The sequence below is a fragment of the Entelurus aequoreus genome, linkage group LG14, assembly GCF_033978785.1.
Source record: "Entelurus aequoreus isolate RoL-2023_Sb linkage group LG14, RoL_Eaeq_v1.1, whole genome shotgun sequence".
NCBI classification, from domain to species: domain Eukaryota; kingdom Metazoa; phylum Chordata; class Actinopteri; order Syngnathiformes; family Syngnathidae; genus Entelurus; species Entelurus aequoreus.
The window spans coordinates 50,660,165-50,732,253 of record NC_084744.1 but is presented as its reverse complement, the minus strand read 5'-3'; the positions used below and the strand labels follow the sequence as shown (position 1 = coordinate 50,732,253).

Below are 72,089 nucleotides of genomic sequence, written 5' to 3'. Positions count from 1 at the left end.
CAAACTGAGAAACTAATTTTTTTTTGGCAAATAATCATTAACTTAGAATTTAATGGCAGCAACACATTGCAAAAAAGTTGGTACAGGGGCACTTTTACCACTGTGTTACATGGCCTTTCCTTTTAACAACACTCAGTAAACGTTTGGGAAGTGAGGAGACCAATTTTGGAAGAGGAATTATTTCCCATTCTTGCTTGATGTACAGCTTAAGTTGTTCAACAGTCCGGGGGTCTCCGTTGTGGTATTTTAGGCTTCATAATGGGAGACAGGCCTGGACTACAGGCAGGCCAGTCTGGTACCCGCCCTCTTTTACTATGAAGCCACGCTGTTGTAACACGTGGCTTGGCATTGTCTTGCTGAAATAAGCAGGGGCGTCCGTGATAACGCTGCTTGGATGGCAACATATGTTGCTCCAAAACCTGTATGTACCTTTCAGCATTAATGGCGTCTTCACAGATGTGTAAGTTACCCATGCCTTGGGCACTAACACACCCCCATACCATCACAGATGCTGGCTTTTGAACTTTGCGCCTATGACAATCCTTTTGGTTCTTCTCCTCTTTGGTCCGGAGGACACGACGTCCACAGTTTCCAAAAACTATTTGAAATGTGGACTCGTCAGACTACACTTTGCATCAGTCCATCTTCGATGAGCTTGGGCCCAGCGAAGCCGGCGGCGTCTCTGGGTGTTGTTGATAAATGGCTTTGGCTTTGCATAGTTGACTTTTAACTTGCACTTACAGATGTAGCGACAAACTGTAGTTACTGACAGTGGTTTTCTGAGCCCATGTAGTGATATCCTTTACATACTGATGTTGGTTTTTGATGCGGTACTGCCTGAGGGATCAAAGGTCACGGGCATTCAATGTTGGTTTCCAGCCTTGCTGTTTACGTGCAGTGACTTCTCCAGATTCTCTGAACCTTTTGATGGTATTAGGGACCGTAGATGGTGATATCCCTAAATTTCTTGCAATAGCTGGTTGAGAAATGTTGTTCTTAAACAATTTGCTCACGCATTTGTTCACATCCTTGTTTGTGAATGACTGAGCATTTCATGGAAGCTGCTTTTATACCCAATCATGGCACCCACCTGTTCCTAATTAGCCTGTTCACCCGTGGGATGTTCCAAATAAGTGTTTGATGAGCATTCCTCAACTTTCGCAGTCTTTTTTGCCAATTGTGCCAGCTTTTTTGAAATATGTTGCAGGCATCAAATTCCAAATGAGCTAATATTTGCAAAAAATAACAAAGTTTTCCAGTTTGAACATTAAGTGTCTTGTCTTTGCAGTCTATTCAATTGAATATAGGTTGAAAAGGATTTGCAAATCATTGTATTTCTGTTTTTATCTACGATTTTCACAACGTGCCAACTTTACTGGTTTTGGGGTTTGTATATATATGTTTCAATGTTTTTATTTCTAAATCAATTTTTTAAAATGATGAATCAATTTAGAATCAGGATGAATAAGAAACACGATTCGGATGTGAATAGATTTTTTTTGTGAATCCTTTGTACTTTTGTATTGGAAATGGCGACAGGGAAGGATGCATGTGCATGTAAAATAGTTTGTATTTATATAGCGCTTTATTATAGTCAAGTCAAGTCAAATTTAATTTATATAGCACATTTCATACACAGATGCAATTCAAGGTGCTTTACAAAACAAAATCATTGAAAACAAGCACAGAGGCAATGCATAGCATTTCACATAGTCAATGTCACAGTGATCATTTGAGGAATCCACATCATCAGCAGATTAAGACCTTCACATAGAATCATTTATTAATTTAACAATAGAGCATAATAAAATACTTGAGCTAAAAAAATTACAATTTTTTAAAACAATAAAGATTAAAGATTAATCAAACCCATGGACTTCAGAAATTTAGTAGCAGTTGAAAGCAAAAGTAAAATATATACTATAACAATCTACAAGGTTAATATAGGTTGTTTCTCTTTATTCCCCTCTATTTTTCTGCTTTCTTTTGTATCCCTAGTTATCATTACGTATATGTATTGTTGCATTTGAACAACTGTATTGTTGATAATAAAGGTAAAGTATTGGTATTGTTAATTATCAATAGCGCTATTTCTATTAGTATCTGTATTGCTCCATTTGTAGTGTTATAATGCTCATTGTCATTTCTCTATTATTATTTATTTTGCTAACTGCTTCTTCGCTATTACTTTTACCATCATATTTGTACATATCGTATTTGCTGATGTTGCTCTGTTGTTGTTGTTGTTGTGTTTGTTGTTGTTGTTGTCTCTCTGTCTAATCCCCCTCTTGTCCCCACAATTCCCCCCTCTGTCTTCCTTTTTTTCCCTCTTTCTATCCCCTCCTGCTCCGGCCCGACTGCACCAAATGATAATATAAATACATTTAATAAAGTCAAATACAAATAAGGCAACAAGAGAAGTATCCCACACTTCTCTTTTGTAAAGTAAATCTGAACAGCCGATATGGGCATTATATGATTTGCCTGAGAAACTGGACAGGACAAAAAATAAAAAAAAATAAAAAAAAGTAAATAAAAAAGTTTTAAGTTTAGATTTTAAAATAAGAAGGGTAGGGGCAGATCTAATGTTCTCCGGGAGCTTATTCCAGCTTTTGGAGGCATAGTGGCAGAATGCAGCTTCACCATGTTTTGTTTTGGTCCGAGGAAAAATTAGCAAATTGGAATTAACTATACCTGGAATTATATTATACATCACATTCACCCATTCAGACATTCACACACTGATGTATGAGCCAGTCTGTCCCCCAACAGGAGGATAGAGAAAAAGAAAGGAGCTTATTAATTACAATGTTGGGACTACAATAGCAGACTTGCGCAAAGCACTAGGGGTAAATTTATGCCATATATGGATTATCCGCTGACGTCACTATTGCTTGGATTTTATTGACGTCGCGCTCATTAAATATGTGTGGTGGTCAAGCTAACTCTGTTCTCAATGGGTACTACGCGCCATTTGGACATTTCTTGTGCTGTTTTTCGGCTGTACGAATCGTTCAAATCCCGAAAAGGATAGATGTTTCTTCAATGTCCTTCGAGAGGTACTCAAAAAGGGCGGACGAGTGCAAGATGTTATTAAACAACGACGAGAAATGCATGCAGCTCACTCTGCAGTCCAAGGGAGCAGAGTTGAAGAATGCATGAGTTTGCAGTGATCACTTCGTTAAACGTTTGTTTGATATACAAACCCCGTTTCCATATAAGTTGGGAAATTGTGTTAGCTGTAAATATAAACGAAATACAATGATTTGCAAATCCTTTTCAACCCATATTCAGTTGAATGCACTACAAAGACAACATATTTGATGTTCAAACTCATAAACTTTTTTTTTTTTTTTGCAAATAATAATTAACTTAGAATTTCATGGCTGCAACACGTGCCAAAGTAGTTGGGAACGGGCATGTTCACCACTGTGTTACATGGCCTTTTCTTTTAACAACACTCAATAAACGATTGGGAACTGAGGAAACTAATTGTTGAAGCTTTGAAAGTGGATTTCTTTCCCATTCTTGTTTTATGTAGCGCTTCAGTCGTTCAACAGTCCGGGGTCTCCGCTGTTGTATTTTACGCTTCATAATGCGCCACACATTTTCGATGGGAGACAGGTCTGGACTGCAGGCGGGCCAGGAAAGTACCGGCACTCTTTTTTTACAAAGCCACCCTGTTGTAACACGTGCTGAATGTGGCTTGGCATTGTCTTGCTGAAATAAGCAGGGGCGTCCATGAAAAAGACGGCGCTTAGATGGCAGCATATGTTGTTCCAAAACCTGTATGTACCTTTCAGCATTAATGGTGCCTTCACAGATGTGTAAGTTACCCATGCCTTGGGCACTAATGCACCCCCATACCATCACAGATGCTGGCTTTTGAACTTTGCGTCGATAACAGTCTGGATGGTTTGCTTCCCCTTTGATCCGGATGACACGATGTCGAATATTTCCAAAAACAATTTGAAATGTGGACTCGTCAGACCACAGAACAATTTTCCACTTTGCATGAGTCCATCTTGGATGATCTCGGGCCCAGAGAAGCCGGCGGCGTTTCTGGGTGTCGTTGATAAATGGCTTTGGCTTTGCATAGTAGAGCTTTAACTTGCATTTACAGATGTAGCGACAAACTGTATTTAGTGACAGTGGTTTTCTGAAGTGTTCCTGAGCCCATGTGGTGATATCCTTTAGAGATTGATGTCGGTTTTTGATACAGTGCCGTCTGAGGGATCGAAGGTCACGGTCATTCAATGTTGGTTTCCGGCCATGCCGCTTACGTGGAGTGATTTCTCCAGATTCTCTGAACCTTTTGATGACATTATGGACCGTAGATGTTGAAATCCCTAAATTTCTTGCAATTGCACTTTGAGAAATGTTGTTCTTAAACTGTTTGACAATTTGCTCATGCAGTTATGGACAAAGTGGTGTACCTCGCCCCATCCTTTCTTGTGAAAGACTGAGCATTTTTTGGGAAGCTGTTTTTATACCCAATCATGGCACCCACCTGTTCCCAATTAGCCTGCACACCTGTGAGATGTTCCAAATAAGTGTTTGATGAGCATTCCTCAACTTTATCAGTATTTATTGCCACCTTTCCCAACTTCTTTGTCACGTGTTGCTGGCATCAAATTCTAAAGTCAATGATTATTTGCCAAAAAAAGTTTGAACATCAAATATGTTGTCTTTGTAGCATATTCAACTAAATATGAGTTGAAAATGATTTGCAAATCATTGTATTCCGTTTATATTTACATCTAACACAATTTCCCAACTCATATGGAAACGGGGTTTGTACTTTTTAACGTATTATCTTGATATTATTTATATTTCTTAAACCCATGTTTACTCTGTGAGTCTAAATAAAAGAAAGCAATGAGCAAAACCTAAAAGAGTTTTAAGCTTTTACAGAGGCAGCAATCATAAATGAAGTTGTCAGCACATACACAATGTTCACATCTACAGTTATATTTTTGATTAAAGACAGGGAAAAACACGCTACTTGTAAACGCCGTGTGCAAAAGCAACAAACATGGCATTTTAGACGCCAAGTGAAATCATGAAATGCAATCTTACCCGAGCAAAAAACGATGCATATTTATCCGGGAGAGTTTTAAGGCCAATTTCCTTGACCCATCCACACACAAAGAAGTTGTAGACCTCCATGTTTTTCCAAGTTTCCATCTGTTTTGTCGTGTAGAATGGCGTCTGGAGCACAATAGTTTGATATGTCTGAGAATGCAACCGGCGTAAAATCCTTGATATCACTCCACCAATCATTTTTTGATAAAGTATAAGGTTTGTTTTTTTGCTCGTATCTGCTTTTTGCAAGAATATTTTAGCCTCTTTTGTACTCAGATAGTTTGCGCGCTGCTTGCTGTACAACAGCTATCTTGAGCATTGTCTCGCTGAAATAAGCAGGGGCGTCCATGATAACGTTGGTTGGATGACAACATATGTTGCTCCAAAACCTATATGTACCTTTCAGCATTAATGGCGCCTTCACTGATGTGTAAGTTACCCATGTCTTGGGCACTAATACACCCCCATACCACCGCAGATGCTGGCTTTTCAACTATGCGCCTATAACAATGGCTCTTTTCCCTCTATGTTCCGGAGGACACGACGTCCAGAGTTTTCAAAAACAATTTGAAATGTGTACTGGTCAGACCACAGAACACTTTTCCACTTTACATCAGTCCATCTTAGATGAGCTCGGGCCCAACGAAGCCGGCGGCGTTTCTGGGTGTTGTTGATAAATGGCTTTGGCTTTGCATAGTAGAGTTTTAACTTGCACTTACAGATGTAGCGACGAACTGTAATCACTGACAGTGGTTTTCTGAAGTATTCCTGAGCCCGTGTGGCGATATCCTTTACACACTGATGTTGCTTTTTAAAGCAGTACCGCCTGAGGGAAGGAATGTCCGTAATATCATCGCTTACGTTCAGTGATTTCTCCAGATTCTCTGAACCTTTTGATGATTTTACAGACCGTAGATGGTGAAATCCCTAAATTAAATATTATTATTATTAATAATTAAATAAGATATGCATTTGTATGCACCACATGCAATATTCCTGTCAAAATTGGAGGAAGGAATTTGTTTAGTCAGAAAGATTCAGTGCTTTATTATTGACACACTTCATTTTCAGACTTTTGCTGGCCACATAAAACGAGGGGCCATGATTTTGACGTGGTTTACATCATTCTGCCACCATTACCAATTTATGAGGTTCCTGCAATGTTTGGGCTGTATAGGCTGGGATCTCATATTGGTACCAATTATCGATACTTTTGTGTGTGTGAATAAATATGAAATGTTTTTGATAGTAAATTTTTTTATTTTTTTGCAACATTCAAAATTGAGCTGATTATTATATATTTTATTACCACATTACTGAGTATAATTTGCAAAGACGGCACTAAGATGCAATTACAGTCAAGTCCAAGACCTTAGATGGCTGTGGTGTATAGTCTATGATGTGGTGGTCAGTTTAGTCTTTGGGGTTTGCTGGGCCCTAAAAAATGTTTATACTGTAAGCATTGCACTTACCATGCACCAGCTGCTTGATTGTAGCGTGCATCTTAGTTGTAGTTTTCAGTAACAAATTCGGAGGTGTTAAAATCGCCATGTGAAATCGCTAATGCTAGTCAGTAGCATATTAATAGAAAATTCAATGTATATTAGCATTAAGCTCGCCTTACTTACAACTGGCGTTGGAGCGTTTGAGTCAATTTCTTCGTTGGCGTGTGTAATTGCAACATTACCTAGTTGTAGTTTGGCTGAGTCCGCTCTCAGTGCTGCTGGAGTGATCGCCAAGTGCCGAAGTGGGAAGAGCCATGTTGGCAACCGGGCGTGACGTCACGTTCACACCTAATTACTGTAGCATTTTATGTGAATGGCGGATTTTGGGCTGTACCAAAAAAGTACCAGATGTGGTACCCATCCCTACTTAAAAGAGCCATTAAAAAGACTTGATTCGTTCATGGACATCACATCTCTAAGTGTTAGCTGTCATTGAACGTACAAAACCTAAAACTTGATAAAAACAGAGTACAATGATTTGCAAATCCTTTTCAACTTATATTCAATTGAATAGACTGCAAAGACAAGATACTTAATGTTTGAACTGGAAAACTGTGTTATTTTTTGCAAATATCAGCTCATTTGGAATTTGATGCCTGCAACATGTTTAAAAAACGCTGGCACAAGTGGCAAAAAAGACTGAGAAAGTTGAGGTGTGCTCATCAAACACTTATTTGGAACATCCCACAGGTGAACAGGCTAATTGGGAACAGGTGGGTGCCATGATTGGGTATAAAAGCAGCTTCCATGAAATTCTCAGTCATTCACAAACAAGGATGGGGCGAGGGTCACCACTTTGTGAACAAACGCGTGAGCAAATTGTCCAACAGTTCATGAACAACATTTCTCAACAAGCTGTTGCAAGGAATTTAGGGATTTCACCATCTACGGTCCGTAATATCATCAAAAGGTTCAGAGAATCTGGAGAAATCACTGCACCTAAGTAGCAAGGCCGTGACCTTTGATCCCTGAATCAAAAAGAGACATCAGTGTGTAAAGGATATCACCACATTGGCTCAGGAACACTTCAGAAAACCACTGTCAGTAACTACAGTTGGTCGCTACATCTGTAAGTGCAAATAAAAACTCTGCTATGCTAAGCCAAAGCCATTTATCAACAACACCCAGAAACGCCGCCGGCTTCGCTGGTCCCCAGCTCATCTAAGATGGACTGATGCAAAGTGGAAAAGTGTTCTGTGGTCTGATGAGTCCACATTTCAAATTGTTTTTGGAAACTGTGGACGTCGTGTCCACCGGACCAAAGAGGAAAAGAACCATCCGGATTGTTATAGGCGCAAAGTTGAAAAGCCAGCATCTGTGATGGTATGGGGGTGTATTAGTGCCCAAGGCATGGGTAACTTACACATCTGTGATAGCACCATTAATGCTGAAAGGTACATACAGGTTTTGGAGCAACATATGTTGCCATCCAAGCAACGTTATCATGGACGCCCCTGCTTATTTCAGTAAGACAATGCCAAGCCACGTGTTACAACAGCGTGGCTTCGTAGTAAAAGAGTGCGGGTACAGACCTGTCTCCCATTATGAAGCCTAAAATACCACAACGAAGACCCCGGACTGTTGAACAACTTAAGCTGTACATCAAGCAAGAATGGGAAAGAATTCCACCTGAAAAGCTTCAAAAATTGGTCTCCTCAGTTCCCAAACGTTTACTGAGTGTTGTTAAAAGGAAAGGCCATGCAACACAGTGGTAAAAATGCCCCTGTGCCAACTTTTTTGCAATGTGTCGCTGCCATTAAATTCTAAGTTAAAATTCAGTTTCTCAATTCGCACATTAAATATCTTGTCTTCGCAGTCTATTCAATTATTTCATCATAATAACAAATTGTCAGTTGCTTTTCGGCACGTTGAGTGACAGCCGCAAACACCTATTATTTATTTTCAAGACAGATTTTTTTGTTTTTTGCTTACATAAACTTAGCATTCAGACAGTTTTAAAACAAATGTGTAAATAAGCTAGAAACACTGCAAACATTGTGCATGTTCAAGGAAGGGTTGAATAAATCCTATTGATGTGACTTTGTGTACCTATAGTTGCAGACGCTGCATCAGAGCCGTGCTGGTACTGCCTCAGGTCTCTAGAGCAGGACTATCTTCTCCAAGCTCCTCAGGTTGCCTGAAAAAAAAACACAAAATACATTGAGATAAGATGACCAAAGCATAATGGCTACTATGTGCACTCTTGTTCTGCAGCCGGACACGGATCCTTTGCCGCCACTGCCCTCTGGCGGCCAGAAGGTGAGCTACCAGACGGACCCTCGCCCCCACTTCGGCGTGGCGTGGTCCTCCCACTCGACGTGTCGCCCTCTGTGGGGCAGCGAGGGCCCCAGCTGGGGTCAGAGGAGCCCGGACGATGCCGGGGAGACGCACACCTGCCCGCACTGCCACCTGGGACTGCCTGCTGACACGCTGAGCTGGCATGAGGTGAAACACGCTTTATTCTACACGTGCACGACCCAATAAGCAGGGGTGTCCAAAGTGCGGCCCGCAACTCATTTTTTAACCTTTCAAAAATACCTTTACAAAAAAAAAAAAGAAGTGGAATAAAAGAACAAAAGTTAAAGTACCATTACCCTCTGCATTTGACCCATCCCCTGGGAGGTGAGGGTAGCAGTGAGCAGCAGCGGCGGCCACACTCGGGAATCATTTTGGTGATGCAACCCCCTATTCCAACCCTTGATGCCGAGTGCCAACGAGTCCCATTTTTATAGTCTTTGGTATGACTCAGCCGGGGGTTTGAACTCACGACCTACCAATCTCAGGGCAGACACTCTTAACCACAAGGCCACTGAGCAGGTGAAATATGATGAGAATAAGTTGCAATATTGACTGATTGTTTTACTTTAAATCTGTCATTGTTCAATAAATAATAGTGAATCAAAATTAATGTTGTTGTGAATTATTTAATTATATAATTAATATATTATGTATTTTACAATGTACTGCTTTTATAATTCCTGTATTTTATAGTATTACTTTGAACTGTTTTATATTTTAATTTTTTTTATCCTGTAAAGCGTCTTTGAGTACTTTGAAAAGAGCTATACCAAATAAAATGTATTATTATTATTATTATTATTATTTACCAGGGGTGTGAATCTTTGGGCACCTAACAATTCCATCCGAGTCTAATTTTAAAAAATGGTTGCAGGTTAGAAACACTCATTCTGGTTGCGTGGAGATGGCCTGAAAACCTATTTTTAAAAATTGATTATTATAAAAATAATCTTATAAATATATTTTTTTTAAATCGATTTTTGAAAATTAAGAGTTGATTTTGAATCAGGATGAATAAGAATCATTACTCGGATGTGAATCAATTATTTTGGTGTACCACTAGTATTTATACTTCCCATCAAATATTTCACTTTTCATCTTTTCCGCAAGAAAACATAGCATATTTAGTGTTTTTGCCATAAAAAACAGGGTTTTCTTTAACAAAAGAAACATCAAAAATAATTTAAACTTTAATATAACGGATAGATCTGAAGTAGGGATGTCGATAAATGCTTTAAAAATGTAATATCGGAAATTATTGGTATCGGTTTCAAAATGATCGGTATCGGTTTCAAAAAGTAAAATTTATGACTTTTTAAAACGCCGCTGTGTACACGGACGTAGGGAGAAGTACAGAGCGCCAATAAACCTTAAAGGCACTTCCTTTGCGTAATGGCCCAGTCACATAATATATACGGATTTTCACACGCACAAGTGAATGCAAGCCATACTTGGTCAACAGCCATACAGGTCACACTGAGGGTGGCCGTATAAACAACTTTAGCACTGTTACAAATATGCGCCACACTGTGAACCCACACCAAACAAGAATGACAAACACATTTCGGGAGAACATCCGCACCGTAACACAACATAAACACAACAGAACAAATACCCAGAACCCCTTGCAGCACTAACTCTTCCGGGACACTACAATATACACCCCCCGCTACCCTCTAGAACCCTGCCCTCCTCCAACCCAGCCCACCTCAACCTCCTCATGCTCTCTCAGGGAGAGCATGTCCCAAATTCCAAGCTGCTGTTGAAAAAAATAATGCACTTTGTGACTTCAATAATAAATATGGCAGTGCCGTGTGGCATTTTTTTCCATAACTTGAGTTGATTTATTTTGGAAAACCTTGTTACATTGTTTAATGCATCCAGCGGGGCGTCACAATAAAATTAGGCATAATAATGTGTTAATTCCACGACTGTATATATCGTTATCGGTTGATATCTGTATCGGTAATTAAGAGTTGGACAATATTGGAATATCGGCAAAAAAAACATTATCGGACATCTCTAATCTGAAGTATTGATTTTTTAGCGTTTATGGTTAAAAAATAATATTTGACTTGTTTTAACACTTCAATGCCTGAGACTCTATAGCAGACCTGGGCAAATTAAGGCCCGGGGGCCACATGCGGCCCGTTAAGCTTTTCAATCCGGCCCGCCGGACATTCCCCCCAATTTTTTTTTAGATCTTTAAGATGGAAACTGTAGCTGCCATTATCAATCAATCAATCAATGTTTATTTATATAGCCCTCAAAGGGCTGTACAAGCCACAACGACATCCTCGGTACAGAGCCCACATACGGGCAAGGAAAACTCACCCCAGTGGGACGTCAATGTGAATGACTATGAGAAACCTTGGAGAGGACCGCATATGTGGGTAACCCCCCCCTCTAGGGGAGACCGAAAGCAATGGATGTCGAGTGGGTCTGACATAATATTGTGAAAGTCCAACACATCTGCGAAAGTCCAGTCCATAGTGGGACCAGCAGGAACCATCCCGAGTGGAGACGGGTCAGCAGCGTAGAGATGTCCCCATCTGATGAACAGGCTAGCGGTCCACCCCAGGTTTGGAGCAGAGTAGAAAAGAAAAAAAAAAGAAACGGCAGATCAACTGGTCTAAAAAGGGAGTCTATTTAAAGGCTAGAGTATACAAATGAGTTTTAAGATGAGACTTAAATGCTTCTACTGAGGTAGCATCTCTAACTTTTACCGGGAGGGCATTCCATAGTATTGGAGCCCGAATGGAAAACGCTCTATAGCCCGCAGACTTTTTTTGGGCTCTGGGAATCACTAATAAGCCGGAGTTCTTTGAACGCAGATTTCTTGCCGGGACATATGGTACAATACAATCAGCAAGATAGGCAGGAGCTTGACCGTGTAGTATTTTATACGTAAGTAGTAAAACCTTAAAGTCGCATCTTAAGTGCACAGGAAGCCAGTGCAGGTGAGCCAGTATAGGCGTAATATGATCAAACTTTCTTGTTTTTGTCAAAAGTCTAGCAGCCGCATTTTGTACCAACTGTAATCTTTTAATGCTAGACATAGGGAGGCCCGAAAATAAAACGTTACAGTAATCGAGACGAGACGTAACGAACGCATGGATAATGATCTCAGCATCGCTTGTGGACAAAATGGGACGAATTTTAGCGATATTACGGAGATGAAAGAAGGCCGTTTTAGTAACACTTTTAATGTGTGACTCAAACGAGAGAGTTGGGTCGAAGATAATACCCAGATTCTTTACCGAGTCGCCTTGTTTAATTGTTTGGTTGTCAAATGTTAAGGTGGTATTATTAAATAGATGTTGGTGTTGAGCAGGACCGATAATCAGCATTTCCGTTTTCTTAGCGTTGAGTTGCAAAAAGTTAGCGGACATCCATTGTTTAATTTCATTAAGACACGCCTCCAGCTGACTACAGTCCGGCGTGTTGGTCAGCTTTAGGGGCATGTAGAGTTGAGTGTCATCAGCATAACAGTGAAAGCTAACACCGTATTTGCGTATGATGTCACCTAGAGGCAGCATGTAAATACTAAAGAGTGCAGGGCCAAGAACCGAACCCTGGGGAACTCCGCACGTTACCTTAACATAGTCCGAGGTCACATTGTTATGGGAGACGCACTGCATCCTGTCAGTAAGATAAGAGTTAAACCAAGACAAGGCTAAGTCTGTCATCCCAATACGCGTTTTGATACGCTCTAATCAAATATTATGATCAACAGTATCGAAAGCGGCGCTAAGATCAAGAAGCAGCAACATAGATGAAGCATCAGAATCCATCGTTAGCAATAGATCATTAGTCATTTTTGCGAGGGCTGTCTCCGTAGAGTGATTTGCCCTGAAACCGGATTGAAAAGGTTCACAGAGATTGTTAGACGCTAAGTGTTCATTTAGCTGCTGTGCTACAATTTTTTCGAGGATTTTCGAGATAAACGGAAGGTGGGACACCGGCCGGTAGTTTACCAGGAGATCAGGATCGAGGTTAGGTCTTTTGAGTAGAGGATGAATAACCGCTTTTTTGAATGCTAGGGGAACAGTGCCAGAGGAAAGTGATAAGTTTATAATATTTAACACTGATGGACCTAGTAATACAAAAAGCTCCTTGATAAGTTCCCCAGGAATTGGGTCAAGTAAACATGTTGTTTGTTTTGTCCCATTTACACATTTTGACAATTCCTCCAAGGTTATTTCATCAAAGAGAGAGAAACTATTTTGGAGGGCGGTATCCGTCGTATATACAGTCGTATCTGTGTTAATAGAATTATGATGTTTTCAAATGACTGTGAGTCTTGAACTACACACATTATTTCAATGGTTGGAATCTGCGCTTTTGCATGATATACTAGTTACTATGGTAATCAAATTAGTTACTATGGTCATCTAATTAGTTACTGTGGTCATCTAATTAGTTACTATGGTCATCTAATTAGTTACTATGGTCATCTAAGTCACAGCAGTTCAGACGAGGCACCAAGCAGTGTGGGTGGGGAGCGTTTCCACAGAGTGTTTCCAGAGCAGCCAGCCTGAAATGCAGGTGTTAGGGATCAGACGTGGAAGGATATTTTTACTACAAAGCTTAGTGATGTATTAGATATATCAGATTGTAGGTGGGTTTGTTTTATACCCTTCCCGTTCATATTTGGCTGTGTTTGTTGAATTTTTGTTGCATTTCGCTTGATTGTAAAATATGTCATATGTTGTCAATATTCAGTGTTTTATCGCTCATAGATAATATTGGAAAGCCCAAATTTTTTATTTACATGTAAAAAGTAAAATAATGTAAAATTCCATTACGTTTTTTAAGGCGGTCTGTCATAAAAATGTTTGCATTCAGACATTATTGTGAGGTTTTGTATTAGTGTTCCTAAAAATAGATATACCGGCCCCCTAGACACATTTTTTTTCCCTCTAAATTTGGCCCCCCAAGGCAAAATAATTGCCCAGGCCTGCCCTATAGGGACCTTTAATGTTCACTACAAATTGAGGGGAGCTCTAATGGTTACAATATATATTCTATTGGTTTTGAAAATGAAAAGTATCAAAAATGGCCCCCCGGTGCGGCTCTCAGTGGAAACAATTTGGACACCCCCTGCAATAGGACATTAAAGCGTGCAAATGTGTGACAGATTGACGTCTCTCTCTGCAGACAAAGTGTCTTCTTTTTGATGGGATGAAGAGCTCAAGCAAATGAAAAAAAAAAAAATGGTATGTTTTGTGTCATTACTGGTGCTAATAAAAATGTTGTGCTTATTCCATTGTTTATGTTGTAATGATTATTATGCAAAAAGTAATTAGTAAGTAAAGTAGTGATGGACGGATCGATACTGTCGATACCATACGTGTCTTTATGCGCTGATATTGATACTTTACTAATAACTTTTTTGAGGCAAGGCACATTTTTTTCATTAAAAAATCCGGAGGCACACCACCAGCAGAAAACGTACAAAAATGAAACTCCACCAGGTCGTCATGCCTTATTTTGAGTTTGTTGGTGTTTTTCTGTGTGTAATGCTTTAGTTCTAGTCTTGCGCTGTTATTTTGGTGGCCCTTCCTGTTTTGTTGGTGTTTTCCTGTAGCAGTTTCCTGTCTTCCTCTCAGCGCTATCCTTCTTTGTGTGGACATTGTTGATTTAATGTCATGTACGGATGTACTTTGTGGACGCCGTAAGTTTTTGCTGTCGTCCAGCATTCTGTTTCTGTTTACTTTGTAGCCAGTTCAGTTTTAGTTTCGTTTTGCATAGCCTTTTCCTTTCCCTTTCGTTAATTTTTGGTTTAAGCATTACATACCGTTTTACTTGCACGCTGCCTCCCGCTGTGGTCTGCATATTGGGATCACAACAAACCATGCTCGTCTCACCTGACACATTCCGACTTTTACAAAGCGATTATCTACCTACTGCCACCTACTGACATGGAGTATTACGTGGTTACCCTGCCGAGTTCTACACAGCACAGACACTAAGCAACGGCACATTATTTGCATATTATAATTATTGATTTGCAAAAAAATATTTTTTGGACCAATTAGGTGAAGTTGCATCATTTCCCACGGCACACCAGACAATATCTCCTGCCGCGGCACAGTGGTTGAAAAACACTGACTTAGATAACAGGTTTCACTATGTAAAGCACTTTGAGTCACCAGAGAAAAGCGCTATATAAATATAATTCACGTCACTTCACTAAGAGGAACATAGTGTAAAGTAACCAAAGCACTGATATATTGTCCATGGGAACTACTTTTTCTTCCGCCGAGGTAAGTAGGTGATGAGCAAGGGCATTACAACTGTCATTTGTTTATTTAAGGAAATGACTTGCAATTAAAATAAGTCACTCAGTATTATAAAACAGCAAAAAAAAAAAAATTGTTTATGTTGCAAAGGTTATTATGCAAAAAAATAGTGTATGGTAAGGTAGTGATGTGCGGAGCGATACCATACGTGTTTTTATGCGCTGATATTGATCTACTAGGCTTACTCAGCTCGGTTGGTAGAGTGACTGTGCCAGCAACTTTAGGGTTCCAGGTTCGATCCCCGCTTCTGCCAACCTAGTCACTGCCGTTGTGTCCTTGGGCAAGACACTTTACCCACCTGCTCCCAGTGCCACCCACACTGGTTTAAATGTAACTTAGATATTGGGTTTCACTATGTAAAGCGCTTTGAGTCACTAGAGAAAAGCCCTATATAAATGTAATTCACTAGTGGTTAGAGTGTCCGCCCTGAGATGGGTAGGTCGTGAGTTCAAACCCCGGCTGAGTCATACCAAAGACTATAAAAATGGGACCCATTACCTTCCTGCTTGGCACTCAGCATCAAGGGTTGGAATTGGGGGTTAAATCACCAAAAATGATTCCCGGGCGCGGCCACCGCTGCTGCTCACTGCTCCCCTCACCTCCCAGGGGTTGAACAAGAGAATGGGTCAAATGCAGAGGACACATTTCACCACACCTAGTGTGTGCGTGACAATCATTGCTACTTTAACTTTACTAATACTTAGAGGAACACAGTGTAAAGTAACCAAAGCACTTATATATTGTCCATGGGAACTACTTTTTCTTCCGCCGAGGTAATCAGGTGATGAGCAAGGGCATTCAATCTGTCATTTGTTTATTTAAGAAAATGCCTAGCAATTAAAATGAGTCACTCAGTATTATAAAACAGCAAAAAAAAAAAAAAAAAAAAAAAAAAAAATACATTGTTTATGTTGTAATGATTACTATGCAAAAAAAATAGTGTATGGTAAGGTAGTGATGTGCGGATCGATACCATACGTGTTTTTATGCGCTGATATTGATACTTTACTCATATTTAGAGGAACACAGTGTAAAGTAACCAAAGCACTGATATATTGTCCATGGGAACTACTTTTCTTCCGCCGAGGTAAGTAGGTGATGAGCAAGGGCTTTATATAGGGCTGCGAATCTTTGGGTGTCCCACGATTCGATTCAATATCGATTATAAATGTTTTTGGGGTTTTTTTCGATTCAACGCGATTCTCGATTCAAAAACGATATTTTTCCGATTCAAAACGATTCTCTATTCATTCAATACATAGGATTTCAGCAGGATCTACCCCAGTCTGCTGACATGCAAGCAGAGTAGTAGATTTTTGTAAAAAGCTTTTATAATTGTAAAGGACAATGTTTTATCAACTGATTGCAATAATGTACATTTGTTTCAACTATTAAATGAACCAGAAATATGACTTATTTTACCTTTGTGAAAATATTGGACACAGTGTGTTGTCAAGCTTATGAGATTGTGATGCAAGTGTAAGCCACTGTGACACTATTGTTCATTTTTATCTTTTTATAAATGTCTAATGATAATGTCAATGAGGGATTTTTAATCACTGCTATGTTGAAATTGTAACTAATATTGATACTGTTGTTGATAATATTCATTTTTGTTTCACTACTTTTGGTTTGTTCTGTGTCGTGTTTGTGTCTCCTCTCAATTGCTCGGTTTATTGCAGTTCTGAGTGTTGCTGGGTCGGGTTTGTTTTTGGAATTGGATTGCATTGTCATGGTATTGCTGTGTATTGTTTTGTTGGATTGATTAATTAAAAAAAATTAAAAAATCGATTTTTAAAAAAAGAGAAACGATTCTGAATCGCACAACGTGAGAATCGCGATTCGACTTCGAATCGATTTTTTCCCCACACCCCTAATTACAACTGTCATTTGTTTATTTAAGGAAATGACTTGCAATTAAAATGAGTCACTCTGTATTATAAAACAGAATTTTATTGCAGGCTATTGAGTAATGCCATCTAACAATTAATAATTAAAGATAGTTTAAACCAAATGCACATTATACTACATTTACTGTATATAAATCAGCTTCCTCCTCATTGGTCAACAGCAGCATACGCCAGGTCACATGACGGAGCCAACCAATGAGGTGGGCCGATCATCTTGACCCACTGCCTTGCATGTTATTGACCCCGCCCCCGCCGCGCTCGCTCCCGCGGTCCACATTGCCGGCGCGCGCTCGCAAGCCTGTGTTATTGTTGTCACGGTGGAGAGACGCCGCTAATACTACAGCCTCTTATCCGAGATGTCCACGCCGCTCGACAAGCTCTTCCCCCACGGTGTGCGGCCATGTCCTCCGCCGGCCCCGAGGCAGTCGTACGCGGCGAGGAGGAGCTTGGCCGCGGCGGCGATCGGCGGCAGGAAGATGACACATCCCGGGAAGGCTATCCTAGCAGGTGCTACGTTCGATTCTGATCCGGCTACAATCTGTTAAGGAGATCTGAGCGGAAGTGGGTCACTAAAGCCACAAATCACCATGTTTGCTCCTCATCACTTAGGTGGCATCGCGGGCGGCATCGAGATTTGCATCACCTTCCCCACGGAGTACGTGAAGACGCAGCTGCAGCTGGACGAGCGAGCCAATCCTCCACGGTACCGAGGCATCGGTAGGTCACATGACTTCCGGTCTGGTAATGCCGCACACGTTATAACCCGCGACTCTTTAGTGCCGCCCTAGCCTGGCTCCCTGGAGCATTTAAAAAAAAAAAAAAAGGATTGAAAATAGAGATGTCCGATAATGGCTTTTTTTGGCCGATATCCGATAGTGTCCAACTCTTAATTACCGATTCCGATATCAACCGATACCGATTTGTACAGTCGTGGAATTAACACATTATTATGCCTAATTTTGTTGTGATGCCCCACTGGATGCATTAAACAATGTAACAAGGTTTTCCAAAATAAATCAACTAAAGTTATGGAAAAAAAATGCCATATTTATTATTGAAGTCACAAAGTGCATTGTTTTTTTTAAACATGCCTCAAAACAGCAGTTTGGAATTTGGGACATGCTCTCCCTGAGAGAGCATGAGGACGTTGAGGTGGGCGTATATTGTAGCGTCCCGGAAGAGTTAGTGCTGCAAGGGGTTCTGGGTATTTGTTCTGTTGTGTTTATGTTGTGTTACGGTGCGGATGTTCTCTCGAAATGTGTTTACCATTCTTGTGTGGTGTGGGTTCACAGTGTGGCGCATATTTGCAACAGTGTTAAAGTTGTTTATACGGACACCCTCAGTGTGACCTGTATGGCTGTTGACCAAGTATGCGTTGCATTCACTTGTGAGCGTGTGAAAAGCCGTAGATATTATGTGACTGGGCCGGCATGCAAAGGCAGTGCCTTTAAGGTTTATTGGCGCTCTGTACTTCTCCCTACATCCGTGTACACAGCGGCGTTTTAAAAAGTCATAAATTTAACTTTTTGAAACAGATACCGATAATTTCCGATATCACATTTTAAAGCATTTATCGGCCGATAATATCGTCAGTCCGATATTATCGGACATCTCTAATTGAAAATGGAAAAAGTTGGGGGAAAATATTTTTTTTGTTTTAGTATGTGTTTTGTTTGAGGATAAACATGACACAAACCTTCCCAATTGTGAGAAAACCCACGGTTTAATACAGTCGTGTTCAAAAGTTTACATACACTTGTGAAGGACATAATGTCATGGATGTCTTGAGTTTCCAATCATTTCTACAACTGTTATTTTTTTGTGATAAGAGTGATTGGAGCACATACTTGTTGGTCACAAAAAAAACATTCATGAAGTTTGGTTCTTTTATGAATTCATCATGGACAAAGATAAGACCTTCTGGAGGAAAAAATTGAGCTGTTTGGCCACAATACCCAGAAATAATCCCAGGAACACCATACCTACCGTCAAGCATGGTGGTGGTAGTTTTATGCTCTGGGCCTGTTTTGCTGCCAATGGAACTGGTGCTTTACAGAGAGTAAATGGGACAATGAAAAAGGAGGATTACCTCCAAATTCTTCAGGACAACCTAAAATCATCAGCCCGGAGGTTGGGTCTTGGGCGCAGTTGGGTGTTCCAACAGGACAATGACCCAAAACACACGTCAAAAGTGGTAAAGGAATGGCTAAATCAGGCTAGAATTAAGGTTTTAGAATGTCCTTCCTATAGTCCTGACTTAAACGTGTGGACAATGCTGAAGAAACAAGTCCATGTCAGAAAACCAACACATTTAGCTGAACTGCACCAATTTAGTCAAGAGGAGTGGTCAAAAATTCAAGCAGAAGCTTGTAGCTACCAAAAGCGCCTTATTGCAGTGAAACGTGCCAAGGGACATGTAAGCAAATATTAACATTGCTGTATGTATACTTTTGACCCAGCACATTTGCTCACATTTCCAGTAGACCCATAATAAATTCATAAAAGAACCAAACTTCATGAATGGTTTTTTGTGACCAACAAGTATGTGCTCCAATCACTATCACAAAAAAATAAGAGTTACCATACCATACCATACCAACTTTATTTATAAAGCCCTTTAAAAACAACCACAGTTGAAAAACAAAGGGCTGTACACCACAAAGAAATAAAGGCAAAGGACAGACTAAAAAATAAAATTTAAAACAGAAGTAAAATACACATTAAAAAAGCAAATACAAAATTACCCTAAGAACAATTTTGTTAGATAAAAAGCAGTTAAAAAAGTTAAAAGTTAAAAACAGTTTAAAGTCTCATGCTGGGTTAAAAGCCAGTGAATAAAAATGGGTTTTAAGAAGGGTCTTAAAAATAGCCAAAGAAGGGGCCTGTCTCACATGAAGTGGAAGATCATTCCAGAGTTTTGGGCCCGCAACAGAGAAGGCTCTGTCCCCCCTGAGCTTACGCTTGGATTTGGGTACCTCCAGGATCAGCTGATCAGCTGACCTGAGGGACCGGGTGGGGGCATAGAGGTGGAGCAGCTCAGAGAGGTAAGGTGGGGCAAGACCATGTAAGGATTTAAAAACAAGTTGTAGAAATGATTGGAAACTCAAGACAGCCATGACATTATGTTCTTTACAAGTGTATGTAAACTTTTGACCACGACTGTATGTTTGTGTGTATGCTTCACTGATGAGAGTATTTGGTGAACATCGTTTTGTCCACAGTCCACCATAGTGTGGACTGCGACGCAACACTTTAACATGTGAAATCTTCCACTCCTTTGTCTCATTTTGTCCACCAAATGTTTTCTGCTGTGCGTGAACGTACAAAGGTGCGCTTTGTCGATGTTATAGACTTGTTGGAGTGCTAATCAGGCATATTTGGTCAGTCATGACTGCTAGCTAATCAATGCTAACATGCTATTTAGGCTAGCTGTATGTACATGTTGCATCATTATGCCTCATTTGTAGGTATATTTGAGCTCTTTACTTTTATCCTTTTTGTATATAATTTCTCATGACACATTATCTGTATGTAATATTGCTGAATTTCAGATAGTTTGTGTGCCATGTTGTTCCAGACCACAGCAAACATTACCTAGCTTGCCAAAGATTGTAATAAATCTATTGAAAGAAGACAGTTTCCTTTAACTTGGACATGCACATCTATACCTTTGGCCATTAAAAGCCAGTCATTTCCAGGAGTTATCTCACCTTCTGAGTAGCTTCTGATTTACTAATGGCTTCTAATGTTGTAAAAATGTGTAGAATAAATATTAAATTTCTGTCAACGAAGATTTGTCTGCGACACTGTCATTTTGATAGTAGGCTATTATAGCTAATATAGACACTTACATCATGTGTTGCCTTCATTATAACACTTATATACGGCTTTTGATTTTTTTGCGGCTCCAGACAGATTTGTTTTTTGTATTTTTGGTCCAATATGGCTCTTTCAACGTTTTGGGTTGCCGACCCCTGTTCTAACGTGTGTGTGTGTTGGCAGGTGACTGCGTGAAGCTGACTGTGCAGGATCATGGTCTCAGGGGCTTGTATCGAGGTCTCAGTTCGCTCCTCTACGGATCAATTCCCAAATCTGCAGTGAGGTGAACGCACACAGCTTTTGGCACACGTCCACCAATCCTATTTTGTTTTAGAACTAAGCAGCATTTTTATCTTAAACGGGAAACTGCAATTTCTTTGGAATTTTGCCTATCAATCTCAATTCTTGGGTCCGACCAGAACACATTTTTCTTTTTGATGCATTCTAAATCATAAATAAGTATTAGCAAAAGTCAGCTAACAATGGCAGTGGTGGGCCGCGCGTTTCCCACCTAGGCCTTCAGTGATGTCCGACTTCAATGATTACCTCTCAAATTACCATCATTTATGTCCCCACATGACCATTGCTGGAGAAATACTATACGGAAACACATTTACACACTACTGTCCATTGAAACACATTAACAGTGTACACAACGGGTTATTTTCTGGCACATTTAAAAATCAATAAACCCGCATCAACAATTAAGACACATCTTATGTGGTACTGTCAAAATTTAAATTTGCAAAAAACATATTAAACATGGAAAAATTAAGAAATAAAATATCTGAACTCACATTTCATCGCAGGGACAGTTGAGCGAGGTTCCGGGGTTGGCCAACATCGTCTCACAAGATGTAGTTTCTCTTTGTCCTTCTTGGAAATGGCCTTGCAAATATATGTGTTGTCTTGTCTAATCATAAAAGATGCCGACAAGGCGTGTTGGTTGAGTTCTTAAACTTTACTCCACAGCGTGCTTGTCAATAACATTAAGATGCCGGCATGTTTACATTCAACAACCTAAACAAGACTACTGCGCATTACCTAGCATGCCACAACTGTGGCATGCTAGGTAATGGAGTTGTTATGTTACCTAGCTCATGACATCACAATACATATCTGCTTAGGCCAGCTAGAAGGCCTTACTGACAACAACTCGTGATCTGTTTGGCTATCGCAACTGTTTGTCAAATGTTTGTGTCCGTTCACTGATGTCAGGTTCAAACACTGATGACATCTATTAAACAAGACAAGAAGCAAAGAATTAAACAGAGACAGAATTCAATTTGGCTCAATTTGAGGAGAAACGTCTGGGCTGTACTCTTGTTCGGTCTCCAGCACGCTCTGGCGAAATATTGTACGTCACCTCTTTTATTTGGACTTTCCCTGATTACATGGCAACAGCTGTTTCTAAGGGCCGTGGGTCGTAAACAGCCATCGCCTTTGGTTACAGAACAGTTCAAAGAAAAGGTCGTAAAAGACTTCACAGAAAAGGTCGTAAAACGGCTCACAGAAAAGGTCGTCTTGAGGGGAGTCAGGCCCTGCTTCCTCTCCGCTTTGTAGTTCTTGGGTCATGACAATATCTTTCTGTTGATTACAATACATGAAAGAAACAGAACACTTTCATGTTGCTTCCCATCCTACACAGTGGAGTTTTACAAGCCTTCTGCTTGGTAGGTTCAAAGACAGCTTTTGTCTTCTCGCCGGGAACTCATTGAAACACAAAGTTTTGTGATAACTTAAGATACAATTATTCTAACAACTGACACACGCCCGCATTGTTGATTCTGAAGGCCCCGGGCAGATTTCGTACAGCATGGCAACATAAGCTAGCTGAATTCTAAGTGGATAAAAACTCTATAACCTAAAAACTACAGCGCTGGAAGGAGCATAATATGACATGAAGAGAATGAATTATTTTAGATATTTAGGGAGAGTAAATTCAAAATGTCTTATCTTTAATTATGATCATGATTTCTGGTTATGTTAGGCCACCAGAGAAAGCCTTGCTGGCCCTGACGGCACACTACTGAACAATGGAGTCAATTACAGCCCTTTGAGACACTTGTGATTTAGGGCTATATAAATAAACATTGATTGATTGATTGAGAGTCGCGCTATTTCGCCGATAAAGTGCTCTAAAACACCCAGAAACCTTCATCAGCATTTTATATACATGCTGTAAGTTTATATGTAATGTAGTAACGTCCATGATAACATCTTATGTTTATGTATTTTACTAATTTCAAGCATATGGCGGTGTATTCATTTCACAGACGCATCACAATATTACATTTTCTCTTTAAAGGCCTACTGAAATGAATTTTTTTTATTTAAACGGGGATAGCAGATCTATTCTATGTGTCATACTTGATCATTTCGCGATATTGCCATATTTTTGCTGAAAGGATTTAGTAGAGAACATTGACGATAAAGTTCGCAACTTTTGGTCGCTGATAAAAAAAGCCTTGCCTGTACCGGAAGTAGCGTGACGTCACAGGTTGAAAGGCTCCTCACATTTCCCCATTGTTTACACCAGCAGCGAGAGCGATTCGGACCGAGAAAGCGACGATTACCCCATTAATTTGAGCCAGGATGAAAGATTCGTGGATGAGGAACGTGAGAGTGAAGGACTAGAGTGCAGTGCAGGACGCATCTTTTTTCGCTCTGACCGTAACTTAGGTACAAGCTGGCTCATTGGATTCCACACTCTCTCCTTTTTCTATTGTGGATCACGGATTTGTATTTTAAACCACCTCGGATACTATATCCTCTTGAAAATGAGAGTCGAGAACGCGAAATGGACATTCACAGTGACTTTTATCTCCACGACAATACATCCGCGAAGCTCTTTAGCTACGGAGCTAACGTGATAGCATCGGGCTTAACTGCATATAGAAACAAAAGAAATAAACCCCTGACTGGAAGGATAGACAGAAAATCAACAATACTATTAAACCATGAACCTGTAAATACACGGTTAATGCTTTCCAGCCTGGCGAAGCTTAACAATGCTGTTGCTAACGACGCCATTGAAGCTAACTTAGCAACGGGACCTCACAGAGCTATGCTAAAAACATTAGCTATCCACCTACGCCAGCCAGCCCTCATCTGCTCATCAACACCCGTGCTCACCTGCGTTCCAGCGATCGACGGAGCGACGAAGGACTTCACCCGATCATAGATGCGGTCGGCGGCTAGCGTCGGATAGCGCGTCTGCTATCCAAGTCAAAGTCCTCCTGGTTGTGTTGCTGCAGCCAGCCGCTAATACACCGATCCCACCTAAAGCTTTCTTCTTTGCAGTCTTCATTGTTCATTAAACAAATTGCAAAAGATTCACCAACACAGATGTCCAGAATACTGTGGAATTTTGAGATGAAAACAGAGCTTTTTGTATTGGATTCAATGGTGTCCGCATACTTCCGTTTCAACGATTGACGTCACGCGCATACGTCATCATACATAGACGTTTTCAACCGGAAGTTTAGCGTGAAATTCAAAATTGCACTTCGTAAGTTAACCCGGCCGGCCGTATTAGCATGTGTTGCAATGTTAAGATTTCATCATTGATATATAAACTATCAGACTGCGTGGTCGGTAGTAGTGGCTTTCAGTAGCCCTTTAACAACACTATTAATCATGGCAGACTTCATGAGACAACAAACATTACTTTGGCGCAAATGATGATTCAGAAACGTATATTTTGAGCCTGAATATAATGAGGATGATCTACAAGTTCTAGAAGCTGTGAGCAAATCACATCCAACTTTAAAATACTAAGCATCATGTAGCAAATATTGCTAAGTGCTAAATAAGACATATAAACTATGAACATATTAAAACAATCACTTACTGTACAATGTCTGCCCTCATTGGATCTTCCTATTTAAATGAAAAATTATCCATATTCCTCAGTAAAGATAAAAAAGAAAAGAAAGAAAAGGTGCCGCAAACGAGCGTTTTTTTTGCCGTCTCCGTGTTTAAGTCGGATGTCGAAGTTGACCAACTTCTTGGTTTATGTCCACAATGTTCTACTATCCAGGTGAGAGGCATGATTTATAATCTAGAATTAACTTTTACCAACTCAGAGGTGACGCAGCAGTTTAATATGTCAATATAGCAGCATAAGATAGTTAGCGTTTTGTGATCACGGCGCTTCTAAAAATAATTTGTCTGCGTCAGCGCTTATAAAAACAATATTGCTAATGCTTGGTTAACATTCAGGTCACAAGCTGTGAATGGAGTATTGTTGGCGCTTTTTGGGTGTTTTTTTTTATTTATTTTTTTACAGAGGGTTTTTATTACACAATAGAGTACTCCCATTAGCTGCATTGTTAAAAAAAGGAAAACGTGTTATTGTCTATGATAAGGATTGTGAATGATAGGCACAATTCCAAAATAAATGCAGTTCCATTTTAAGATTCAAAAAATTTCCTTTGCAAAAGCAAAACAAAAAGCGAGCACCTCCTCCGGAATGAATCTTCGTTTTGTTCTGGGTTTACTTAACCAGAGAGAGCATTGTGAACACAAAGCAATGGGTTTGGAAGGTGGTCTTATTAAGTGTTATTCCCGCGTTGTATTTTCAAATAAACTAACCTTGGTCCTCTTTGGATATTTCACACTAGCAGACTTTTTGTAGTTCTGTTTTGCTTCTTACTGGGGTTTCCTTGAGAAGGTGTAGACGCCATAAATAAACCAAATCAACAAACATGTCGACTGATCTGGATCCTACAAAACGAATGAATGGTGTGAAGAAGTCTTGATTCTTAATCTGGGAAAAGTCAATCTCAGACCAAGTGAATCTTGTTGTGGTTAAAGATTAATTAGGGATTAATTACAGATTAATAGGGGTGCTGAAAAAACAATTCACGTACGAATCAGTTATTGCAAAACCAGTGAAGTTGGCACGTTGTGTCATTCGTAAATAAAAACAGGACACGACGTCCAGTTTCTAAAAATAATGTGAAATGTGGACTCATCAGACCACAGAACACTTTGCATCAGTTTATTTTAGATGAGCTCGGGCCCAGTGAAGCCGGCGGCATTTCTGGGTGTTGTTGATAAATGGCTTTCGCTTTGCATAGTAGAGTTTTAACTTGCACTTACAGATGTAGCGACCAACTGTAGTTACTGACAGTGGTTTTCGGGAGTGTCCTGAGCCCATGTGGTGATATCCTTTGCACACTGATGTCGCTTTTTGATGCAGTACCACCTGAGGGATCAAAGGTCACGGGCATTCAATGTTGATTTTCAGCCTTGCTGCTTACGTGCAGTGATTTCTCCAGATTCTCTGAACCTTTTGATGATATTACTGACCGTGGATGGTGAAATCCCTAAATTCCTTGCAATAGCTGGTTGAGAAATGTTGTTCTTAAACAATTTGCTCACGCATTTGTTCAGAAAGTGGTGACCCTCGCCCCATCCTTGTTTGTGAATGACTGAGCCTTTCATGGAAGCTGCTTTTATACCCAATCCCGACACCCACCTGTTCCCAATTAGCCTGTTCACCTGTGGGATGTTCCAAATAAGTCTTTGATGAGCATTCCTCAACTTTATCAGTCAGCTTTTTTTAAACATGATGCAGGCATCAAATTCCAAATGAGCTAATATTTGCAAAAAATAACAACGTTTACCAGTTCGAACGTTAAGTATCTTGTCTTTGCAGTCTATTCAATTGAATATAGGTTGAAAGGGATTTGCAAATCATTGTATTCTGTTTTTATTTACCATTTACACAACGTGCCAACTTCACTGGTTTTGAGTTTTGTATTTATAATGATTCTAAATCAAATTAAAATGTTTAAAAAAACTATTTGAAACACATTTTTACAACCATATCTGCGCCTACTCTCTGTGCGGATATGTCATTAGCCAAGGTGAGCTACTGTAATCTGTTTTGAAAAGGTTTCATTGTAATTCATATACTAGTAAATATGTTGCGAGAATCTGTTTGAATGGATAATTTTGTTGAATCAGGAATCTATTCTGAATCGAATCATAACCCAAAGAATCGGAATTGAATTATGAGTTGATGTACAGATTGAACAAAGCATGAATGTGAATTCAACAAATTGAAGCCGCCACTTTTATTCAATTCGAAAAGGATTTGAATTTGTTTTCAATCATCAGTGTGTGAATGTGTGTGAGAATGGGTGAATGTGGAAATAGTGTCAAAGCGCTTTGAGGTCCTTAAAATGGTAGAAAAGCGCTATACAAGTATAACCAATTTACCATTTGTTTTCAAGTGTTCACATATGCGGGGTAATACAGTTTGGGGGGCTTGAAAGTGCAAAAAATGCTAGTATTGACAGGCAATTGAAGAAAATAAGCTGAAATACTCACATCGTCAACGCCGTCATGGCTCTCTGTCCCCACCCCACGCAGATTCGGCACTTTCGAGATCCTCAGCAATCCCATGCGGGACGCCACGGGCCGGCTGGACAACAAGGGGAGCCTCGTGTGCGGTTTGGGAGCAGGCATCACAGAAGCCATTTTCATCGTGTGCCCCATGGAAACGCTTAAGGTGGGTGGAGTAGTCGGCGAGGGCACTTTTGTGAGGCGATGACGGGTCATGTGACGGTTGTGCCGTCCCACAGGTGAAGATGATCCACGACCAGTGCTCGCTCAGGCCTCGCTACAGAGGCTTCTTTCACGGCGTCAGCGAGATCATCAGAGAGCAAGGTGGGACTTAAGGCCCGTAAGACATCATTGGTCCTAATGATGGCGAGCAACACGGGTCCGGTTTTGTAACGCAGGTGTGCGGGGGACGTATCAAGGTCTGACGGCGACGGTGCTTAAGCAGGGAACCAATCAGGCCATCCGATTCTATGTGATGAATGCGCTGCGCAACTGGTACAAAGGTATGACGAACACATTACCGTATTTTTCGGACTATAAGTCGCAGTTTTTTTCATAGTTTGGCCGGGGGTGCGACTTATACTCAGGAGCGACTTATGTGTAAAATTATTAACACATTACCGTAAAATATCAAATAATATTATTTAGCTCATTCACGTAAGAGACTAGATGTATAAGATTTCATCGGATTTAGCGATTAGGAGTGACAGATTGTTTGGTAAACGTATAGAAACGTATACATTTCCACAAAAAATGCGACTTATACTCCAGTGCGACTTATATATGTTTTTTTCCTTCTTTATTATGCATTTTCGGCCGGTGCGACTTATACTCCGAAAAATACGGTATTTGATTGTCGTAGAATCTGTCAGTGTTCGTTTGAAAGTCTCAGGTCACCGCTAGTAGGCCAGATGCAGTTTGCAAAAAACCCATTTCAAATCAAACTTTGTAACAGGATGGTTTACAGGCAAAGGATCTGGGTACCCCTACCATTGGGTGACTATGGAATTTTTGGAAGCAAACTGTATAGTATTGTAGTTATTTATATCCAATCATATCTAAAGCTTTTGCGCAATATTGTGCACATACAAAGACTGGCAGCTCAAACTTATTTTAATGCAATGATTATGCCTCGTTTTTATTATTGTATAACATGTTGGTCCAGGCAAGCAAAATGACACTGAGGCCATTGGAAACTTTGCACGAACAATCGCTCAAAATCGTTGACCGAAAACCACAACACCACCATCACGGTTTAGTTCTCCAAAAATATAGATTGTTAAATTTAGCTAACATTCAAAGATGAGCATCAATACGAATGGCCCATCAAATCCTAAATAACACTGCACCAGCGCCACTTAAGCACTTTGTCCAGTTTACATCTACTGTGACGACTAGAAACACACGAGCCTCCACCAGGGGGCAGTGTAGCGTACCCAGATGTAAAACCTCTTTTGCACAACCCTAAATAACACTGCACCAGTGCCACTTAAAGGCCTACTGAAACCCACTACTACCGACCACGCAGTCTGATAGTTTATATATCAATGATGAAATCTTAACATTATAACACATGCCAATACGGCCGGGTTAACTTATAAAGTGACATTTTAAATTTGCCGCTAAACTTCCGGTTCGAAACGCCTCTGAGGATGACGTATGCGCGTGACGTAGACCGGCGAACACGGGTATGCCTTCCACATTGAAGCCAATACGAAAAAGCTCTGTTTTCATTTCATAATTCCTCAGTATTCTGGACATCTGTGTTCGTGAATCTGTTTCAATCATGTTCATTGCATTATGGAGAAGGAAGCTGAGCAAGCAAAGAAGAAAGTTGTCGGTGCGAAATGGACGTATTTTTCGAACGTAGTCAGCCACAACAGTACACAGCCGGCGCTTCTTTGTTTACATTCCCGAAAGATGCAGTCAAGATGGAAGAACTCGGATAACAGAGACTCTAACCAGGAGGACTTTTGACTTCGATACACAGACGCCTGTAGAGAACTGGGACAACACAGACTCTTACCAGGATTACTTTGATTTGGATGACAAAGACGCAGACGTGCTACTGTGAGTATGCAGCTTTGGCTTCTAAACATTTGATCGCTTGACCGTATGTGCGCAACTTTTTTTTGCGTATGTACGTAACTTTTTAAAAATATATAAGCTTTATGAACCTTGGGTTAGGTGAACGGTCTTTTGGGCTGAGTGATTGTGTGTGTTGATCAGGTGTTTGAATTGTATTGGCGTGTTCTATGGAGCTAGGAGCTAGCATAGGAGCTAGGAGCTAGCATAACACGTACCGTACCGTACGTGCGCGTCACGTACGTAACTTTTTAAAAATATATAAGCTTTATGAACCTTGGGTTAGGTGAACGGTCTTTTGGGCTGAGTGATTGTGTGTGTTGATCAGGTGTTTGAATTGTATTGGCGTGTTCTATGGAGCTAGGAGCTAGCATAGGAGCTAGGAGCTAGCATAACACGTACCGTACCGTACGTGCGCGTCACGTACGTAACTTTTTAAAAATATATAAGCTTTATGAACCTTGGGTTAGGTGAACGGTCTTTTGGGCTGAGTGATTGTGTGTGTTGATCAGGTGTTTGAATTGTATTGGCGTGTTCTATGGAGCTAGGAGCTAGCAGAGGAGCTAGGAGCTAGCATAACAAACACGCAGGTGTTTTTATGCAGGATTAATTTGTGGCATATTAAATATAAGCCTGGTTGTGTTGTGGCTAATAGAGTATATATATGTCTTGTGTTTATTTACTGTTGTAGTCATTCCCAGCTGAATATCAGGTCACCCCCGGCTCTCACAGCATCTTCCCTATCTGAATAGCTTCAACTCCCCACTAGTCCTTCACTTGCACTTTACTCATCCACAAATCTTTCATCCTCGCTCAAATTAATGGGGAAATTGTCGCTTTCTCGGTCCGAATCTCTCTCACTTCATGCGGCCATCATTGTAAACAATAGGGAACTTTGCGTATATGTTCAACTGACTACGTCACGCTACTTCCGGTAGGGGCAAGCCTTTTTTTAACTTTTTTTACCAAAAGTTGCAATCTTTATCGTCGTTGTTCTATACTAAATCCTTTCAGCAAAAATATGGCAATATCGCGAAATGATCAAGTATGACACATAGAATAGATCTGCTATCCCCGTTTAAATTTAAAAAATTCATTTCAGTAGGCCTTTAAGCACTTTGTCCAGTTTACATCTGCTGTGACAACTAGAAACACACGAGCCTCCACCAGGGGGCAGTGTAGTGTACCCAGATGTAAAACCTCTTTTGCACAATCAGCCTTTTCATATAAAGCCATAAAGGAATGGAACGACCTCACAACAAACTTGAAAAGTCTAACAGATTACTCTTCATTCACAATTGAAGTTAAAAAGTGGCTTTGGAGCAATCCAAGCTGCTCACACGGTCACTAAGGTGGGCACTATGTTTGACACATCAACTTAATGTGTATTATATTTATCCATGAGAGCATTTTTGTTGTAAATTGTGAGGTGTGTCTGTTAAAATCATGGTTGTTTTTACAAATAATGACAGATGTGAACAAGAGCATGTATTGTCTTTGTGTGATGATGTAAATTATGTGTGGTTGTATTGTATATTAAGTATGTGTCCATGAAAGGGCATTTTATGACTTTTCTTAATTTGATTACATGCTATAGTATGATTTTATTGTCATAATTTTATTGCATGATTATTGTATCCCTTTAATTTAGGTAGTCAGGGACGGCAGATGGAAATGAGCTATTTAGCTATAATCTGGTACAGAACATATCTGTCTTTGAGCTTAATGTTTCTGTGCATTGTCCCTTCAAATAAAGACTAAACTAAACTAGACTGACAAAAGTGGCTGGAAATGTGACTGGATGAGGGTAAAAACAAGAGTCGGGTTGAATGAGGACGTTCCGAAATATTCAACCAAAGTTCTGACAAAAACTGGAGCACCACAAGAAACAGTTGTTAGACACAATTTGCTAAAATTAAGAAAAGCTTTGGGATTAGTGACAACCAAGTACTGAACTGGTAGGATCGATCAAGTCCAAGCTGGGACTCTATTCGGAATGTTGTTCGCTTGAATTCCCATTCTGCGTTTGGATCGCTCCACTAAGGTGACGACACCAGAAAAGAACTGCACCCTATCGTCACGGCCATGTTTGGAGCCACAGCGGGAGCCGCCAGCGTTTTTGGAAACACACCTTTGGACGTGGTGAAAACCAGGATGCAGGTCAGTAGGGCACTTTTGGTCATCTAACTGGCAAGGTTGTCCATGTCTTAAGACAGATGTGTGCTTTTGAAGGGTCTGGATGCCCACCGCTACAGGAACACTCTGGACTGTGCCTTCCAGATCCTCAAACAAGAAGGACCGCTGGCGTGAGTGACCTTAGATTCTGTTCCTGACGCAATTTCCTGTGGTTCTAACTAGAGATGTCCGATAATATCGGACTGCCGATATTATCAGCCGATAAATGGTTTAAAATGTAATATTGGAAATTATCGGTATCGGTTTCAAAATGATCGGTATCTGTTTCAAAAAGTAAAATGTATGACTTTTTAAAACGCCGCTGTGTACACGGACGTAGGGAGAAGTACAGAGCGCCAATAAACCTTAAAGGCACTGCCTTTGCGTGCCGGCCCAGTCACATAATATCTACGGATTTTCACACGCACAAGTGAATGCAAGGCATACTTGGTCAACAGCCATACAGGTCACACTGAGGGTGACCGTATAAACAACTTTAACACTGTTACAAATATGCGCCACACTGTGAACCCACACCAAACAAGAATGACAAACACATTTCAGGAGAACATCCGCACCGTAACACAACATAAACACAACAGAACAAATACCCAGAACCCCTAGCAGCACTAACTCTTCCGGGACGCTACAATATACACCCCCCGCCACCCCCTATAAACCCAGCCCACCTCAACCTCCTCCTGCTCTCTCAGGGAGAGCATGTCCCAAATTCCAAGCTGCTCTTTTGAGGCATGTTAAAAAAAATAATGCACTTTGTGACTTCAATAATAAATATGGCAGTGCCATGTTGGCATTTTTTTCCATAATTTGAGTTGGTTTATTTTGGAAAACCTTGTTACATTGTTTAATGCATCCAGCGGGGCATCACAACAAAATTAGGCATAATTATGTGTTAATTCCATGACTGTATATAACAGTATCGGTTGATATCAGTATCGGTAATTAAGAGTTGGACAATATAGGAATATCGGATATTGGCAAAAAAGCCATTATTGGACATCTCTGGTTCTAACTTCCTCCTCTCCCGCTCCAAGGTTCTACAAAGGGACTGTCCCCCGGCTCGGCCGTGTGTGCTTGGACGTGGCCATCGTCTTTGTCATCTACGAGGAGGTGGTCAAACTGCTCAACAACGTGTGGCAGACCCCCGAGGCGCACTAGAAAGTCTGAAGTGCCCCAAAAAAGCGCAATCTCAAGACCAGTGAAGCCGCTCGACTACTTTCACCTTACGCGTCAAAACATTTCAGGGACTGAACACGCCGATAAGGTGTGTAGAATGCAATTTGGAGTGGGTTTTTTTTTAGCAGTGAAGTCAAAAAGAAGAAGAATCATCAACCAAAGTTATGAACGACAAATGGACAGAAACTTGACTGCGTCCAGAAAGGGAGATTTTGTTTGTGCTCTGTGTGGACAAAATCATTAGGATATAACATTCATAAACTCATCCAAGCATGCATTTACGGACCTTGCTTTGTTCACTGGGGACAAGAAAGGGTCTTTACCCAGCATAGAAAATGTGATGAGATGAAGAATCCCAGGCTCTTGGGTTAGCACATTCTAATAATTTTGTCCATATCGTGTAAGGGGTGTTTTTGTTTTGTCACAGGTATGCGGGCTAAGCGTTTAGTACTAACACCGAAAACGTGTCTTTGGGTTAACTGGGGGTGGTGGACTGGGGAAAAGACAGTTGGGGTCACAATGATGGCACAAAAATGTTCACGTTCTATTCTTCACATGTAGCGTACACGGTGCAGTGTATCCACCGATGCTGGTTAGCACGTTAGCTTTAAGTATCCCATGCTTTCTGTCGTTTTGCCAAGAGTCGCTGCTAAATTGAGTCCAAGTCGTCTTTAAGCTTTGGGTAAAAATGGTGAAAGCTTCTTCTTCGTCTTAAAATGATTGCAGTGTTTTTTTTATGTTTTTACAACTATTTATTGTTCTCATTAACTCTTTGTATGCCAACAGTGTGTCTCATGTCTCATTCATGTCTAATTTAATGTTTACACGGGCTTGACGAAGGAACTTGACAGGCTCAATGACCAAATAAGCTAACATTTTGGAAGTTTGGATCTGAGTGAAAACCGCTCTGCCTTGCACAGAAGCCTTCAAGTCCCCTTTTTGCCAAAACCTGATCCCATTTTGCATCTTGAGCAGCACTACATTGTTCAAATTGTTACTCTGTGCGTGTGTGTGCGCACATTTGTTGGCGTCAACATGGACCTGTGCGATTGTTTTGACTGTTACAAAAAGTACATCAGGTAGACAATAACTAAGATGGAGACTTTGTCGTGTGGTATGTTGAAATAAAACCTTGCTGGTGTCATTATTTAAACAAGAGTGGTTTTTTAATGGAAGATAGTGTGGGGGCTTTCAGAGATGGCTTCCTGGGTCAGGGCTTGAATTTAACCGCGGCAACTGCCGCGACCGCCCTCGTCGTTTGCCGTAATGCCCAAAAAATGTACTAACATTTGCAGAAAGAACATGCCGTGACCGCTCTTGACTTTTTACTTGTTAATGGACTACGGCTGTAACGGTAAAGGGTATAATGATAATTTACGATAAAATTCCAAACAATTAGTAATACCGTCTAATTTTTTAAATACCGAAAAACCGTCATTTATTAATGCATTTTCGGCAACACGAAGTCAGACGCATGTGCACTAGCGTCGTTTTGCTTGATAATCATGGCGGACAAACTACACGGACTTTGCTGCGGAGATTTCCCCTTAGGAGTAAACGAAGCCGAGCGCTTGGTTTAACGAAATTTTTCCCTCGCTTCCTGGCGTGTGTTTAAGAGCGCACTGCTGTGTTTAGATGGAGACAGGTGTGGACAATATTGGGAGACAGACGCACTCGTCCCCACACTGAAAGTACACAACGAAGGAGAAAAACTATTTGATGTTACTTTCATTTTCTCAAAACAGCATCCATCAGCTGCTGTGACTGAGAATTAATGAGGTGAGGAAACATGCAGCAGGTGATGTGTCATGAACATTGTCACAACTTGTTTATGTCTTTAGTTTGTTGACTGGGATGTTCACTCGTCCTTTATTTAACTGCAAACTGTATCAGTGTTTAAATAACATCAATACTAGCTCAAATGTTTTGTCATCTCATCGAACTGAACGAAAGCTGTGAAGATTCTGTATTCGATGTGAGAGGTATGACTGTAGGTTTATTTTGTTGGCCAAATTGTTGTACTGAAACACTAAGGAGGCATTGGAGAAGAACAAAGCTTGTTTAGTAGACTTCATCTTCATTAGCCAAACTGCTTTGTGTTTTATTTTGATATAAAAAAGTAAACGCCATGTTTTTCTACATTGTGTTTTTTTAATGTCACAAAGGTATTACTTCAAAACTCATTCATGTAACACAGCATTTAGTTAATGTTTTATTGTGTATAGTAAATTCCTATTTGACATATTTCTGGTCAAACTCTTAATAGATCTGTCCCGATACAGCATCTACATGTACATATAAATGTACATAACTTAAAAAAAATCATTAAAACAAACTCCCTCTATCAAAATGTGAAAATAAAGATAAATGCATCATGTAATGACAAAAAGTTGAAAAGTTGATTTTATTAAAGAATTTTAAAAAATGATATTTGTCTTTAGATATATGGATAACGTTTATCTATAGCCTTTTTATTAGACTTCACAAATTGCATGATGGTATTACGTTCACACCCCAACACTGCTTTACCTAACAATGAGTAATCATGATTTCAATATTGATAATAATGTTAATTATTACTTAGGCCATAATTGGCAGCCCTAGATAAAATTCGAGGCCTGCTTGGGTGATCCGAAAAAAGGAGAAATCAGCAGGTTGAAGCTTTGCTGAGTGCAAAAAGGAGCGGATTAAAGTCTCATTGGCATCGTAAGCTATTGAGCGTCCACCTGTCACCTACATATTGCTAGATAATTCCTCACATTCTGACCCTGGAGTGCGTGATTCAATATGACGAGGGTTTTCAACACATTGACTGAGTATCTTGCAAAGATTGAAGTTGTAACGGGTGCACAAATAACCTTGTGTGTCACGTTCACCAGCGTACACAAAAAGATGCCGTGTTGTTTATTAACCACCTCTACTTCCAGATGTCAAGTTTCTTGGCGTGAAATGGTGGGAGAGGACATGAACATCCAGAAGTTAACACCAGGACAAACAAGGTGTGGCTATTTTCTCCATCTGCAAGCAAAGATATTGAAGAGGTCAGAAATGTTTTTTAGGTTAAAAACAAGCGGGAAAATGTCTCACATACATTCTTAGACATTTGTCTTTCCCGCCACTGACCACTCGTTGACCATCGGGACTCCAGTCCACAGCAAACACCTGCACATTAGAAGAGCGCATGAATGGTTTGTATACATATTAGCCCCAAACATTTGAGCTCATCTTAAGCCTTTCCTAGTGGTTAGCATGCAGGCTGCATAGCCAGGAGATCTCCGTTTGGACATTTCTTAACCCATGAGAAATCTAAATTAGAACTATACGCTACTTTGTATAAAAATGGCAACAGCGGAGGATGCATGTGTGAGTCAGTCTGCCCCATAACAAGACGATAGATTAAAACAAACTTATTGACTACAAAAGAGGCAAAAAAAAAGACAAACTCGCACAAAGATCTCGGGGTAAACATAAGCCTGGGTGATAAATCGACTTTATCTATAAATTTGAGTTTTTTTGTTGCAGACAATTTAATAAAATTAAATCTGTTTGTTCTCTTCTTGCTCTGGCACACTTTTTGCCCCCAAGAGCTTCCGGCCTACCCTTTTTTTCCTAAATGAAACTCCATGGTGGAGGAGTTTGCGTGTCCCAATGATCGTAGGAGCTATGCTGTCCGGGGCTTCTATGTCTCTGTTGGGGTCCCCCATGACAAACAGGTCCTAGGTGAGGGACCAGACAAAGAGCAGCTCAAAGACTTCTATGAATAAAAAAAAAAAATCGAGGACCAAGGTTTCCCTCACTCGGACGCGGTCCACCGGGGCCCCCCTGTAGAGCCACCCACCCATTAGAGGGGGCATAGCAGTCGGGTGCTCTGTGAGCTAGGCGGCAGGCGAAAGGGTAGCTTACCTCCGCTTCCGAGTGGGGAGACGGGTCCTGACCGATGTTTGTGCTTACGCACCAAACAGCAGATCAACATGAGCAAAAGCATCACGGTAAATATGCCAGAATGATCTACAATAGCTACATTTAATTGGTTTAATTTTTTACTAATTATTTTATACAAAGTCCAATTTATATCTGTTCTAAAAAGAACCCACTCTATAAGAATTAGAGTTGTGCTAAGAGTAATATGCAATGTCTGCAGTGCCATTTCAAACTACTAGTTTCTGATCAAGTAGTAAAACTTAAAGAACTGACTATAAATTTGAATTTTGCTCAAGTAAAATGCAGTGTATGCAGTGCAATTTCAAACTACTAGTTTTTGCGCAAATAAAAGTAAAACTTGCTTTGAATTATCTCTATTCATTGGTTTTTTAAAAATGTAAGAGAAATAAAAAATCGGTAAATCTAATTTATTGTGAAAAAAGTAGATTTTATTTTTAGGCCATACCGTCCAGGCCCTCTCCCATAGATGAAGATATCTGCTGACGTCACCAATGGGAAAATTGTCACAAATTGCGCAAATTCTAAACGGCTCGTTTGGCGGCACTATGAAGGAAGGCAATTATGTTTTATAAGTATCTCCGACATGCGTCCATGGTTTGATTTCACATTTTCTGGACATATGGAGATTCCAAATACACAAAACCAGTTAACAATAGGTATGAAAAGTTGGTTTTGCATGATAAGACCCCTTTAAAAAGAGAAATACTGATGTAACGCGCAGGCAAATTCATTAAAAGGACTGCTGTCATACGAGTGTGAAATGAAGTTAACTATTGTTAGAAATAGTCAACTGTAAAACACAAGACACTTCCTTTGACAAAAGAAAAATAACATTATGTGCAAGTGATTCACAAATATCTTTTGTTAAAAAAATTTTAAATAAAGGTACCCACTGTTAATCTAAAATTAGTAATCATTTTTGTGCAACTTTAAAAGTGTATTTAGTCATCTTGAACAACCTTGAAAAATCTAAGAAATTCACACATTTCCCTACTAGGAAAAACATCCACATTGAAGAATATGCAAGGATTTTTTTCTGTCAGTGTGTCTCCTCACCTCATCAGCATGGCCAGGAAGGTCCATGTTCAACTTCCCCGTCTTGACCTCCCAGACTTTGAGCGTGCTGTCGCTGCTGCCACTCACCAGCAGGCGGCTGTCAGCTGACCATGCCACCTGGTACACGGAACCCACGTGGCCACGGAGGGACATCATGTACCTGCAAGCAGACAAGGTGATGGCAGACAGATGTATGAGAGTGGCACCGAGTGGACGAGTGCAGTATTACATCGCATGGTCTTACTTTCCCGTGCGACCGTCCCATATTTTGATGGACTTATCGAAAGAGGCCGAGGCCAGGAGCCTCGTATCTGGGGAGAAGAGCACCTCATTGACCAGGGCGCTGTGGCCCGTCATCCTGGCCAAGGGCTTCTTGTCCTCTGCTGGATTCCACAGGAACAAAGTGAAGTCGTCTGAGCCAGACACTAAGCGCTCAGGGGCGGAACCCTGCGGAACCACAAAATGATGTCGTGTCAATAAAGAAAGTTTAGCACAGGGGTGTCCGAAATTTAAAAAAAAAATATTTTAAAACCAACACAATATATACATTTTTAACCCTTGGGGCTCCAATAAAGTTTGATGAATGCTAAAAGTCCCGGGGACCCGAAATTAAAGTTAAAGTTAAAGTACCAATGATTGTCAAACACACACTAGGTGTGGCGAAACTATTCTCTGCATTTGACCCATGACCCTTGATCACCCCCTGGGAGGTGAGGGGAGCAGTGGGCAGCAGCGGTGGCCGCGCCCGGGAATCATTTTTGGTGATTTAACCCCCAATTCCAACCCTTGATGCTGAGTGCCAAGCAGGGAGGTAATGAGTCCCATTTTTATAGTCTTTGGTATGACTCGGCCGGGGTTTGAACTCACAACCTACCGATCTCAGGGCGGACACTAACCACTAGGCCACTGAGTAGGAATGTTCCCAGTCATAAAAGTTTTAAAAATAAGTCACATAATATTCTTTTTTTACTTTTAACACTTCCAGATCAACTTCAGATCTGTTGATAAAAAGTTTTTTTTAAAAATGTTTTATGCCCTTTTTGTCAAAGAAAACTATTTTTTTATGGCAAAAAAACAACAAAAAACAAGTATGCAATCTTTTCCCCCTAAAAAATTCGAAATGGAATATTTGAGGTGAAGTACCTGGAGCCTTAAAGGGGAACTGCACTTTTTTTGGAATTTTGCCTATCGTTCCCAATCATTATGAAAGACATGACGACGGATGGATTTTTTAAAGGGCTCTGTAGGTGGAATTGCACGGCTCCCATAGGCTCCAATTTAAGTTAATTTTGGATCGCATTTATTTAATATATAGAGTGCAAAAAAATAAAAACAAAAAAAGTTCTCAGGATCCAAAAACGGCCCCACTCATAAGTGGAAAAAAATAAGTCATATAAACATATATTTTTATTTCATTACTTACGTACATATCTAAATCAACTACAGAAATGTTATAATTTTTATGTTTAATGCCCTTTTTGTCAAAGAAAACATTTTATATATGGCACACGCAAAATATGTCCTTCTCCCAAAATATATTTTAAAGTAGAATATTTGATTTATAAGTAAGTCATACAAGAATATTACTTTACTTTCAATGCTTAAATCTCTAGACCATGCATTTTTTGTCAAAGAAAAGCCTGTTTTTATGGCAACCCCCCCAGAAAATATGCAATATTTTCCACCCAAAAAATCCAAGTGAAATATTTTAGGTGAAGTAATTCATCCATTTTCTACTGCTTGTCCCTCTTGTACCCTTAAATATGTCAATAATTGATTAAAAAAAAAAAAATAATTATAATAATCTAAATCATTGTTGAGCTAGTGAAGGCTCCAGTTAAATTAAATATTTCACTTTGAAATACAGCATATTTTGTGTGTTTGCCATATAGAAAAATACTATTTGACAAATGGAATAAAACATAAAAATTATAACTCATCAAGTGAAAGTTGATCTGGAGATTCAAGCAATGAAAATTTTAAAAAATGACTTAAATAGTGTGGGAACTTTTTGGACCCGAGACCTTTTTCGTGTGATTTTTTTATTTTTCTAAACTGTCATTGTTAAAAAAATAATAATGAATCAAAATCAATGTTAACAATGAGTTTAGAAAAATAAAATAAAAATCCCATGAAAAAGGTCTCTGGGGTCCAAAAAGTTCCCACTCATATGAGTGTTTAAATCATTTTTAAACTTTTCATTGCTTCAATCTCCAGATCAACTTTCACTGTATGAGGTAACATTTTTTTTACGTTTTATTCCATTTGTCCAATAGTTTTTTTTATATGGCAAACACACAAAATATGCTATATTTCAAAGTGAAATATTTATTTTAACTGGAGCCTTGACTCAATCAAAAAAAAATCAGAAAATCAATGTTGAGCTCAACATTTATTTAGATTTATTATAATTTTTAGAGCTTTTTTAAAAAAAACAGCCTGCATGGCAGCTTTGTGTCAGTGTCAACATTTCAACTTTTTCTCTTTACATTTCACCTGTTTGCTCATTCATTCTGCTTTTTATGTTTTTTTTTTGGCAATTGTATTTTTAGAATGTGCTGGTAAAAAAAAATAGCTGCGGGCAGCAAACGACCCCGGGGCCACACTTTAGACACCTTTGGTTTAGGATGTATAGACTATCTAAAAAACAACAACATACATACCCGGACTTTGTTGTATCTCTGCAAGGCTTTGTCCTTCAGTTCCTCCACTAGGGGGAGACACGTTGTTAGAACACAAGATGGCTAAAATCCTGAAAACATGGGAATTTAGGAGACATTTGCAGAACTGCCGCTTAGCATATACAGTACATGTGTTCTTACATGATCCAGTCAGGTCTTGGGGGTTGATGGTGGCACTCGCAGGTTCAAACGCTCCAGTCCGCAGCACATAGTCTGTGCTAAGAGCCAGTGTGTTTACCCAGTGGGCGTGGCCTTGCAGTGTCCGACATTGGACACCCTGAAAGAAAGAAAGAAAACATAAGTACAGTGCACTCATTCAGCTTGTTTGAGCTTTCACGGCCTGCAGAGGAGTCTCACGTCTTTGGCTCGCCACACTTTGACCGTCCTGTCCTGTGAGGACGTGTAGAGAAGCCCGTCCCCGCCCCATTTGACGCAAGTGACAGATTGAGTGTGTCCCGTCAGGATCTTGTCGTAGCGTCCCAACACCGTGTCCCAGATGCGCACCGAGCCGTCTTTGGAGCTGCTGGCCAGGTAGCGACACTCCGCGTTGCTGAAGGAATGAAGGAAGGAGTGGTCGGCATTATACATATGTGTATATATATAAACATGTGTGGATAAATGTATTGGGACATGTCAGAGCTGTTCCCTCGCCTTTGCAGCTTCTGGGGAGACTCTGTAAACGTGTCTGTTGGGACTTTTGTCCATTTGTGAGGTCAGAGAGCATGCTCTTCCACACCAAACTAATCTAAACAAACAGTTAAGGATCATACTTTGTGCACAATATTTTGCAATAACACATCTAAAGCAGCACCCTCAAATCCAGGGGACTCTTCAGAACATATGTCTTACACAGTGGAACCTCGTTTTACTAACTCGATTGGTTCTTGAACAGGGTTTGTGAATTTAAAAATCCGTATCGTGAAGCAAATTTCTCCATAAGAAACAATGTACTTATGAGTAATGGGTTCCACCCTTGAGTCTATATTTTAGTAAAGGTTTGCACACCTTTGAACACAATATACAGTTTTATACAGTACTGTAGATCAAACAAACATAACAAAGAGGTAATGGATCAACGGTCTCTTGAACAAACAAAACAACAATAACACGCTGAACTGTCCTGTATGGGCTGCTCTACCATCACGCGCATGGTGCCCTCACAAACCATAAGCAATCACAACAATCCTTTACTTTAACAATCATATTCCTACAATAAAAAACATTTGAAACGTAAAATCTACTTACATTAAGCTGACTAGAAAGGAGTACAGACAGAGACAGAGAGGAAGAACGGGGGTCAAGGGGAGGGGCAATGTGTGTGTGTGTGTGTGTACTCGCTTGAAAGTTGTGCCGCTGAATTAAAGTAGCTCTTCTTCTATGCTGTAAAATAAGTCTGCTCTGCCATCTTTTTCCAGAAAAGTCCAGTCTCATTACAATTAAAACTTGCTGTGGTTCAAAGCCTGCTTTGTCGATTCTTCCATACTCATGAACACCATTATTGTACTTGTCGTAAATAGTCTTTTTTTTTTTTAACTCCACAACGAGTCTCTCCTTCTTTCTGTGCTGGTCTGTTTTCTTTTTTGACTCATGTTGAGTTAGCAAAAGGAACAAAACTTGTCAAAAGTCGAAAAAGCACAGAAAAGGCACACATGCTGAAGGGCTGAGAAGTGACTTGTGTATTGCACAGCAAATGACATGGCAGGCAGGACACAAAATGAGTGGATGAAACTTTCGCACACAAATAAATGGTTCGCATACTGAGGCATATTTGACTCGGGGGGGGAAAAGTTGGTAAATCGATAAGTTCGCAAACAGAGGGGCACGTAAATCGAGGTTCCACTGTAATTTAAATATTCAAATTGTTCTACAATATTATGCTGTAGTTGAACAGACTTAAATAAAAAGTGTGGTTCATATGTTTAATATGCTCACAGGTGGAGAGGCTCCCAGCAAAGCCAAGTGATCCACTTGGTGTGTCCCGTCAATGTCTTCCCAACTTGTGTGCCAGTCACTGGATCCCAAAGGAAAATCTACAAGAAAAAAATAAAATCAAAAACGCTGTTTATAAAACTTAGTTAATAAGCGTGTGCTGGGAAGTTACCTGACTGTTTTTACACCCTGATGCCAGCTTCTTGCCGTCAGGCGACCAGGCGATGCTCAGCACCCAGTGCGTGTGTCCTGGAAGCATCAAGCATGATTTATCGCCAACATTAACATTTGCATGTATATATTGACGAATGAATTACAGATCGACCGATTATCGGCGCGGATATTTGGCATTTTCATATATCAGTTAGGGCTGTCAGCCTTAACGCATGTGATTAATACAAATAAATTATCGCGTTATCAAAAATGAATGAAGATTCATCATTTCCGATGCACGGATTTGTTACACGGGCTGTGATTGCGAGTAGGGGCGTCCCAATTGGCTTCAAAACAGAACTTTGGATAAAACTAAGGTAACTTGTTGGTATTGCAGTGACAAACGTTTTTATCATCAGCGCACATCAAGTATAAAATACCATCTTGAAACAAAACACGTGCTCGAGGATGGCACCAACGGTGCTGTCAATTCTCTTGGCGACTTCCTTTTGCGAACAACTACTAGCGACAAATCTAATGACTTTTCCCGGAGATACTGGAGACTCGATTGTGTCTTTGAGACTCTGAGGTGAAAGTAAGCAGCAGTCAACGTCTTCAGCGAGCAGTGACGGATGCTGCCAGTCAGCCGGCGCTGCAGCAGCAATAGCTACATGCTAGCATGAATTGATTGATTGATTGAAACTTGTATTAGTAGATTGCACAGTACAGTACATATTCCGTACAATTGACCACTAAATGGTAACACCCAAATAAGTTTTTCAACTTGTTTAAGTCGGGGTCCGCGTAATGTAGCACGCAGCCACGACTCTCTTTCTCTCCCTCCTTGTGTCTTCTGTTTACCTTTCAAAATGTCCAATTATTGCCAAGAAATCCAGTTTTTGTCCTTCTTTCCTGGCGTCTTCCTGGTCCCTTTTGTTTTTATTATTATTTAATAAGCTTTTATTGCTTGGATTTTACTGATGTTATGTCCGACTCACGTCCCTCCCATTAAATATTGTCAAGTTAGCTCTGTTCTCAATGGGTACTAGGCACCATTTGGCCTTTCTCGAATAAATAATGCCCTCTACTTGTGTTGTTTTCGGCTGTACAAATCTTTAAATCGCAAAAAGGACAAATGTTTCTTCAGATTTCCTCAATAGGTACTCAAAAAGGGCGGAAGAGTGCACGATTTTACAAAACGACGATGAGAAAAGCATGCAACTCACACTCCAGTCCAAGGGAGCAGAGTCAAAGAATGCATGCGTTTGCAGTGATCATTTTGTTAAAAGATTTGTTCGATATACTTTTAATGTTTATTATTTCCCATTTAAGTATTATCCTGATATAATTTGTATTTCTTAAACACGTGTTTGCTCCAAGTGTTTCAAAAAGCACCAACTCGGTGAGTCTAAATAAAAGAAAGCAAATGTGAGCAAAACCTAAAAGAGTTAGGTTTTTTCCAAAGGCAACACTTATTGATGAAGCTTTAAGCACATACACAAATGTTGACATCTATGGTTATATTTCGATAAAGACGGGAAAAAACACGCTACTTGTAAGCGGCGCATGCAACAGCATCAAACTTGGCAGTAGATGCAAAGTTAAATCCGGAAATGCAATCTTACCCGAGCAAAAACAATGCATATTTATCCGGGAGAGTCTTGATACCAATGTCCTTGACCCAACCACGCAAACAAGTTGTAGACCTTCATGCTTTTCCAAGTTTCCATCTGTTTTGTCATGTAGAATTGTGTGTGGAGCACAATTGTTTGATATGTCTGAGAACGCTACCTTAATACAAAACTTGATATCGCTCGATAAATAATTTTTTTGATAAAAGTATAGAGATGCATTTCATTGCATAGTTATATTTTTTTGCTCGTATCTGCTTTTTTTTATGCGTCTTTTGTACTCAGATAGTTTGCACGCTGCTTGCTGTACAACAGCCATCTTAGCTTCGTCGACCACCACTTGTTTTCACTTCCGGGAAGAAGTCACGTGTCGAAATACAAGCAATTGTCATTGAACATTCGCTACTGCAGCGATGGAGTCATTCAACGAGCCTCAGGATTGCTTTTATTTAAATGTTCACAATATTTCAGGGTTCCTCACAAGAAAACCTTACAATGTATTAAATCTATAAACTGCTATAAGATTGTATACAATTAAGTAGACTGAGTTATTGTAATGAAGAGAAATGCCATATTCATACCAATTTTCCAAGGAGATTTTCTATATTTTGAAATGTAAATGTTGACGCTCCTCTTAGCCACGCGTAATAAAGGTGTTGGCTGATACATTTTGCTGCTAAATTAAGCACAACATTAGCACCGCATAAAATATTATGTCACTACTGGTCCCACGTTTCTATAAAATAATGTTAAAAAAACAACTTAAAGCTTTGAGCAGCTGTTTACTGACGTATACAATTCCTGTTTAAATAATTTTACTGCAAATTAATATAGCCTCCAAATATAGTTTATCGGCCTCTTAAATACTAATAATCGGTATCGTTCCTGAAAAAAATATATCGGTCGATCTCTAGTGTAAATTTTGAGCGTACCTTTGGCGGTGTGATGCGGCGTCTCTGTCATCAAGTCCCAAAAACGTACCGTGGTGTCACCTGAACCGCTGGCCAAATATCTAAAAATCAAAACATTGCACACAATAAGACAATACTTGACCTTCTCATGTAGTGACAAGAGCAGGGGTTTGTCTACTCTCTCATTCAAGAAAATTATAATTATTGTGACGTCCATGTTATAATATGTCTGAAATTAATAAAGATTCATTTTTTCACAATCTGACACTGAACCCCACAAAAAGTACATAAAGAAAGATCACATGACTATAAATTAGAGTAGGGCTACAACGAATAATCAATTGATTCGATTAGAAAATAATCTTTGATTTATATGCTGTTGCTTTGATTAACCATTACATAAATGTAATTAATAAAACTGTGTAAAATCCCAACCAAATAAAAGGTAAAGGAAAATAAAATAAACTAGAAGGTAAAACAAAGTTAAAGTTGAATAGAATGTTAAAAAAGTAAAAAGAAAGGTAAATGGAATGTAAAAGAAGAAATAAAAGGTAAAAAAGGTGAAAGAAAGTAAACAGAAGGTGAGTAGAAGATAAATAAAATGTGAATGGAAAGTAAAAGAAGGTCAATTGAAAGTAAAATAGAAAGTAAAAGAAGGAATATAAAAGGTAAAAAGGGTACAAAAATGTAAAAGAAGTTGAATAGAAGGTAAATAGAAGGTAGAAAAGGAAGGTAAATAGAAGATAAGGAAGGTAAATAAAAGGGAAAAGAAGGTAAAAAGGTACAAGTAGGTAAATAAAAGGTAAATGGAAGATAAATAGGTAAAGAAGATAGACATGAGATAAAAGAAGGTAAATAAAATGTTATAAAGTGTATGGCAACCAGAAAAAACTTTGTTTATTTAAACTATTTTCTCTCAAATAAGCATTGAGACTAAACAGAACAAACTAACTGATAGATTACTGGATTACTAAAATAATTGACTCCAGCAGCACTACTAGAGGACCACATAATGCGTCACCTACTTTCCAGTGGGACTGAAAGACGTGGAGATGACGGCCTCGGTGTGTCCCTGTAAGGTGCTGGTGCAGCGGGACACGGCTCGGACTCGGAACACAGCCTGGGGCTGGTACACCACCGGCAGGACCTGCTCCGTTTCCACCAGGAGTTCCGCCACACATTTGCCTAGACTGGACACGATCTCAGCCTCGCCCCGCGCAAAGAACGCCAATGGCACCGGCTCTTCCTGTATCCAATGAATAGGAAGACAAATACATTTGGGAATTGTAAGTAGGAATGTGTGTATTCACCTGCCGGCTAGATCGCCGCAGCGGTCAATCTGAATAGCACCACTTCACTGTTTTCAGAGTTCAACTGCGTTTGACTTGTTTTCATCACCATGATACACAAATACTCATAACATACATTACATCTTAGTTTATCCACATTTTCAGATTGAACCAGTACTCGGGCCACAAAGGTCTGCCAAAATTTGGAAAGTTTACACTTGACAAAACCCCCCTGCAAAAATCTACAGTAAGTAAAATGTTAATTGGAATCTCTAATATAAGTATTACATGAATCTGTGAGTCTGCCAAATATCTTTTAAACTGCACACTGATTTTTTTTGGACCCACTAATATACTAATACTCCTTTATTATTATTGTGTGTTGTATGTACTAATACTCCTTTATTATTGTGTGTGTGTGTACTAATACTCCTTTATTATTGTGTGCGTGTATACTAATACTCCTTTATTAAACAACAACTTAAAGCTGTGTGAAGCTGACGTATACTATTCATGTTTAAATAATATTGCTGCAAATTAATATTAGTACAGAATTAGTATTAGTAGCATTAGTATTAGTACACACTTGTGATGTGAGCAGCCGTGTGTACTCAAACTTTTCATAATTTCAAAGGCTAATTTCATGAATTTGATCAATTAAATGTGATCATCCTAGTAATAATAGTAATTGTAGTTTTTAATTTTGATTTGTGTTACCCTTATACTTCTTATATTGTTTCACATAGTACTTTGGAATTAATGTATTAAAAATAGATAACATCATTATAACATGATAAAACTCATGTCTTTGTTTAGCAAGATTTCCACACATATCAACCAAAAGGGTAAATACTAAGAAAGTTATGACATTTTTAACAAAAAGGTCACAACCAAAATATTGAGCTCCACTGACTTCAGACTGAGACTTCCTATATTGTTATTCAAATTTGAACTTTACAGCACAGATAAGAACGACATTTCGTTGCATCAGCTCGCGATAGTGCAGGATAAAAGAGCAATAAGGTGCAGATATAAATAGATAAATAAATAGATTACTGTACAGATAAATATATTGAACTTTTGCAAAAGCATCCACGTTTATGGATATATGTTATATTGTTTTTATAGTCCAGCCAGTTAATCAGTTTTTGGGGGGAATTGAGGGGATTATTATGATGCCTTTAAGAGTTTTATGGCCTGAGGGAAGAAGCTGTTACAGAACCTGGAGGTTCTGCTACGGAGGATGCGGGACCTCTTTCTAGAGTCCAGCAGTGAAAACAGTCCTTGGTGGGGGCTGGAGGAGTCTTTACTGATTTTCTGAGCACTGGTCAGGCAGCTGCTTTTTGCGATCTCCCGGATAGGAAGTGGACCATAATTTAGGTCATTTTCCCCTGCTTTAAAAATGCATACCGTTGACAGGAAATTTAAACTTATATCACTGGAATCGTCTTTACAAGACATGTCTGCTGGTACTAGTTTCATGCAAAAGTAAATATTTTTTATTTTATTTTACACACACACACATTTTGAGTTTTCAACAAAAAAAAACAAGCAAACCAAGGTAAATATTTAAGTTACTTTTAACAATAATATTTTCATTTGCCTGTCGTGTTTACCTTCTGTAGCAGAGCATTGCAGATCAGCTGAAGTTTGTCAGGTGTGATGTCAAGAGGAACATCAAAAGGAGAGCCCAGGATCTCTCCAGCCTCGTCCTGGAACTGAATCAACAGCCGCTCCACGTCCTCACTCATCTTCACACGGCCATACGGAGATTGAAACACACAAATGACGTCAGACAAACCGACCACTACATGGAAACAAGAGTCATAGCTAGCATCACAAGCTAGTTAGCATCACAAGCTAGCTAGCTTGAGTTAGCATGTCAAGTTAGCCCAGCTAGCTCGTAGTTCGCGGCCGCTTTGTTCTCTTTGCCATCACCCATTACCCACAAACGTATTTTGTGCTTACACTTAAAGTTTTTAACAGCAAAATATGTTAAAACGTTACCTTAAACGGGTAAACGGTGCGTTAAATGTCCCCACGTGTGTAAGAGTACAAAGATGTTGTCAGGCGAAGATTACCCACATTGTCGAGAATCAAGCGGACTCTGCCGGCGCAAGGACTCATGGGAAATATATTTTCGGTTGTCTCATCTCTCACGGGTGTAGGATCTTGGAACGCTGACTCGTGGGGAAGGAAATGGGGGGTTTTAGGTTTTCTGTTGAAAAGTATAAACTTATGTGTTTTACTCGAAGGAAAGTTCGGAATTTGGATCTTAGACAATCTATAATGATCCACAAGAGAAATGTATTTATTTAATTATGTATTTATTTGACAGGGACAGTACAATTAAACATTGCTACCCACAGGCAACCGATGTCAAAGTACATAAGACTTCTAGCCTAATTTGCAACCCTTGTCCCTGGTTAGGCTTTTTAAAAAAAAGTAGAGAAAAGTGTTAACACATACAAAAGAATTAAGACAAGTACAAAAATAAAAACACATTGAAAAATAATTGGGGCAGCACGGTGGCACAGGGGTTAGTGCATGTGCCTCACAATACGAAGGTCCTGAGAAGTCCTGAGTTCAAACCCGGGCTCTGGATCTTTCTGTGTGAAGTTTGCATGTTTTCCCCGTGACTGCGTGGGTTCCCTCCGGGTACTCCGGCTTCCTCCCACCGCCAAAAACATGCACCTGGGGATAGATTGATTGGCGACACTAAATTGGCCCTAGTGTGTGAATGTTAGTGTGAATGTTGTCTGTCTATCTGTGTTGGCCCTGCGATGAGGTGGCGACTTGTCCAGGGTGCCCGAAATGCAGCTGAAATAGGCTCCAGCACCCCCCGCGACCCCAAAAAGGGACAAGCGGTAGAAAATGGATGGATGGATGGATGGATGAAAATAATTGGGCCCCATTTGTCCATACCACATCGAGTTCTAGTGCTCACACTTCTGATTTTCCTTAAGCCAAACTGAAATTGTTCCACACAGTAGCCCAGTTACAAAGGATAAAAAGGATTAGGATGGAAAGGATAATGCACACAAGGGCACAAAAAGAGCGCGAAAACAAAAGTAGTAAGACTATAAGGTAGACTAAAAATGTACCATAGTAGCAATTAGAGATGTCCGATAATATCGGACTGCCAATATTATCGGCTGATAAATGCTTTAAAATTTAATATCGGAAATTATCGGTATCGGTTTGAAAAAGTAAACTTTATGACTTTTTAAAACGCCACTGTGTACACGGACATAGGGAGAAGTACAGAGTGCCATTAAACCTTAAAGGCACTGCCTTTGCATGCCGGCCCAGTCACACAATATCTACAGCAACACAAACATAGACTGTATATGACAAGAAAACAAATAAATAAATGAGGAAATATATAATATTAATAATATTATTGTGGAGGACTCTCACTCTCACTTCCGGGTTCCTCGGACCACCAAAGTGAGACATGACTTGTCGTTGTGAACAAGGATTTATTTTTCAATAAACTCTTCTTTTCTTGCCCTTCTGCTGTTCAGCACTCGCCTCTGGTGACAGTCGCGCTCTTTGGGTTGCTTTTCAACCTTCCGCGTCTCCGTCTCGCTCTCACTCGTGCTCGGGTCCTCTCTCTCTCATCAACTCCGACTTCATAACCACGTCCTTCTCGGCTGCTGCTCTTTTGTAGAGTAGATAGATAGATAGTACTTTATTGATTCCTTCAGGAGAGTTCCCTCAGGAAAATTAAAAGTGACAGGTGATCAGACAACTGCGCCCAGGTGGGCCATCTACGCACCTGTCGCCGATCTCGGAGCCGGCCCCGGCACACCCCGCCTCGCTGCAGGGCTGCAGGCCACGCCTCCTCACAAATATATAATAATTACATACTATTGCTGGGTTGCATACGATGTCACATTAGTTTTTTCTTAACATGATGGTCAAGCAGCTTGAGAGTAGCATTAAAACAAATGAGAGTAAGTGTAGAGTTTGAGCAGAAAATGCTGTAATGCTGTTCTGTTCTTGGGTGTTCCAATCGTTCAAATAGAGATAGGAAAGCGTTTTCATAGTCCCTAAAGAAGTGGTTCATAAAGGTAATTAAGTCAGGTAAAAGCAGGCGTCTTTTCGTGTCATTCTCGCCAGTTCCGGGTCCTCAATGGCTGTCAAAGTTTACCAACTTGTCGGAATACATCCTCTGCCAATTGCTTTCCAGGAGAGAGACATGGCTTATTATCTACAATAAACTTCCAGGGAGCAAGGAAGCGAGGAAACAGCAGACCGTTCGATGGTCACACACGGTAGTGATCACGGCGCCGCTATAAATAGTTGGTCTGTGTTAGCACTTATAATAACAATATCACTAATACTTGGTTAATATTTAAGTCACGAAATGTAAATGGAGTATTTTTGGCGCTTTTTGAATGGTTTATTGGATTTTATGGGGGTATTAGTGGAGCTCCTACTGGCGGACTTTTATTTAATATTTAGAATGCATTAAAAAAAATCGATCCATCGCCATGTTCATAATTACTGTGAACGATAGGCGAAATTCCCCCCAAAAGTGCAGTTCCTCTTTAAGTGTTAAAAGTCCACTCCATCCCATTTTAAATATTTTTTTCATGTTCGCTTGTATATTTGCCTCAAAAAATTTCAAAATACGCCAAAATCTGCGCTGATGCAGGTAAATAAACAGTAGCCTAATGGGACTTAATTGCCTGAAACCCAGATGTGCCCCTAAGTCAGGGGTCGGTAACCCGCGGCTCCGGAGCCGCAAGCGACTCTTTGATCACTCTGACACGGCTCAGCTGCATACTTGCCAACCCTCCCAATTTTTCCGTGAGACTCCCGAATATCAGTGCCCCTCCCGAAAATCTCCGGGGGCAACCATTCTCCGATTTTCACCCGGACAACAACACTGAGGGCGTGCCGTGATGGCTCTGCCTTAAACGTCCGCTTTTTCACCATACTAACGGCGTGCCGGCCCAGTCACATGTTGTACGAGGCTTCTTACACACGTAAGTGACTGCAAGGCATACTTGATCAACAGCCATACAGGTTACACAGAGGGTCACGATATAAACAAGTTTAACACTGTTACAAATATGCGCCACACTGTGAACCCACACCAAACAAGAATGACAAAACACATTTCGGGAGAACATCCGCACCGTAACACAACATAAACACAACAGAACAAATACCCAGAATCCCTTGCAGCCCAAACTCTTCCGGGCTACAATATACACCCCCCACACACTTTTAATTTCCTATAATTTTGCATATATTGACATTTTTTAATTGTTCATTGAAATAGACATTTTATTATTCAGGTTGGCAGCTGACTGCACGGCGCCAGTAAAAGGATGCCGGCACAGAGAGAGAGGACAGCATTTTTGGTTCTCTGCCAGTGGATAATTTAAGTTCGGCGTTTTGTTTTTTCATTACTACAAGGAGGACTTAAATAGACATTAAGTATTTTACTTAAACTTCAACCCGACGTCTTTTTCGGAGTTAAAAATGATTTGTTGCATGCAGAAATTTTATTTCACTTTCTCTGCAGTCGTTCATTGATTTCATAAATGTAACCCATAATAGTTTGTTTATACATAGCACAAAGCAAACAACCTTATATGCAGTGTTATTTCATTTTAAATTTCAAAAGAGTTTTGTGGCTCCCATTGTTTTCTTTCATTTGTGAAACGGGTCAAAATGGCTCTTTGAGTGGTAAAGGTTGCCGACCCCTGCCCTAGGTCATGTGATTGCAACCCAGCAATAATATAAATGTAATGATATAATACAAACAAAACATATTCATTTCAATTACACAAAACACAGAAATAAAGAATACTTCAAATAACTTTTACAGCCATTTTTTCCAGTTTAATCATTTACCAAAATATACTTTCCAGCATTCTTAGACGTTCATTAACAGCCACACAACTTGACTAATAACATGCAAACGGAAAGGCTAAAATCACTTAATTTATGCTGAAATTACCATTAAGTATAGTTAACATCATTCTTTCATGATTATTCGTGATCATCTCTTTAATATTGTCATTATTCAAATCCAAAAAAATCTGAGGCAAAACCAATCCAACACTACCTTTTTACTTAGTTTGGCATTTTTATTTGATGATTTACTCGAAGGCTATTTGTTACAAGAAGGTGTGTGTTCAACTAAATCGACATTAAATGATATAAGACACTGGAGTGAGTTGCTGTTTATTTGGTGAGTCCGTTGGCGTTCTCTGGAACGAGGCCCTCCATGACGGCACGCTTGGATTCCAAGATCTGCGCGGGTAGAAAGTCACTTATTACAAAGTGGAGAAAAACATTGTGATAATAATAATAAATGTAAGTGAGTGACCTGGAAGTTGGCGCTGAGGCCGATGATGCTTTGCATGTTTGTGCTGTAGTAGCCTAACACAAAGTGTCCTCCCAGGAGAGGAATGTCGTCTTTATCCACCGATACCTGACGGGAAACAGGGGAGGGTTACAAGGGTTATAATACAAAACCCCAAAACTAGTGAAGTTGGCACGTTGTGTAAATCGTAAATAAAAACAGAATACAATGACTTGCTAAACCTTTTCAACTTATAATCAAATGAATAAACTGCAAAGACAAGATATTTAACGTTCAAACTGGAAAACTTTGTTATTTTTAGCAAATATTAGCTCATTTGGAATTGGGCGTCTGCAACATGTTTCAAAAAAGCTGGCACGAGTGGCAAAAAAGACTGAGAAAATTGAGGGATGCTCATCAAACACTTATTTGGAACATCCCACAGGTGAACAGGCTAATTGAGAACAGGTGGGTGCCAAAAGTAGCTTCCATGAAATGCTCAGTCATTCACAAACAAGGATGGGGCGAGGCTCACCACTTTGTGAACAAATGCATGAGCGAACAGTTTAAGAACAACATTTCTCAACGAGCTATTGCAAGGAATTTAGGGATTTCACCATCTACGGTCCGTAATATCATCAAAAGGTTCAGAGTATCTGGAAATCACTGCACGTAAGAAACAATATTACGGACCTTCGATCCCTCAGGCGGTACTGCATCAAAAAGCGACATCAGTGTGTAAAGGGTATCACCACATGGGCTCAGGAACACTTCAGAAAACCAAAGTCAGTACGGTAACTACAGTTGGTCGCTACATCTGTAAGTGCAAGTTAAAACACTACTATGCAAAGCGAAAGCCGTTTATCAACAACACCCAGAAACGCAGCCGGCTTCACTGGGCCCGAGCTCATCTAAGATGGACTGATGCAAAGTGGAAAAGTGTTCTGTGGTCTGACAAGTCCACATTTCAAATTGTTATTGGAAACTGTGGACATTGTGTCTTCCGGAACAAAGAGGAGAAGAACCATCCGGATTGTTATAGGCGCAAAGTTGAAAAGCCAGCATCTGTGATGGTATGGGTGTGTATTAGTGCACAAGACATGGGTAACTTACACATCTGTGAAGGCACTGTTAATGCTGAGAGGTACATACAGGTTTTGGAGCAACATATTTTGTCATCCAAGCAACGTTACCATGGACGCCCCTGCTTATTTCAGCAAGACAATGCCAAGCCACGTGTTACAACAGCGTGGCTTCATAGTAAAAGAGTGCGGGTACTAGACTGGCCTGCTTGTAGTCCAGACCTGTCTCCCATTGAAAATGTGTGGTGCATTATGAAGCCTAAAATACCACAATGGAGACCCCCGGACTGTTGAACAACTTAAGCTGTACATCAAGCAAGAATGGGAAAGAATTCCACCTGAAAAGCTTCAAAAATGTGTCTCCTCAGTTCCCAAACGTTTACTGACTGTTGCTAAAAGGAAAGGCCATGTAACACAGTGGTAAAAATGCCCCTCTGCCAACTTTTTTGTAATGTATTGCTGCCATTAAATTCTAAGTTAATGATTATTTGCAAAAAAAAAAAATTAAGTTTCTCAGTTCCAGCATTAAATACCTTGTCTTTGCAGTCTATTCAATTGAATATAAGTTGAAAAGGATTTGCAAATCATTGTATTCTGTTTTTATTTACGAATTACACAGCGTGCAAACTTCACGGGTTTTGGGATTTGTAAGATCTGACTCCCTTCTGAGAGCCATAAATCCCATTTCCAGACATCGCGGTATAATCAGCGTGACAACACGGTGACATCATCTCTTCGGTATGGCTGACATCATTCTGTTAGCGTCTGAATATGCTAACCTGGATGATTTCGTCAGTCTCCGGCAGCTCGTCCTCACGAACCCAAACGAACGTCTCGTAGTCGCTCGCACTCTTGAACCCCACCTGCAGCACAACAGCACAGTCGGTTCACATCTGTATGCTTTATAAAAAATCTAATGGGTATTGTTTGGGCGTGTGTAAAAGGAGCTGCCTTATAATCATTTAGACCAGGGCTATCCATAGTGTGGCCCAGGAGTCATTTGTGGCCCGCAGCTAATTTTTTTTGTAAAAATACAATTACAAATAAAAACAAATTTTTTTTTTATTATAAAAGAGCAAACAGGTGAAACGTAACGAGAAAAAGTTGCGATATTGACTCTAATAACACAAATCTGCCATGCAGGCTTTTGGTCAATGCTCAAAAAATAATAATCAATCAAAATCAATGTTATTATAATTTATTGACCTATTCAAGACTACAATTACTTCACATCAAATATTCAACTTTGGGGAAAATATTACATATTGTGTGTGTTTGCCATAAAAAAATAGATTTTTTTATATGATAAAAAAAAGGGCATAAAATGTTTTATTTATGATCGAGAGATCTGAAGTTGATATTTAAGCGTTGATATGTAAAAATATGATAAAATTAAAAAATATATTTTTGACTTATTTTTAACACTGAGTGGGCAGTTTTTTTGTGAAAAATAGGTTGCTCAAAAAATAATAATGAATCAAAATAAATGTTATGATTTATTGACCTATTTAAGGCTCCAATTACTTCACATCAAATATTCAACTTTGAAATATTTTTTGGGGAAAATATTACATATTTTGTGTGTTTGCAATAAAAAACTAGATTTTGTATGATAAAAAAAAAGGGCATATAATGTTTTATTTATGACCGACAGATCTGAAGTTGATATTTAAGTGTTGATATGTAAAAATATGATACAATTAAAAAAAATATTTTTGACTTATTTTTAACACTTTGAGTGGGCAGTTTTTTTGTGAAAAATAGGTTGCTCAAAAAATAATAATGAATCAAAATAAATGTTATGATTTATTGACCTATTTAAGGCTCCAATTACTTCACATCAAATATTCAACTTTGAAATATTTTTTGGGGAAAATATTACATATTTTGTGTGTTTGCAATAAAAAACTAGATTTTGTATGATAAAAAAAAAGGGCATATAATGTTTTATTTATGACCGACAGATCTGAAGTTGATATTTAAGCGTTGATATGAAAAAAACAAGATAAAATAAATAAATACATGTATGACTTATTTTTAACACTTTAATGAGTGGGCAGTTTTTTTGTGAAAAAAACTTTGCTCAAAAAATAATAACGAATCAAAATAAATGTTATGATTTATTCAAGGCTCCAATTACTTCACATCAAATATTCAACTTTGAAATATTTTTTGGGGAAAACATTACATATTTTGTGTGTTTGCCATAAAAAACTAGATTTTGTATGATTAAAAAAAGGGCATACAATGTTTTATTTATAATCGACAGATAGATCTGAAGTTGATATTAAAGCGTTGATATGAAAAAACAAGATACAAAAAAAATAAATAATGTATGACTTCTTTTTAACACTTTAATGAGTGGGCACTTTAAAAAAAAAAAAAAAAAAACTTTGCTCAAAAAATAATAATGAATCAAAATTAATGTTTTTATGATTTATTGACCTATTTAAGGCTCCAAAGATTTTCTATGACAAAAAGGGCATAAAACAAAAACAAAAAAATTATAAAAACTTATAATAGGCAGATAGATCTGAAGTTGATAGAGATTTAAGTGTTTATTTTTTACACTTATTTTTAACACTTCTATGAGTAGGTCTCCAAGGATTTTGGTGGATTATTATTATTTTTTTAAACTTTAACTTTTAAATTTCTCAAAAAATAACAATGAATCAAAATCAGTGTTGTTATGAATTACTTCACATCAAATATTCCAAGTTAAAAAGTTTTACGATAAATATTGCATGTTATTTTTTTGTTTTTTTTAATCCAAAAAGGTTGAACTCTGGTTAACTGATTGATCAGAATTTGATCTGGAGATTTAAGCCTTGAAAAAACAAAAAACAAATATATATATATATATATATATATATATATATATATATATATATATATATATATATATATATATATATATATATATATATATATATATATATATATATATATATATATATATATATATACACATATATATATATATACACTGTTTTTTCCAGGCTATAAGGCGCACTTAAAATCCTTTTTTTCCTCCTCAAAACTCGACAGTGCTCCTTATAGCCCGGTGCGCATAATGTAAGGAATAAGTTTGGTTGCGCTTACCCACCTTGAAGGAATTTTATTTGGTACATGGTGTAATGATAAGTGTGACCAGTAGATGGCAGTCATACATAGATAAGTGTAGGCTGCACCATTTGATGTGCTTCAACATACGAGTATAATTATAGTGTGTGTATAAGGTAAAACATATCTGGCGTTTTGTTTCGCAATATTATGCAAAAGCAACTTTTCTTACCTTCTGGTACCTGCTGATCTGTATTTGGGATCTGCATAAATCTTGAAAAATTGTGCGCGTCCGCCCTTTGCAGTGCATACAAAGGCGACCGTAGTCGATAAGCTTCTCCTTTTTCTCTATCTTCTTGTTATGGGACATTCATCCTCCGCTGTTGCCATCCCTAATATAAATTAGTGTAAAGTTCTTACTTATATTTGTCAGTAAACTCGCCATAAAAGCGCTAAAACATACTGGTGTAGTGAGTTTACATTATTTACCCAAGGAACTTTAGTTATTAGAGTTCCGGTCTAATAATAAATAATACTTTTTGGACCCATCTGTTTTATATTCCCTTTTGGTCGTTACAGTCTAGTGGCATCAGGGCAGAGTGCTGCAGTGACCATGCGGATCCAGCAGATGGTGCTGCATCAAGTATGGTTTTCTCATGGGACAAACCTTGTAGAGGCCGATCCAGTCCCATGTTGAGGACATGAAGTCTTCCTGGACCGTGTAGTTGAGAAGAGCATCGTGGTCGGCGCTCCAAACACCCTCCGGAGACACATGGACCAGCGCAGTGTCAAAGTGTTTCCTCAGCTGCGGAAAGAACAATCCATGATTTTGCGAAGTCAAAGACGTGAGTTGATGGACTGTCCCAGACCTCCAAGCTGAAGCTGGCCATGACAGGCTTGTGGTCGCTGACGCCGTAGCTCATGTCGCTGGTGTATTTGTCCTGGCTGACCACTAGGGGGTACTCGTCCAGGTCGTCCTCTGTAGAGGCGGACGCCTTGTCGTCGTCGTCGTCGCCGTCCAACGGCACGTTCTTGGGTTTGATGCGCCACAAGATGCGGTCTGTCCAGGCTGGCTTCCTTTTCTTGCCACTGGGTGGAGCAACGGCATGGACTGAGGAGGCATTTCCTACAACCTTGTCCCCCCAAAAGCACCAGGACCTCTTAGGCAGTGGTGTGCCGTTAGGGCCAGCCAACATAAATCATGATCATAGATTAATAAAAGTTCATTTTAATCTACTTTACATAAACCAGTGTTTCCCACACATTCATTTATTTGTGGCGGCCCGCCGCGAAAGAATTAAGGCCGCCACAAAAAAAAATTTTTTTTAATTTTAAAATTTTAATTTTTTATTTTTTTGTCCTGTCCAGCTTCTCAGGCAAATCATATAGTTGATGTAGATGCCCATATCGGCGGTTTAGATTTACTTTACAAAAGAGAAGTGTAGGATCAGGATTTCTGGAGCTCTTTGTTCAGTGGATCAGATGTTTGATGAAGCTTTGTGTCTATCTACCACCACTACTGTTTTCTGTTTATTTGTTACTGACTGTGGCAGGACACCTCTGCCTCTGTTTCACTTTATGTTGCTGGTAAATAATATGGTTGTAGTAGTAGGCTAAAGTTAAATTATTTAGTATGCACTAATTAAAGAGGCAGAGCTTTAAGAGACAATTTAGCTTTTATATTTCTAAAGAACCACAATTAATAAATATATTTCAGTGAATAACTTATTGTTCAAATCTGTATATAGATATGTACATAAAGTGTTGTAATTATATTGTAAAATGGATGGATGGATGGATGGATGGACGTTTAAAACATAACTGTTATTATTAATTAGTAAGTATACATTTTTTGAGCCTTTTTAGAGAAAATCATATCATTGTAGTAAATTATGCAAATTCATCGATGATGTCATGGTAGCCACGCCCATAGCCACGCCCCCACAGCCACAGGTATCTTGGCAGTTTATGGGAAACACTGTAAACTATTCATCATATTGTCTTCATGTCTTATTAGGCTCCAGTGTTGCTTGTTTTTACGTTAGAGCTTTTATCCAATCAGAAATCAGCTAGCTTGTTGCCAGCGCTGCATGAATTCTGCCGGTTGATAGACAGTTGCGATAGCCAATCAGATGACGAGTTGTTGACAGTAGCCCATCTAGGTAGCCTCACAATAAATAAGACTGTGATTGGATTTTCACTCGTCACTCCCAAGTGAGTATCCAATCACAAGTTTTAATTTGCAAAGAGCAGGAAGTGGCACCGAGGCCATACCCGGCCATCGGTACTCTCTTTTTTAACTCACAAAACGTGAGTTCAAATATTTAATTTATTTATTTTTCCACATGTAATATGTTTTTTACAATAATTTTAATTTTGACAGTACTACATAAGATATGTTTTAAATGCTAATGCAGGTTTATTGATTTTTAAATGTGCTAAAATATAGCCTGTTTTGTACACTGTTGAGGCGATTCAATGTCCAGTAAATGTGTTTCTGTATAGTGTTTCTCTAGCAGTGGTCATGTGGTGACATAAATGATGGTATTTTGAGAGGTAATCATTGAAGTCAGACATCACTGAAGGCTTTTATCTAATCAGAATTTAGCTAGCTTGTTGCCAGTGCTGTATGAATTCTGCCGGATAGACAGTTGATAGACAGTTGCGATACCCAATCAGATCACGAGTTGTTGACAGTAGCCCATCTAGGTAGCCTTACGCTAAACGTGACTGTGATTGGATTTTCACTTGTCACTCCCAAATGGGAATCCAATCACAAGTTGTAATTTGCGAAAAGCAGGAAGGGGCCATACCCGGCCAACAGAGAAATCATCGGTTCTCACTTTTTTAACTCACAAAGAAAAAGTTCAAATATTGTATTTATTTATTTGTTGTTTACAATTATTTACATTTTGACAGTACCATGTAAGGCAGGGGTGTCCAAAGTGCGCCCGGGGGTCATTTGCGGCCCGCAGCTAATCATTTACCGGCCCCCCACACATTCTGCAAAAATTGCAAAATTGATAGTATTGCAAAAATTAAAAAAAACATTTTAAAACAGTGGAATGAGGTGAAATCTAACGAGAAAAAGTTGCAATGTTGACACAAAGCTGCCATGCGGGCTGTTTTTTTTTTCTTTTGTCTTTGTTTATTTTTTATTTTTTTGCCATTGCTCGAGAAAAAAAAAGAAAAAAAGAAAAAAAATCTATGTTACAATAAATTATTACTTAAAAAATGTCACTTTAAAATGTTTTATGTGGAAAAAATATTGCATATATTATGCGGTTGCCATATAAAAACATCAAAGTTTTATTTGACAAAAGAGCATAAAACAAACAAAATAATAGTTCAAATGTAAAATCGACAGATATATCTGAAGTTGATCTTGTAATTTAAGTGCGAAAAGTAAAAAAAAACAACTAATAAAAATGTATCACTTTATGAGTGGGAGACCTTTTGGATCCCAAATATATTTAGTGGGATTTTATTTAACTTTTCACTGTGATTACTCAAAAATATTAAAGAATTCAAATCAATGGTGTCCTGCATTATTGATCTTTTAGGGCTCTAATTACTAAATACTGCATATTTCAGTTTTGCTATAAAAAACAAAGTTGTCTTTGACAGAAAAGGCATAAAACCTGTTTTTTTTTTACTTGATATCAACCTGAAGTTGATATAGAGATATACTGTAAAAAATAATAATAATAATTTGACTTATTTTTAACATTTTAATGACTGAGACCCTTGACCCTTGATTGGTCCCCGGGAGCCCTAAAGGTTAAAAAAAAAAATCTATATATTTTGTTATGGTTTGAAAACGAAAAATATCAAAATGGCCCCTGTATGCTTAAATTTTTCTGTGTGTGGCCCTCAGTGGAAAAAGTTTGGACACCCCTGATGTAAGGTATGTTTTAAATGCTGATTCGAGTTCATTGATTTTTAAATGTGCCGAAATATAGCCTGTTTTGTACACTGTTGAGGTGATTCAGTAGGGCACAAGTGTGTTTCATTTCTCCAGATGTGGTCATGTTGTGACATAAATTATGGTATTTTGAGGGGTATTTATTAAAGTCGGACTAAGTAGGACATCACTGAAGGCCTAGGTGAGAAACGCACAGCCCGCCACGGCTCTTAGGACCTGGTCCACCAAGTCCTAAAAGGAGCCCACTATCCGATCTTAAACATTGCATAGTTTATTTCAATATACACTACCGTTCAAAAACAATTTTGTGCAATAGCCTTCATTTCTAAGAACAAGAATAGACTGTCAAGTTTCAGATGAAAGTTCTCTTTTTCTGGCCATTTTGAGCGTTTAATTGACCCAACAAATGTGATGCTCCAGAAACTCAATCTGCTCAAAGGAAGGTCAGTTTTGTAGCTTCTGTAACGAGCTAAACGGTTTTCAGATGTGTGAACATGATTGCACAAGGGTTTTCTAATCATCAATCAACCTGGCTCAAACCAGACGAATTTTTTGCGCTGGGTGAGGCGTCTCCTCCTGGCTATGCGGGAACGCATATTGCCCGCCCCATTAAAAGGGGTGGGGGTGTTGCACTAATATACAACAAAAACTTTAGCCTTACCTCGGACCTAAATAATAAATATAACTCGTTTGAGGTGCTCACTATGAGGTTTGTCACACCGCTGCCTCTCCACCTGGCTGTCATCTACCGCCCCCCTGGGCCCTATTCGGACTTTATCAATGAATTTTCAGAGTTCGTTGCTGATCTAGTGACGCACGCCGACAATATAATCATAATGGGAGACTTTAACATCCATATGAATACCCCATCGGACCCTCCATGCGTGGCGCTCCAGACTATAATTGATAGCTGTGGTCTTACACAAATAATAAATGAACCCACGCATCGCAACGGTAATACGATAGATCTAGTGCTTGTCAGGGGTGTCACCACCTCTAAAGTTACGATACTCCCGTACACTAAAGTAATGTCCGATCATTACCTTATAAAATTCGAAGTTCTGACTCATTGTCAACAAACTAATAATAATAATAATAACTACTATAGCAGCCGCAACATTAATACTGCCACAACGACGACTCTTACTGGCCTACTGCCTTCAGTAATGGCATCATTCCCAAATTATGTGGGCTCTATTGATAACCTCACTAACAACTTTAACGACGCCCTGCGCGACACCATTGATATTGTAGCACCGCTAAAGCTAAAAAGGGCCCCTAAAAGGCGTACCCCATGGTTTACAGAAGAAACTAAAGCCCAGAAATTATCATGTAGAAAGCTGGAACGCAAATGGCGTGCGACTAAACTTGAGGTTTTCCATCAAGCATGGAGTGATAGTTTAATAACTTATAAACGCATGCTTACCTCAGCTAAAGCTAAATATTACTCAAATCTCATCCACCTCAACAAAAATGATCCTAAATTTTTGTTTAGTACAGTAGCATCACTAACCCAACAAGGGACTCCTCCCAGTAGCTCCACCCACTCAGCAGATGACTTTATGAATTTCTTTAATAAGAAAATTGAACTCATCAGAAAAGAGATTAAAGACAAGGCATCCCAGCCACAACTGGGTTCTATTAACACAAATATGACTGTATATACGACGGACATTGCCCTCCAAAATAGTTTCTCTCTCTTTGATGAAATAACATTGGAGGAATTGTTAAAATGTGTAAATGGGACAAAACAAACAACATGTTTACTTGACCCAATTCCTGGGAAACTTATCAAGGAGCTTTTTGTTTTATTAGGTCCATCAGTGTTAAATATTATAAACCTATCACTTTCCTCTGGTACTGTTCCTCTAGCATTCAAAAAAGCGGTTATTCATCCTCTACTCAAAAGACCTAACCTCGATCCTGACCTCATGGTGAACTACCGGCCGGTGTCCCACCTACCGTTTATCTCGAAAATTCTCGAAAAAATTGTCGCACAGCAGCTAAATGAACACTTAGTGACTAACAATCTCTGTGAACCTTTTCAATCCGGTTTCAGGGCAAATCACTCTACGGAGACAGCCCTCGCAAAAATGACTAATGATCTATTGCTGACGATGGATTCTGATGCTTCATCTATGTTGCTGCTTCTTGATCTTAGCGCCGCTTTCGATACTGTTGATCATAATATTTTATTAGAGCGTATCAAAACGCGTATTGGGATGTCAGACTTAGCCTTGTCTTGGTTTAACTCTTATCTTACTGACAGGATGCAGTGTGTCTCCCATAACAATGTGACCTCGGACTATGTTAAGGTAACGTGCGGAGTTCCCCAGGGTTCAGTTCTTGGCCCTGCACTCTTTAGTATTTACATGCTGCCGCTAGGTGACATCATACGCAAATACGGTGTTAGCTTTCACTGTTATGCTGATGACACTCAACTCTACATGCCCCTAAAGCTGACCAACACGCCGGATTGTAGTCAGCTGGAGGCGTGTCTTAATGAAATTAAACAATGGATGTCTGCTAACTTTTTGCAACTCAACGCTAAGAAAACGGAAATGCTGATTATCGGTCCTGCTCAACACCAACATCTATTTAATAATACCACCTTAACATTTGACAACCAAACAATTAAACAAGGCGACTCGGTAAAGAATCTGGGTATTATCTTCGACCCAACTCTCTCGTTTGAGTCACACATTAAGAGTGTTACTAAAACGGCCTTCTTTCATCTCCGTAATATCGCTAAAATTCGTTCCATTTTGTCCACAAGCGATGCTGAGATCATTATCCATGCGTTCGTTACATCTCGTCTCGATTACTGTAACGTATTATTTTCGGGCCTCCCTATGTCTAGCATTAAAAGATTACAGTTGGTACAAAATGCGGCTGCAAGGCTTTTGACAAAAACAAGAAAGTTTGATCATATTACGCCTATACTGGCTCACTTGCACTGGCTTCCTGTGCACCTAAGATGCGACTTTAAGGTTTTACTACTTACGTATAAAATACTACACGGTCAAGCTCCTGCCTATCTTGACGATTGTATTGTACCATATGTCCCGGCAAGAAATCTGCGTTCAAAGAACTCCGGCTTATTAGTGATTCCCAGAGCCCAAAAAAAGTCTGCGGGCTATAGAGCGTTTTCTATTCGGGCTCCAATACTATGGAATGCCCTCCCGGTAAAAGTTAGAGATGCTACCTCAGTAGAAGCATTTAAGTCTCATCTTAAAACTCATTTGTATACTCTAGCCTTTAAATAGACTCCCTTTTTAGACCAGTTGATCTGCCGTTTCTTTTCTTTTCTTTTCTACTCTGCTCCGGGGTGGACCGCTAGCCTGTCCATCAGATGGGGACATCTCTACGCTGCTGACCCGTCTCCACTCGGGATGGTTCCCGCTGGCCCCACCATGGACTGGACTTTCGCTGATGTGTTGGACTTTCACAATATTATGTCAGACCCACTCGACACCGAGGATGTCGTTGTGGCTTGTACAGCCCTTTGAGACACTAGTGATTTAGGGCTATATAAATAAACATTGATTGATTGATTGATCAATTAGCCTTCTGAGCCAATGAGCAAACACATTGTACCATTAGAACACTGGAGTGATAGTTGCTGGAAATGGGCCTCTATACACCTATGTAGATATTGCACCAAAAACCAGACATTTGCAGCTAGAATAGTCATTTACCACATTAGCAATGTATAGAGTGTATTTCTTTAAAGTTAAGACTCATTGAAAAGTACAGTGCTTTTCCTTAAAAAATAAGGACCTTTCAATGTGACCCCAAACTTTTGAACGGTAGTGTAGTAAAAACAAGAACCCTATTTGTTTTGCCTTATTTGTGGTCTTTCTTAATGGTCACCCTGTGCCTAAGAATGGAACTATATTGTTTTAGATTGCCATCATATCTTAAAGTTAAAGGTCAGGAAAAGGAAATGTTACCCTCACATATAATGGATTACCGAACATGCAGGGACAGGAATTAGTAACTTCACATGTAATCCATTACGAAATGTGCAAGAACAGGAACCAAACATGCAGAAACAGGAAGCGGTACCCATAAATGTAATCTATTAATACATGTGCAAAAACAGGAAGTGGTACCCTCACATGTACAATACTCTATGACTAAACATGCAGGAACAGGTAGTGGTACCCAAAATGTAATCTATTTCAAAACGTGCAGGAACAAGAAGTGGTACCCTCACATGTAATCTATTACTAAACATGCAGGAACAGGAAATGGTACCTTTTTACAAAATGTGCAAGAACAGGAAGTAATACACTCACATGTACTCTATTATAAAACGTGCAGGAACAGGAAGTGGTATCCTCACATGTTGCTAAACTTGCAAGAACAGGACATGGTACTCTTAGTCTATCTATTAACTAACACGATGGAACAGGAAGTGGTATCCTCACATGTAATCTTCTAAACATAAAGAAACAGGAAATTGTATTCTCACATGAACAAAACCCAAAACCAGTTGCACGTTGTGTGAATCATAAATAAAAACAGAATACAATGATTTGAAAATCATTGTCAACCTATTCAACTGAATAGACTGCAAAGACAAGATATTTAATGTTTCGAACTGGAAAACGTTACTTTTTGCAAATATTAGCTCATTTGGAATTTGATGCCTGTGACATGTTTAAAAAAAGATGGCACAAGTGGCAAAAAAGATTGGGTATGAAAGCAGCTTCCATGAAATGCTCAGTCGTTCACAAACAAGGATGGGGCGAGTGTCCCCACTTTGTGAACAAATTGTCGAACAGTTTAAGAACAACATTTCTCAACCAGCTATTGCAAGGAATTTAAGGATTTTACCATCTACGGTCCGTAATATCATCAAAACATTCAGAGAATCTACGGTCCGTAACATCATCAAAACGTTCAGAGAATCTGGAAAAATCACTGCACGTCAGCGTAATAAACATTGAATGCCTGTGACCTTCGATCCCTCAGGCTGTACTGCATCAAAAAGCCGACATCAGTGTGTAAAGGATATCACCACATGGGCTCAGGAACACTTCAAAAACCACTGTCAGTAACTACAGTTGGTCGCTACATATGTAGGTGCAAGTTAAAACCCTACTATGCAAAGCGAAAGCCATTTATCAACAACACCCAGAAACGCTGCCGGCTTCACTGGGCCAAAGCTCATCTAAGATGGACTGATGCAAAGTGGAAAAGCGTTCTGTGGTCTGACAAGTCCACATTTCAAATTGTTTTTGGAAACTGTGGGCGTCGTGTCCTCCGGACCAAAGAGGAAAAGAACCATCCGGATTGTTATAGGCGCAAAGTTCAAAAGCCAGCATCTGTGATGGTATGGGGGTGTATTAGTGCCCAAGACATGGGTAACTTACACATCTGTAAAGGCACCATTAATGCTGAAAGGTACATACAGGTTTTGGAGCAACATATGTTGCCTGTTCATCATTGTCATAGACTTTGTCATGAGGAAGTCTGTCGTCGGAGCAAACCTCTGCATTAAGTGGGGAGGGGGCAGACTGGCAGATCTGGACTTTGCGGACGACTTGGCTCTGCTTAGGCATTCATACGCTGCACTCCAAAAATTGACCAACAATCTGCATGAGCAAGGGGAAAAAGTCGGCCTACGTATAAGCCAAGAGAAGACCAAGGCCATGACCGTTGCACAAGACCAAAACGTTCCACTGCTCACCGTAGGCGAACAAGGCATAGAGTACGTTGAGAACTTCACGTATCTTGAAAGCAACATCTCAAACACTGGAGACGCAGAAAAGGATGTACAGACCAGAATCGGAAAAGCTGCAGGAGTCTTCCAACGCCTCCGGAATATCTGGTCATCAAAATCTATCAGTACGTCCACAAAGCTGCATCTCTATATGTCAGTGGTCATCCCTACAGTGACCTATGCCTGTGAGACATGGATGAAGACATCAACCATTACAAACAAGCTGGATGTCTTCCACCGACGGTGCCTCAGATACATCTTGAGGATCTCATGGAGAGACCACATCACCAATGAAGAGGTGATGAGAAGGGCAGGGGTAGCACCATTGTCTGATATAGTCTCTGATATGAGAAGGAGAATGGCTGGACACGTACTCCGACTGCCAAAAGAGAGACCGGCAAATGTGGCAATGGACTGGGTGCCAGAAGGGGGAAAGAGGAAGAGAGGACGGCCAAAGAAGACGTGGAGACAAACAGCCAAGGAAGACCTGAGAGAGATGGGAGTCAGCTGGCATGGAGCAAGAAGGGTCGCCAGTGACCAGAACAAATGGAGGGGACTCGTCGCCCAATGTTCCAACAGGAATGGGAGGAACTAAGTATGTTGCCATCCAAGCAACGTTATCATGGACACCCTTGCTTATTTCAGCAAGACAATGCCAAGCCACATTCTGCACGTGTTACAACAGCGTGGCTTGGTAAAAAAAAGAGTGTGGGTACTTTCCTGGCCCGCCTGCAGTCCAGACCTGTCTCCCATCGAAAATGTGTGGCGCATTATGAAGCCTAAAATACGACAGCGGAGACCCCCGGACTGTTGAACGACTGAAGCTCTACATAAAACAAGAATGGGAAAGAATTCCACTTTCAAAGCTTCAACAATTAGTTTCCTCAGTTCCCAATCGTTCATTGAGTGTTGTTCAAAGAAAAGGCCATGTAACACAGTGGTGAACATGCCCTTTCCCAACTACTTTGGCACGTGTTGCAGCCATGAAATTCAAGTTAATTATTATTTGCAAAAAAAAATAAAGTTTATGAGTTTGAACATCAAATATCTTGTCTTAGTAGTGCATTCAATTGAATATGGGTTGAAAATGATTTGCAAATCATTGTATTCCGTTTATATTTACATCTAACACAATTTCCCAACTCATATGGAAACGGGGTTTGTACAACAGTGTGGCTTCGTAGTAAAAGAGTGCGGGTACTAGACTGGCCTGCCTGTAGTCCAGACCGGTCTCCCATTGAAACTGTGTGGCGCATTTATGAAGTGTAAAATACGACAACGGAGACCCCGGACCGTTGAACAACTTAAGCTGTACATCAAGCAAGAATGGGAAAGAATTCCACCTAAAAAGCTTCAAAAATTGGTCTCCTGAGTTCCCAAACGTTTACTGAGTGTTGTTAAAAGGAAAGGCCATGTAACACAGTGGTAAAAATGCCCCTGTGCCAACTTTTTTGCAATGTGTTGATGCCATTAAATTCTAAGTTAATGATTATTTGCAAAAAAAATCTAGTTTCTCAGTTCGAACATTACATATCTTGTCTTTGCAGTCTATTCAATTGATTATAAGTTGAAAAGGATTTGCAAATCATTGTATTATGTTTGTATTTACGAATTACACAACATGCTAACTTCACTGGTTGTGGGTTTTGTAATCTATTAGTAAACATGCAGGACCATGAAATGGTATCCTCACATGTGATCTACTAATTAATATGCAGGAATAGAAAGTGGTATCCTCACATGTATTTTACTAAACATGCAAGAACAGGAAGTGGTATTCTCACATGTATTCTATTACTGACCATCAAACTATATTTGTATATACCGTATTTTTCGGACCATAGGGCGCACTGCCGATGAGCGGGTCTATTCAGGTCTATTTTCATACAAAAGGCGCACCGGGTTATAAGCCGCATTAAAAGGGTCATATTACAGATGATGAAATCCACATAACAAGAAGATAGGGAAAAAGAAGAACCTTATGACTACGGTGTCGTCACAGACTACAATGGCGGACGCGCGCACATTTTCAGGACTTATGCAGATCCCAAATACAGATCAGCAGGTACCAGAACGTAAAAAAAGTTAGTTTTGCATAATATTGCGAAACAAAACGCCAGATAATATGTCTGCTATCAGGTGCCATTTTGCGGTCCTTATACACACACCATAATAATACTTGTATGTTTAGTGCGCTGACAATCCATCAAGTGGTGCGGCTTCATACCTTACCGAAGTCGTACTAAAAACATTTTGACAGATTTTTGAGCGCCTTGTGTAATGTTCTTTATTTTCAATGAAACATTTAAAGTTTTGGTGTTGTTTACTGGCGTCACCTCGCAGTTTACACGTCTCTCTTATGTATGACTGCCATCTACTGGTCACACTTGTCATTACACCGTGTACCAAATAAAATTGCTTTGAGGTCGGCAAGCACAACCAGAATTATGCCGTACATTAGGCGCACCGGGTTATAAGGCGCACTGTGAAATGAAAGGATTTCAAAGGCCTACTGAAAGCCACTACTACCGACCACGCAGTCTGATAGTTTATATATCAATGATGAAATCTTAACATTGCAACACATGCCAATACGGCCGGGTTAACTTAAAGTGCAATTTTAAATTTCCCGGGAAACTTCCGGTTGAAAACGTCTATGTATGATGATGTTTGAGCGTGACGTCAATGGTTGAAGCGGAAGTATTCGGACACATTGTATCCCAATACAAAAAGCTCTGTTGTCATCGCAAAATTCCACAGTATTCTGGACATCTGTGTTGGTGAATCTTTTGCAATTTGTTTAATGAACAATGAAGACTGCAAAGAAGAAAGCTGTAGGTGGGATCGGTGTATTAGCGGCTGGCTGCAGCAACACAACCAGGAGGACTTTGAGTTGGATAGCAGACGCGCTATCCGACGCTAGCCGCCGACCGCATCGATGATCGGGTGAAGTCCTTCGTCGCGCCGTCGATCGCTGGAACGCAGGTGAGCACGGGTGTTGATGAGCAGATTAGGGCTGGCGTAGGTGGAGCGCTAATGTTTTTATCATAGCTCTGACGAGGTCCCGTAGCTAAGTTAGCTTCAATGGCGTCATTAGCAACAGCATTGCTAGGCTTCGACAGGCGGCACAGCATTAACCGTGTGGTTACAAGTCCAGTGTTTGGTTCGGTGTCTCCTGATAGCAGTATTGTTGATCTTCTGTCTATCCTTCCAGTCAGGGGCTTATTTCTTTTGTTTCTATCTGCATTTAAGCACGATGCTATCACGTTAGCTCCGTAGCTAAAGTGCTTCGCCGATGTATTGTCGTGGAGATAAAAGTCACTGTGAATGTCCATTTCGCGTTCTCGACTCTCATTTTCAAGAGGATATAGTATCCGAGGTGGTTTAAAATACAAATCCGTGATCCACAATAGAAAAAGGAGAAAGTGTGGAATCCAATGAGCCCTTTTACCTAAGTAACGGTCAGAGCGAAAAAAGATACGTCCTGCACTGCACTCTAGTCCTTCACTCTCACGTTCCTCATCCACGAATCTTTCATCCTCGCTCAAATTAATGGGGTAATCGTCGCTTTCTCGGTCCGAATCGCTCTCGCTGCTGGTGTAAACAATGGGGAAATGTGAGGAGCCCTTCAACCTGCGACGTCACGCTACTTCCGGTACAGGCAAGGCTTTTTTTTATCAGCGACCAAAAGTTGCGAACTTTATCGTCGATGTTCTCTACTAAATCCTTTCAGCAAAAATATGGCAATATCGCGAAATGATCAAGTATGACACATAGAATGGATCTGCTATCCCTGTTTAAATAAAAAAAATTAATTTCAGTAGGCCTTTAAGTGCGCCTTATAGTCCGAAAAATACGGTACTCTGTATACTGTATACTAACATTGGTATATACTCCATGTAGTATGTCGATACACACTGTATCCTGTAGGGAGTTAACGGTATTATAAATACTGCGGTATTTTCAAATTTAAAGTCTTCTTAATAATATCGTGACGTGTGACGGTATCAAACGAAAACTTGGTGAGTGTAGTTTTATTCTGGCATTTTTAATTTTTTTACCCCAATGCGGCCCCCGAGTCAAAACTTTCGGGGACCGCTGATCTAAACATTCCTGCCACTTCATTTTACACACTATGGCATTTTTACCATGCCTTTTTTTCTTTTGACATATACCACAATACTATCGTACCGTGGCCCTAATACCGTGATAATATCGTACCGTGAAAATGTAAAAAGTTACATCACTAGTATATGCTGTGATGGTATATGAGGGCCGTGGCTTTGGAGACACCCACCTGGGCGGGTCAAGCTCCCTGTGCCAGCCCCCCAGCCGGACAGAGAGCAACGCCCAGGTGAGGGAGGTGAGGAGGAAGAGGAGGGTGGTGCTGCAGCGTTGCAGGGGTCTGGGTCTATACATGGTCAGGGGCAGCGCCACATTGCTCACTCTAATGGACACACACACACACACAACCGCCGGGTGTGACAAGGTTCAAAGGTCGTGTGACAGATGGAGAAGTGGAGGGAATGCGACGGACGCGTGCAACACAAATAAATACTATAAAAATCTTACTTAAAAGCCCACCATGATTTTGGAGCGCTGTGTGAAAGACAAATACTGTAAATGAAGGTGTGTGTGTGTGTGTGTGTGTGTGTTGTGTGTACAGGTGCGTGTGTGTTACCTGATGTCATAGGCGTCAGAGTTACGACCAAACTTGTAGGTGGGCTTGAAATTCAGTGGCCCTTCCTCAAACTCCTGTAGGAACGCCTCCTTCTTCTTCATGCTGATCAGCTGCAGGAACACACACATTATAACCTGTGTGTGTGTGTGTGTGTGTGTGTGTGTGTGTGTTCTTGTATTTCTACCCTTCTTGAGACATCAACAAGGAAAAGTACCGTCCAAGTTAGGACATAAACCACGGTCCCTAATAGAGAATGTCTCATTTGCACCCCTGGTGGTGAAATCGATCAAAATGAGGGTGGTCCCAAAAAGGAGGGATTTTTCAAATGGACTGTGTGTCGGTTTTAAAAGTGCTCCCCCTCTGGTCAACATATGAAATAACAAGTGTGTGTAAGAAATTGAAATGCCAAAATTATTAAAATAAATATGTATATAGAGACATACTGTAATAACTTGAAGTAAATAATGAAGATTAATAAGCAATTACAAACAAAAATTAAAAAAAAAAAAAAAAAGCAGTCTTTTTCTCACAATGTGTCGACTTTTTTCTTGTAAAATTGGGAAACATTTCTCATATTCTTTCTGTTTCTGTAATATTGCAATATTTTCTCGCAAAATTCTTACTTTTTTATGTAAAATTATTACTTTTTAATGTAAAATGGCGACATTTGTCATATAAAATTCTGACTTGTATCACAATATTGCCCGTTTTTTTGTTGTCCTTGTAAAATAGTGACATTTTTGGAGTAAAATTATGACTTTCGTCATAGTTTTGCCAAGTGAAATTCCGATTATTATTGAAATATGGCCAAAATGTTAAAGTTTTCTTATAAAATTGTGAGTTGAGTAAAATTACGACTCTTTTCATAAAATTGCCAAAATTTTAAGCTTTTCGTGTAAAATTGCGACTGTTATTGAGTAAAATTTCAACTTTTATCATAATACTGCACAA

General features: G+C 39.6%; 4 protein-coding genes across 11 annotated transcripts in view; 2 read left to right on the top strand and 2 right to left on the bottom strand.

The window, feature by feature from the left end:
• Positions 1-9,074, top strand: part of LOC133664294 (uncharacterized) — an 11,226-nt gene extending 2,152 nt beyond the window's left edge. The window contains exons 4-5 of the mRNA XM_062068803.1: positions 8,646-8,722; positions 8,805-9,074. Coding sequence (XP_061924787.1) covers positions 8,646-8,722; positions 8,805-9,074 — 347 coding nt within the window. The remainder of the gene's footprint in view (positions 1-8,645; positions 8,723-8,804) is intronic.
• Positions 9,075-17,382: 8,308 nt separating this feature from the next.
• Positions 17,383-33,872, top strand: LOC133665014 (tricarboxylate transport protein A, mitochondrial-like). The gene is made up of 9 exons (XM_062070156.1): positions 17,383-17,610; positions 17,713-17,820; positions 21,106-21,205; positions 27,307-27,445; positions 27,519-27,603; positions 27,678-27,782; positions 31,409-31,524; positions 31,597-31,670; positions 32,595-33,872. Exons 1-9 carry the CDS (start codon positions 17,460-17,462, stop codon positions 32,716-32,718), a joined length of 1,002 nt encoding a protein of 333 aa, XP_061926140.1. The 5' UTR covers positions 17,383-17,459; the 3' UTR covers positions 32,719-33,872.
• Positions 33,873-35,007: 1,135 nt separating this feature from the next.
• LOC133665431 (notchless protein homolog 1-like) lies at positions 35,008-48,502 on the bottom strand. 2 transcript variants are annotated; one of them, XM_062070722.1, is made up of 13 exons: positions 48,414-48,502; positions 47,945-48,079; positions 46,065-46,285; positions 45,061-45,140; positions 42,517-42,593; positions 42,348-42,445; positions 40,773-40,965; positions 40,557-40,692; positions 40,398-40,444; positions 37,979-38,181; positions 37,735-37,894; positions 35,828-35,898; positions 35,008-35,754 (listed from the first exon to the last, which is right to left on the bottom strand). In XM_062070722.1, exons 1-13 carry the CDS (start codon positions 48,453-48,455, stop codon positions 35,742-35,744), a joined length of 1,476 nt encoding a protein of 491 aa, XP_061926706.1. In that variant the 5' UTR covers positions 48,456-48,502; the 3' UTR covers positions 35,008-35,741. The 2 variants fall into 2 exon arrangements, with proteins under 2 accessions (XP_061926706.1, XP_061926707.1); XM_062070723.1 differs by having other exon boundaries at positions 35,010-35,754; positions 48,336-48,484.
• A 3,677-nt stretch (positions 48,503-52,179) lies between these two features.
• The window catches only part of LOC133665002 (inositol polyphosphate 5-phosphatase K-like), a 44,673-nt gene continuing 24,763 nt past the window's right edge, over positions 52,180-72,089 (bottom strand). For 2 of the 7 annotated variants that reach the window (XM_062070125.1, XM_062070126.1), the window contains 8 exons: positions 71,139-71,248; positions 71,030-71,056; positions 70,755-70,904; positions 57,671-57,890; positions 57,469-57,606; positions 54,518-54,601; positions 52,681-52,785; positions 52,180-52,604 (listed from right to left, as the gene is read on the bottom strand). In XM_062070125.1, coding sequence (XP_061926109.1) covers positions 52,536-52,604; positions 52,681-52,785; positions 54,518-54,601; positions 57,469-57,606; positions 57,671-57,890; positions 70,755-70,904; positions 71,030-71,056; positions 71,139-71,248 — 903 coding nt within the window. In that variant the 3' untranslated portion in view covers positions 52,180-52,535. The remainder of the gene's footprint in view (positions 52,605-52,680; positions 52,786-54,517; positions 54,602-57,468; positions 57,607-57,670; positions 57,891-70,754; positions 70,905-71,029; positions 71,057-71,138; positions 71,249-72,089) is intronic. The other 5 variants (XM_062070127.1, XM_062070131.1, XM_062070129.1 and 2 more) reach the window with 3 other exon arrangements.

What these genes read in the sequence shown, in the direction of transcription:
- LOC133665014 (XM_062070156.1), top strand. Translation starts at nt 17,460, where the DNA reads ATGTCCACGCCGCTCGACAAGCTCTTCCCCCACGGTGTGCGGCCATGT. An exon ending in ATTCCCAAATCTGCAGTGAG is followed by an intron (nt 21,206 to 27,306) that starts GTGAACGCACAC and finishes CACCCCACGCAG; the next exon opens with ATTCGGCACTTTCGAGATCC. An exon ending in GCCCCATGGAAACGCTTAAG is followed by an intron (nt 27,446 to 27,518) that starts GTGGGTGGAGTA and finishes GCCGTCCCACAG; the next exon opens with GTGAAGATGATCCACGACCA.
- LOC133665431 (XM_062070722.1), bottom strand. Translation starts at nt 48,455, where the DNA reads ATGAGTCCTTGCGCCGGCAGAGTCCGCTTGATTCTCGACAAT. An exon ending in TCCGCTTGATTCTCGACAAT is followed by an intron (nt 48,080 to 48,413) that starts GTGGGTAATCTT and finishes GGCCGTGTGAAG; the next exon opens with ATGAGTGAGGACGTGGAGCG. An exon ending in CCAAGACCTGACTGGATCAT is followed by an intron (nt 40,445 to 40,556) that starts GTAAGAACACAT and finishes GTCTCCCCCTAG; the next exon opens with TGGAGGAACTGAAGGACAAA.